We start from the raw sequence: 72089 nt of genomic DNA, 5'->3' as shown, positions 1-72089 counted from the left end.
TGGTCTTGTATAAATATTTGAAATTGATATGGATGTAAGTATACGTTTCACGATTGGAATCAGTTTCCGCTGCATTTGTAATATGTAATCATTGGAGAATTTGATGTAATTTTGAGATTTATATTGTAATTGGGTTGAGGATTGTAGTGAGCGACTGAGTCCCGGCGAGAGCTGGGCAGGCGGTCCGCCGAACCCTGGGGTACGCCCTAGGGGGAGGTGGGGCCGTCACAGTTGGTATCAGAGCTTAGGCTTCAGATCTCTGTAGTGTATCCTAGGCTTGAAGTTTAGGATGCCGGACTGTGGGTTTGATTTGACTCTTAGTGTTTACTTGGAATGTTTGAGTGATTTTTTCGGGATGTCTTAACTTGATTGGTACAAGAGGGAATGTCGAGGACGACATTCTTTTAAGGAGGGGAGATTGTGACGCCCCGAAAAGTATGAGTGTGAGAACCCGTAAAAACCCTAATCCTTTCCGAGGGTTTTACTTCCTTTAATAGCATGTTTTCTGCGTTTTCTGGCTTAGGAAATTTTCATGAGGAATTTTTATGAGTAATTATAGTTTTTAGATGATTTTTCTAGCCTTGGAGAGTTTTTGGAAAATTAAGAGTGTATAATGGACGTGGGACCCACTAGTGCGAAAAGTTCGGAAAAATTCGGCCAATAAGGTTAAGTTTCGAATACTGTGTAAAATTTATCGGGTGTTAAGAGATAAGTAGAGAGTGAGATTTGATTGATGTGAGAGGAAAAAGAAGTGATAAGATTGCATTAATGAGGTGACAAGTGTCACCCTCTTATTGGTTTTACTTTAAGATTTACTATTCCAATTTTTGACTTTTTTTTACCAAAGGTTAAATATCTTAAAAATTGCCCAAAAATCACCATTTCTTACCTTTGGATGGCCGGCCCTCTCTAGCAAGAAGAAAGACAAAACTCTTCAACATCTTGGCAAATTCCTAGCTCAAATCATCCAAACTACTTGCCTAAATTAGTTTTTACTCCATAAAATTCCTTCCTTGGGTGCTAGTAGGTAGTTTAGTGAAGTTTGTTTGAAGAGCTAAGGTGTCCAACATCTCTATCTCTCTTGGTTACTAGGTGAGTGGTGTGTGTATCTTCCTCCTTCACTTAATAAAGCTTAGGTTATGCTTAGTAGTGGCTAAAGTGATGATATATATGGTTTATTTCTTGGTTTGAAGTGATTTGGTGAAGTTTTCATTTTATTGATGAATTTTCTGGTTTAATGTAATCATGGTGTTGTGGTTGTTTATGATGATTGATAATGAGGGGTTATGACTCTAGTGGATGGAAATGATTGATATTTGCAACCAATTTTGGGTTTGGATTGAAACATGAAAAGTTAGGGTTCATAAACCCCCTTTTCTGTCCGGTTTTGGATCAGGTGGTTAGAGGCCGAATTGGTCTTTTCTTAAAACATGAAAGTTGTAGGTATTGATGTGTTGGAGGTGGCTGTAAAATTTCAGGTCATTTGGAGTAGTGTAGAGTGAGATATGGCGTTTTTACTGTTGCTGTTCTGGGTTGATCAGAATGCGAAAACTGCACTTGTAATTGGCCATTTTGACTGGAATTGCTTTGGTTTTAGATGTTGGTGTCTTCTGATGAAATGTAGCTGGATGTCTTAGCTACCATATGCCTTTGGAATCAATGCATTTGGACTTGTATAGACTGAGTTGGACTAATTACAGCATTGAGTGATTTGCAAACCTGCAATTACGGTTCAGGTTGTGGTATTCTGCATTTTTGACCTGTTTGCACTCAAAACTGGGTTGAGTGACCTTCTGCAATATTGTAGCCCTGTCTCTTAGCTTCGAAACGCTGGGTCTTGCACCTTCTTCCGACAATCGTAGAGCCTTTGGTACCATTACCGCAAAATGACGTCAAAACTGTTTTTCTGGTTTTGAGCTTAAGTTTCATTTCCGGATTTTTTTCCCCTAGCTTGACTTGCACTAGTACTACTTGGAGCTTGCTGAATGGCTATTGGATGAACTTGTTGTTGTGTGTCTACCTTTGGGACTGGCTGAGGAAATAATGAAGCCATGATGGCTGGAAAAGTTAGCAAATTCAGGGGAAGTGCTGTCCGAACTTTTAAAGGACTTGTTTGCATTGAGTTTGTGATCTAAGACTTGGATTTGAGCAAGGCAATGATACATGATGGATGGTTTCTGAGCCGTGGAGGTGAGTGACCCCAAACTACTGTTAAAGCTTCTTATGAACCGTTTCTTGCACTATTTACTTGATTGCATATCATGAGTGCTTGCATGTGGCCCATGACATGTTTTGGCTTAAATGAGTGCTTGGAATTCGTGTGCTGAACACCAACGTCTCCACCTCTGTGTACTGTTCATCTGGAGCAAATGGCTCCCCACTGACTGTTTACTGTTTAATGTTTGTTTGGAGCGTTGGGTGTTTAAGTACAACGATTTCGCTGGCTCACGAGAGCAATAAATGTACATTTGATCTTGAAATCATGACATCACTGAAATGAACGACTGTGAAACTGAATTGATTACTGATTTTAATGGTTACTCGCTGAACTTCTAGCTCACCCCAAAATGTTTTATTTCCCCCCCCCACAGGGCTCAAGGCGAAGAAAAGCTTGGAGTGCTTATTCACGTAACTGGATGGCTTATATCGTGTATAGTTTAAGTTTGGATCTATTTTATGTACGAGTTGGTCTTGTATAAATATTTGAAATTGATATGGATGTAAGTATACGTTTCACGATTGGAATCAGTTTCCGCTGCATTTGTAATATGTAATCATTGGAGAATTTGATGTAATTTTGAGATTTATATTGTAATTGGGTTGAGGACTGTAGTGAGCGACTGAGTCCCGGCGAGAGCTGGGCAGGCGGTCCGCCGAACCCTGGGGTACGCCCTAGGGGGAGGTGGGGCCATCACATAGCGCCTTTCTCTCACCAGCTTTGTAAGGCCCCAGTCCGTTCGTAAGTCGATATTAGGGTTATTTGATATTCGGTATAGAAAAAAACAGGGTTTTATGGCTAGGAAGGAAACCCTAATTCGGTTGAGCTTGAAAATCCTAGTTTACGTATTATTATTATAAGGTTCAAGCTATAATTTATATTCGGTATTCTAGTCTGTGCCTTGACGTAGGTAAATATAGGATTTGTTTTAATTACAAAGGTTTAGTAAGTTTGAATGATTAGCAAACCTCTAGTGTTACTATATTAGAAAGCTTAAGTGGAGTTTTATTTATCGCCCGCCTTTTTCCACATTTTCTTTATTAGAAAAGTTCCCCAGATAATTTTTATGAGGAAATATAGTTTTTAGATGATTTTTCTAGTATCGGTTAGATTTTGAGAAAATAAGAACGTATATCGGACATGGGACCTTTGGAAAGTTTATGACTGGAACTTTGGCTTCACATTTGACTGGGTTACAAGCTGTTTGGGCTTGCGACCAAAACACCAAACTTATAGCCCTATATCAGAGCTTTCTAACGCCCTTGGAATTTCATGAATCGGATTTATAAAACCTGAGATATAGCCGAGCAAACAAGGCTTGCCCGTGAAAATGACCATTTTCTGGTCAGATCTGTTTTGGTCCTGATGACCAATTTCCGTTCCGAATTTGGATTGCCGACCTTCATGGAAGCTGTTCCATTTGAAATGAACCATCTAACTGCCAATTTTCAGCTCTTTTGAGCATGTGTAGCATAGAAAACAGTTTGCACTCAAAACTGACCATTTGTGCATTGGCCAGATTTCGTAAGTGATTGTGTTTGGTTCATTTGGGACTGAAACCTCCAGTTTCGGTTCTGGATGTCTTCATAACAGTTGTTTTTCATCCTTTAAGCTTCGATATGGCATCTCATACGCCTTAATCTGATATTCGTAGCTCAACTTATGAGTAAACTAGAAATGAGTGTCAAGTCTGCCGTTTCCGCTAACGGCCGTTTCCGTTTCCGTTCGTCATATTTACGTGTGCGCGTGTCGTTTTGCCGTTTTGCTTGTTTTAGGCACGATAGTAGCCGTTTGCGATATTATGTGACACAATCTTCTATTTCAGACGGTGGTGAGCTGGGCGGAACTGGTGGGGCCCACTACTAGCTGTTCATTTCGATCCGACTTCGTACTTTTGCTATTTCAGTTTCTGTGTAAGTATTCAGGCCAGTTTGGTGTGTTTCCTTTGCTATGTGTTTGAGATATGTGAAAAGGGTACTTAGGCGAGGGTGTACTTTATCGCACTCGACCTAAACCCTAATTTGAATGTATAATTGTACTTGGCATATGTATATGAACCTTTTGGAACCAAAACCCTTGAACTTGTGGCTCGGGGTGACTTTCGAGTAAAGTTTGTGAAGTTTGCAAAGTTTGTGAGTTCGTGGGCCCGATCTAAGACCTGTTTGGACTATTCGAGCCGGTTAGGGCTTGGTCGAAGTCAGTCCAACTTAGTCTGAGGTCACCAAGTTTGTAGGTTCATGTTATGAACCAATTTTGTGAATCCGGTTCACCGAGAAGGTGACCAAGTTTGTGACCCGAGCTTGTGACTCAAGCTCAAGTTTGTGATTTCGTTCGCCCGGGCAAGTTTGTGAGGTGACTGGCCAGTGAGGGTGATAAGGTGTCGGTAGGTGTACAAGTGAAGTTCTACGGACCATTAAGTGTGGTCGACGGAGTGTCGGCAGGAGATCACGCGTGGCATATGAATTGGCTTTGGAGCCACCTGTATCCTTATTATGTGATGTTACTTTTCTGCTTTTGCTTTACTCTTATTGTGTGATGGTTGCTACGTGAAATTATGCTTTTGCCCCTGTTTACTTACTAAGCATATAGCTTACCCCTTTCCTTTTGTTTTCCTTAGCAGGGGCCGACGCGGGGACTTTTGGCTCGTATACTAGTATAGTTAGATTGGCTTGTAATAGTTGAACAGTTAGGATGTTTGTTTTTGTTTTGGTGGTTTGTATAAGGACCCTTCTTAGGGTCTATCTTCTGTTGGTTGTGGTTATAGTGTATTAGAGTGGTTTGACTCGAGACTTTTGAAGATGTAAATATAACTTTTGGGATTGTATATATTGTATATAGTGCTCTTTCGATCTATCTCGTTTTATTGCTTTAAGTTTTGAGTCCTGGCGCGAGCTAGGCAGGAGCCCCGCCGATACCCTTGGGTTCGCCCTTGGGAGAAGTGGGGTCGTCACAAACTTCATCCCAGTAGATCGGTGACCGGCATTTTCGTCCATATAGTGCCTCGTATGGAGCCATTTGAATCGACGAATAGTAGCTGTTGTTGTACGCAAACTCTACTAAGGTCATGTGTTGACCCCAGTTGCCTCCAAAATCCAGAATGCAAGTCTGTAGCATGTCCTCGAGAGTTTGGATCGTCCGCTCCGATTGTCCATCCGTCTAAGGGTGATAAGTCGTGCTCAAGTTGAGTTTAGTCCCCAGAGTTTCTTGGAATTTCTACCAAAACCGAGATACGAACCGGGGATCTCTATCGGAAACGATGCTCACAGGAACGCCGTGTAGCTTCACGATCTCATCCATGTACAGTTAGGCCAACTTGTCCATGGAGTACTTCATGTTTACTGGCAAGAAATGGGCCGATTTGGTTAATCGATCGACGAACACCCAAACGGCATCGTGCCCTCTTTGCGTCCGCGACAAACCTGAAACGAAGTCCATGGTGATGTTTTCCCACTTCCACTCGGGTATCTCAAGGGGTTGTAACAAGCCCGATGGTTTTTGATGCTCTGCTTTCACCTGTTGGCAAACGAGACATTTTTTCACGTACAAAGCGATTTCCTTCTTCATATTGTCCCACCAACAGGTTCCTTTTAGGTCTTGATACATCTTGCTACTACTCGGATGGATTGCATACTTGGACCGATGAGTTTCCTCTAGAATCTCCATTTTCAATGATTCATCATTCGGCACCACTATTCGATTCCGGTATTTCAAAATACCCTCAGGACTAAAATTGAAATTCGTTGTTTCTCCTTTCTCCACTTTCTCTCCCCATTTCCTTACCATCAAATCTTCTTTTGCGCCTCTTTAATGCATTCCAGTAGAGTGGAGGTTACTTTAACATTGCCAAAACTGACCTTATGACTCCCAAGACAGGGTTTCCACTCACATACGAATTCTAATAAATCCCACTCTTTGATCATCAATCATGCTACTTGCACCTTATGACTTAAGGCATCGGCTACCACGTTTGCCTTTCCCGGATGGTAGTTGATTGTGCAGTCGTAATCTTCCAGAAATTCCATCCATCGTCGTTGTCTCATGTTCAATTCCTTCTGTGAGAAGAGGTACCTAAGGCTTTTGTGATCAGAGTAAACCTCGAAGGTTACCCCATATAGGTAGTGTCTCCATTTTTTAAGAGCGAAAACAACGGCAGCTAGCTCCAGATCATGGTTCGAGTAATTCTGCTCGTGGAGTTTCAACTTCCTAGAGGCAAAAGAGATCACATTACGGTCTTGCATTAAAACGCAACTCAAGCCTTCTCGTGACGCGTCAGTATACACAGCAAATCCGTCCACTCCATTTGGCAAGACTAGCACTGGAGCCATGGTCAACCTTTTCTTTAGTTCTTGAAAACTCGTCTCACATCGGGCATTCCATACAAACTGACCATGTTTCTTCATCAGGTCAGTTAAAGGTCCTGCTAATTTGGAGAAGTTTTTAATAAAACGTCGGTAATACCCAGCTAGCCCTAGAAAACTACGGATCTCTGTGGGGTTTTCTGGCCTCTTCCAATTGGTCTCGGCCTCTACTTTTGCCGGGTCAACCGAGATACCTTCTTGGGAGATTACGTGCCCTAGAAAAGCAATTTTCTCCAACCAAAACTCGCACTTACTGAACTTGGCGTGCAACACCACTCTCAAATGCTGTTCATGCTCCTCGCGAGTTTTGGAGTAGACCAAAATGTTATCAATAAAAACAACGACAAATTGATCTAAATAGGGTTTAAAAACTATATGCATAAGGTCCATGAAGGCGGCAGGAGCATTGGTTAATCCGAAGGGCATAACTGCGAACTCATAATGCCCATATCTCGAGTTGAAAGCGGTTTACGGAATATCCTCTCTCCTAATCAACAACTGGTAATACCCTTGTCAGAGGTCCAGTTTTGAGAAGACCACTGCTCCCTGCAGCTGGTCGAACAACTCATCAATGTGGGGCAGTGGATATTTATTCTTAATCGTGACGTTGTTCAGGCCCTGGTAGTCGATACACATCCGCAAACTTCCGTCCTTTTTCTTCACAAATAGGATAGGAGCTCCCCAAGGAGACCCACTCTCTTGAATGAATCCTCGCTCCAGAAGGTCTTGCAATTGCAACTTTAGCTCCTTGAGCTCCGCGGGGGCCATTCGGTATGGTGTTTTGGAGATAGGTGAGGTTCCAGGTAGCAGGTCTATCTTGAATTCTATCTCTCTTTCCGGAGGTAAGGCTACTAACTCATCAGGAAATACATCCGGAAATTCCTTTACTATGGCCACGTTCTCCACCTTTAACTTATCCATAGGGGTGTTAATCAAAAAGGCTAAAAATCCTTGCGCCCCTCTATTTAGCAGTTTTCTAGCCCTAATGCCCGAAATCAAAGCAGATGAGGCTAACGTAGTATGTCCAACCTTAAGGTTGCCTCACCAGGAATGCGGAATTCTACCACTTTTGTTTTACAGTCTAGTTGGGCATTATATTTGGCTAACCAGTCCATACCCAAAATTACATCATACCCTTTGATGGTCAGACTAATTAAATCCCCTAACAACATTTTCTCTCCTACCCAAACTTCACAATCCCTATAAACCATACTAGTAATCAAACGTTGATTCCCCGTAGGTGTACTAACTTCGAGATCGTACGGTAAACCAGCAGGTTTCATATCGATGCCACACATGAAAGCAGGATTAACAAAGGAATGAGTGTCACCAGGATCTACTAAAACTTTGGCAAAGCGGTGGAATACAGGGATCGTACCTTCCACGATCTCGGAAGAGTCTAGAACCTGTTGAGGCTCTAACGAATACACGCGAGCCGCAACTTTAGGTTTTGTCCCCTCTCTTTTAGCAGGTCCAGAATTGGTCCTCGGTGGTTGTTGACTCCCCTTTCCGTCTTGTTTTAGGACCGGACAAGTGGCCAATTGGTGGGTTGCGCTCCCGCAGCGTAAACACTTCCCTTCCTTCCTCCAGTAATTATCCTCCGTGTGGTTTGGCTTCCCACAATGCCTACAGGGACCGCGAGGTGCTGAAGCTGAGCCTCCCTGAAAGTTGCCTCTTTGTCCTCGCCCAGCTTGGCCACTCCTCGCCGGAGTCCCTCTGCCTACTCCCACTCGTCCACCGCCAGACCCCCCGTCCGTACTTGGGAGGAGCACCCTTCTCTCCCTGATCCGAACTGCTTGTAGGAAAGCTTAGCTTCTTGGCCTGGAAGTTCCTCACTTGAAGTCTAGCGCTTTCTACCCGCTGCGCCTTCTCAACGGCCTCGCTAAACGCGTTAATCTGGGCCACTGCGAGATCCTTCTGGATCTTGATATTCAAACCCTGGATAAAACGCCTAATCCGCCGTTGCTCCGTTATAATCAACTCAGGGGCAAATTTCGATAAGCGGGTGAACTGGCTTTCGTACTCCGCTACCGACTGCGCCCCTTGACGAAGTCGGATGAACTCATCTTCTTTCCTCTCCTGGACCAAAGGAGGGAAAATTTTGGCATTGAATTCTCTCATAAAGTTCACCCATGTTCTAGGCTTTTGTTCCCGCTCCCATTTTTGTCGAACGAAGGAACGGGCTGCCCCTTCTAACTGAAAAATGGCAAAGGTCACCTGCCGTTCGTCGATATAGTGCAAGGCCGCGAAGATATCCATCATCTTCTCGAGCCACCTTTCCGCTACATCCGGGTCGGGGCCCCCAATAAATTTGGGTGCAGCAAACTTTTGAAATCGTTCAAGAGCTCTATCTTCGCTCTCGATGTGATTGCCAGGGTTTCCAGGATTAGGGTTTGGGTTTTGGCCCTGTTGCTGCACCACTTGTGCTAGCAAGTTGGTCATTTGCTGCATAGCGACAGCTATTTGAACATTGGGGTTCACTTGCGGTTCAGGATTCGGTCCAGAGGAGGTTTCCCCAGCACCTCGGTCTGACATAGGTTGCCTATTACCGCGCCCACGTCCCCGTCCACTATGTGTCCCTTCCATTGGTCTAGATCAAGCTAGGCAAAAAGAATAGCTATACAATAAAGAGCATGATAAGTAAGCACTCAAAAACTTTTCACATATATATATCACATCAAACAGTCACATATTCACAGTCAGTCAGGTCAAGTACAAGCATGGACAACCACAAGGGAATGGCCTCATCAAAAGAAATATACACGTCGCTAATCCAACATACAAAACGATTAGCTAAGGCTCTTTCCCTATCCCTATATACAAGAAACAAAACTATCCCAAACCCTAGGAGTCGAGACCTAGTCCGTCGACGGGCTAGTAGATCCACCCGACGGGGTGGATCCAACCCCAACCTCAGGCCCGGCACATGAGTCCTCGTCACTCACGCCCTCGACCACGTCCGCGCATAGGTTCAGGATCGATGCGGCTCGAACCTTAACCTTTCGCGCTCGCTTAGTCTCGCGCTCACGGGTTTCCCTAAGCTGGGTGCATAGGTCATCCACCCGATCCTCAACCTCAAGCACATCGTACTCCAGCCCCTTAATGCGCTCGGCCTGTTTCTCATTGGCCGCCCTAAGCTGGGTCATCTCGGCCTCCAACCTAGCGTTATCTCGAGCTAATTCCTTACGCGCCTCCGCCACGGCCAATACTAATGCGTTAGCATAGGCATACGTGTAGCGACACTCACACTGTCTGAGGTGGTTGGCTGGGCTCCAACGAACGACGGCCCCCTTTGGCCTACTCTGGTACGGAATCACCGGGAGCACCCCACGGGGTAGCTCTCTAGCAGGGGGACTACAAGGCTTACCATGACCATCCATCCTACACCAAAAGAAGAAATAAGTATAATAATCTTAAAGGACGTAATCAAAATAATCCTCAAATCAAGCATTTCTAATACACCCAGACCAATTCAAATCTAGGCTCTGATATCATCTGTGACAGCCCCACCTTCCCCTGAGGCGAACCAAAGGGGTTAGCGGACTGCCTGCCCAACTCTCGCCAGGACTAACGGTGCAGTTACATCGATCTAATACGTTCCGGAACATACAAGCGCGCGTAAACTAGTCAAATCACAAAATAAAAAAAATGAAAATTGGAGCCGGTCATGAATAGTACCGGCCACGTCAAAATCCGGCCAAACATCACGCAAACATACACATCTTGAAATTCAACATTTACAAACCAAAATGACATACAAAATTATCCCATAAGTTTATACATATACGGTTTGCCAAATCAAAAGAGAAATCGGACCCAAAAGTACATTTAGGGTTTCAATCAATGAGCTATACAAAATCTATGTACATCTAGCTCAATTCGGCAACCAACTATCAAATCTAGTCCAAAAGTATTTATTTTCCTGTAAGGAAAACAAAAAGAACAGAGTGAGCTTACGCCCAGTGGTATACTATCACATAAGCAACCAAGTCATATAGGCATAAAGCGGTCAAAAGAAATAAACCAAGATCACACATTAACAGGATGGTAAAAGGATACGGACAGCTCTCAAGAGTCCCTTTCCTCGCTCGTATACTTGATCGAACTTCATTGACCCTCCGTCAATGTTTACAAAGTAACCAACCGTAGGCTCCACTTTACTTCCATTCCTTCCACCCAACATACCCCTACCGGACCCGAACTCCAAACAGTAGAAATTTGGTAATACTCGATTATACCGGAATCAAGAGTCTCACTACTACAAGATTCCAAATAACAGTCCCCATGGCTCATCGACTTTCACGACCAAGCCCTCGCTGGCTCGATTCAATCGATTACCAATGGGGTTGAGCTCAGTAGTACAGTAAAGGTCGTTGGATACTCGTCCAAACGACACCAAAATCAGTTTTCCATGTACATATCCAGTATCACAGTGAAACAGTAGACAATCAGTAATAATATCAAAAGGGGGTGAGGGCGATCAAGTACACCCTCACCTTAATCAAATTCAATGGACAAATAAGCCTTCAAGGAATCACATTCACATATAGCAAAGCCACATTGTAAACAAACAAGTGAGTAGTACACTCACCAATTAAACAAATGATATTTCATGCACCTCCGCCTAAGAGTGTCTTGCACCAACGTCACGTCCTAACATATTCAAATAAGCACAATAAGGCTCAATTCCAAGTCATACACCACTACCAAATACCATCAAAATAGGGTTCCATAAGAATGTATAAACATTAGAGTAAACCAGGGAAATCCGGAAATGGAATTAAGCACTAAGCTAGAAAAACAGTTTTTGATGTCATTATACGGTTTTGGCACCAATGGCACTATGATTATCGGATGGAGGTGTAAGATACACCGTTTCGAAGCTACGAGATAGGGCTACAATGTTGTAGAAGGATACTTTGTCCAGTTTCGAGTGCAACCAGGTCAAAAATGCAATATACTACACCAGAACTGGAAAAACAGGTTCACAAACCGCATTCTGGTTCAAACATCATAAGTCAGGCTACCTAAATCCAAATCAGGTGATTCGAAAGCCATCCAAAAGCTAAGATACAAGGCTACAATTCATCAGAAGACATCAACAACCAAATCAGAAGCATTCCCACTCAAATTAACCAATCACAGACGCAATTATCAAATTCGGGTAGAAACAGGGTAGCAAGGGTAATTCAGTCTTTTCACAAGCTACGTTGCTCCGATTGACCTGAAAGTTTGCAGGTATCTCTAAAATATCATTCCCTACAACTTTTATGTTTTAATCCAAGGCCAATTCAGCCTCTAACTATGAGGTACAGTGCCGGGCAGAATGTAAGACAATGAAACCCTAACTTTTTTAATTTTCTTCCAAAACAGAAATTTCCTGCAATTAACCACTTTTTCCACCTTCTAACTTCCTTAAATATCATTTCCAATCATCATACATGCCCACATAATAATAATCATATGAAAACAGAAAATTCACCAATAATTATAAAACTTCACCAATTCAACCAAAAATCATGAAATAACACCAAAGATCATTACTTCAACTACCTCAAGTCACAAATTAAACATCATTAGGTGGAGGAGAGGGGTTCCTTCACAATTCACCTTAGCAACACAAGAAAGAGAGCAACTAGTCACCTTAGCTTTCCAAACAACTTCACCAATAACCTCACCAACACTAATTGAAGAGGTTTTATGGAACAAAAGCAAATTTAAGTGGTTGATTTGGTAGATTTGAGCAAGATTGAAGCCAAAAACTTGAAGAGTTTTCTTTCTTTTGTTGCTTGAAGAGGCCGGCTATGAAGAGGAAGAAAATGGTGAATTTTTGGTATTTTTTTGATTTATTTGGTCAATTGGTAGAAAATGAATAGTGGTCATAAAGTGCAACCAACCAAATGGTGACACTTGTCACCCTATTTAATGCATACATATCCTTTTGTTCCCTCTCACACCAATCCATATAGCAACCTCTAATTATCTCATAGCACTCGATAATCTAACCCCAGTATCCAAAACTTAACCTAGTTGGCCGAATTTTTCCGAACTTTCCGCACTAGCGGGTCCCACGTCCGGTATATGCTCTTAATTTCTCAAAATCTAACCGATACTAGAAAAATCATCTAAAAACTATATTTACTCATAAAAATTATCAGGAAAATTTTCCTAATAAAGAAAATGCAGAAAACATGCCATTAACAAGAAAACCCCTAGAAAAATGAGAAAATTACGGGTTCTCACATATTGCCACTTGAACCTATTTGTTTGCATGCTTTTCTTGGCCTTATTGAGCGCTAGCTCACCCCTATAGTTTGTTTTCCTTAACAGGAGCTCGGAATGGAAAGATTTTTGGAGAAGCTGACTTGATTACCTTTTGATTAGAATTTGGATGTAAACGGTTCAGTCAACTTTGGATGGTTGTATTTCTAGGGAAAATTCGATGTGCCTTTTGGAAACTTTGTGATGTAAGACTCGAATGATTATATAAGGAACCGACTTTTCTTTATATTGACTTTTATCGTTGGTTGATTACCTTTAATTTTAAATTTGACTCGTATTGAGCCTTGACAAGAGCTAGGCAGGTGGCCCGCCGAAACCCTAGGATTCACCCTAAGGAGAAGTGGGGTCGTCACAATTGCTACAGCCCGTATCTAAGTATCATTTGTTTTTATCAACCACATCAATAGCATTACAAGTTAACAATAAATTTTCATATTTTTTATTATTATTCTGAACCAGATTGTCAGTAACATTAGTTTAAAAATTCATGTTTACATTTTCTTTGAATCTATATTCAAACTGTCCGTGGTCAAATTTTTTACAATTATAGCCATGAATTCTCTATCCAAAATTATTTTGAAAATGATTTTGATCAAAATTATTTACTTTGCCAAAATTACCACCTCTGTTTCTACTAGGACCATCTCTAAAATTAAAATTGTTACCATTACCATGTCCAAGATTTGATGTAACTCCTCTACCTCTATTGTTATAACAACGGGCACATATGTTGTTGTAACCACATCCATTGTTGTTGCTCGGGTTCAGGTTTCTCTAATTGGATTCATCTTGTTCTTTAGTATCATTATTGTTTCTCAAATTCAACTGTGTTTATAATGGCTTCTCTACTGTATCCTTCTCCAGGGCATCATCCAACTTTCCATTAATTCTTTGTTCATGCAGAATTATTGACCCTTGCAAATCTTCAATACTCAAATTTTCCAAAATTTTCTTCTCCTAGAGCATAGCTACCACATGATCAAACTTTATGGGTAGGATATTGAGAACTTTCTCAACAAATGTTTTGACAAGAAGGTCATATTGATTAAGTGTCATCTTGTTTTTAATATCTAACATATGAGAAAAATAAGATTCAATAGATTCTGACTTTTCCATTTACTATCAAATTATTTTGTTGGACTCCGTCGATCCTTTTGTATGTTTTTTTCAATATATCCCAAGCTTTATTTGCCATATCAGTTATGGCAATTTTTTCAAAAACTAATATATCAATTTTCTTATGAATCTGCAACAACGCCAAACTATCTTTCATCTTTTTGCCTTCACAAGCATTTTGAACAAATGTTGTTTCAATATATCGATGTAACCCACATGTCTTTGGATGAGTTATCATCTGTTCTGTCAAAAATTGGACTCCGCCTTTGTTTTGAGTTTTTGAACAAAATAAACAATATTGCAGTTAAGATTTGCCATACTTTAATCTACCGTAACTTTGACCCAAATAGATAAAACACATATAAACCTACAAAAAAATTCACAAGAAATTGATTAAGAAGCAAAGGAATTTTTCTCTACTATTCAAACGGGGCTGTGGCTATTACAAAATATACAAAGAAACGAATACTGGACGATGGAGTCTAATAACTTCTAATACTCTATATGGCTTCACTAATACCAGTGCTTCCACACTACTATTACTAGTAAGGGAACTAATCCCATGCAATTGCCCCTATTGAACTAAACAATGCATCACATTATAAACCAATATATAAATAGCACATAGAGACTAATTAATTAAATAACTAAACACTTGGTTTATATTTTCTACAATCACCATAATCATAATTATTCTTCTCTCGTATCTGTCTAAAGATTTCCAATTTTTGGCTTTCCAGTTGTGCGGTCTTGATAGATTTCCCAATATTGGCATTGAACCTTATCAAGGAATTAAATTAATGCTTACAGCTATACAAGGAGTCATCTACTATTTATATTGTTAATTGACAATTTTCACCACCAATGTAATAAGTCATTCAATTGCTGAGAATCTAATCCTAATGATACTTGTTAGTCATCCATCCCTCCGAAAAATTTCCAGTATTTAATCAAAATTCCAATTCTTTGCTCGTTTTGCCAGTTAATATGCCCCAGTGCTAAAAATCAGTACATTTCATAAATCCAAGATCAAAAAAGAAGTTTTCCTTCTCCGTTAAAGAGTATTTGTAAGGAAATGCAGTATCATCAGCTATTGATCAGCATCGTATACACCTACTTTCCAACTGACCAACACAAGCTACATAGGCACGCCATCACAGCAAGGACAACTCAGAATGTAGATGTAGGTTTAGCTCCTCCGCCCCTAAACGCCAAAAGTAACAACAATTACAGAAGATGCAAACTATACAAAGTCCATAAAGTATATGCACAATTTTAACTTCACTCCATTGGGAAACAACTCTCATTAATTACAGTACCAGCATGAGCACTTCCCAGCATAATAGCAGTAAGCATCAACTTGCCAGTATCAGGAAAATCTTTGTGCTGCATCAGAATTGCTTCCACTGATGAAGATACATCCTTCACATACTCAACTTCCAGATTCTCTTGCCTCAGGGGCAGTACTTCATCGAATCCACCATCAAAAGTTTTTGCTTCAGGCCCATAGCATATAGTAGACGCCTGAAAAAGAACTGTTTCTTGAAGAGAATGTAGGGTTTCCTCATCACTCCACCCTTCAGTGACAGACAACTGATAGATCCTTTCCCAGTCATCCTGATTTGCTGCATTCCTCCAGCACTCCTCCAAAAGGCTAGAGTTGCACTTAAGGAAGAAGAAGCTTGTCCACGCAAAAACATCAAATGCTCGCAAAGCAAGGAGCCTGTTCTGGTTTTTCAGGCACAATTCAATTAGGTCCACAGGAGGGAGAAGCCTATTTCCAATATTGTGCTTTTCATCACTGTCAGGAAGGAGCCCCAATATTTCTTCCTGCAAATTTTAATCCATAAACATTAGAGATTTGGAAGCAAATGTAAAGCTTCCATACAGCAACTGCAAAAAAAAAACAAAAAAAAACCTTGTTCAATGAACTAAACTAATTATTAGATTGATTCCCAAAAAAAAAAAAAAATTGTCACGGAAAGCTTTCTCAGGCTCAGCCTTCAGATTAACAAGCATAAATCTACAGTCCCCAATAGCTGAAAAATGGTCACTACAAGGTTCTAACTATGAATGTTCTCAACATAAGGTAACTTCAAGGGCTTTTGCTAGAGTCCCAACACTCCAGGAAGCAGAACTGCAAAGTTTCTCCTGTATTTGAACTCTAATTCCATCTGCTCGGAGTTTAATTCTTAACGTCTGTACATGAGTGAACAAGATACATAAAAAGGTGTTTGCTTGTACCTCTAAATTCTACTTATCATGCACATGTCATTATTATTCCTCTAAATCTACCCTTTTTCACAATTTTCTGAAGCATTAACAAAAGCTTTGAATTGTAAGAGGAGGATTGTAAATGAGCCAATGATAGTAAAAATAGCATTTGCCTATTCTTCTAATAGGGAAGATGACTGTTGTTATAATAAACCTCAAGGGACATAAGAGTAATCTACCCAGAACTCAATTGAGTCGAAAAGAATAGTCACCAACAAGTCAATATCTTTGGTTCTCATTTGTTGTTCTAAGCATGAAATGAAAACAAACTAACAGTCTGTGCATACTTCCAGTTGGCTACTTCACACCAAATATAAGCCAGTATGCAGTTCAGAATGCAATTAAGAGAGAAGCATGCTGCCATAGTGAAAATAAAGTGAACAACTTCGACCAAATTAAGCAGATATTTAACTAGAAGATGAATATAAAAACTTATTCATAGGCAAGAAACAAGTATCACCTATGATCTTTCTTATTGAGTTCTAGGGTGAAATCACCATTCCTAATATTACACCTGGTGAAATCACCATTCCTTATTGAGTTCTAGAGGTTTCCTTTGATCAAAGGCAAGAAACTTCAGACGCCCCTCAAACCATAAAAGACTACATAAAAGAACTCATATTACACCTGCAATTTCAGAATATTCAGATCAGCTTCAATCCGCTTCACCTTTGTGGGACAATCAACATTCCTTCCTGCCAGATGTGAATAGATGCATTAGTGAACCTCAAGCACTTAACTGGATAGAAACAAAATCAGATCTGCAGGTACACTTTTTAAGGCTTTCTCTGGTCACTGTATACTCCATTTCCTCTTATTATTTCTATACGCTTTGAGAGATACAATAAACTAAAAAAGCAAACAGATAAAACTTCATCCTAAGTTGTAAAGTGCACATTTACAAGTTTATTCTGGAGGCATCATGCGAAAATAGGCATCGAGTCAAGTCACACATACAGAGAGGTATTAAAGCACAAACTAAATGTATAAAGGGGAATAGCTCTGCAACTCATATGTTTGGTGGAGACTATTAGCAAAGTTAAGAATATTCCAGAGCAGAAATTTTGGGGATACAGCCAAGTGGACAAGTATAGTTCCCCAAAGTACAAAGGATCAGGCAAGGCAAAAGGGAAAACAAGCCCTTGCTCATATCTGCCAATGCCAAACAACTAGACTTCTCCCTTGGATGGTAGTTGCTTATTTGGCTGGCTCTCAACATCACAGAGGTTGAAACTAGAAAGTAGCTTGTAAGTCCAGTAATACCATGGCTGCTATTCAGTGGAACTATCACTAACTATTTAGATGCCCTAGGCTTGGGCATTATGGGTATTAGGCAACTCCCCATGAAAAGAGATCCAGCATGGAAAACCAGCACTCTTTCGCTTGGTCACATTGAGCAGACATGTAGACAATTGAGCAATTCCAGCAGAAGGCTTACGATGAATAAGTGTTTGGATGCCGCTGAAGCTGAGGCTTCAGCATGTGCACAAGCAAACACAAATGAACCAAATGCTGAAGTGTAATTGGTTACAAGAAGTGGTCAGATTTTACAGCTAAGCAGGATATTCAAAAATTTCAAGCGTTTAGCTTTATCTTATGCCTAAAACATTTATTACCCTTCCTGCACCTTAGTAACATGCGAACATGTGACGCTTTCAAATACCTGCCATTGCAGCTATCTTTGACAGATTGAGAAAATGCTTCCTTTCTGCCAAGGTTGTTCTGTTGGTTGTGCCACAAAAATGAGTTTCCTCGTTGGCCAAACCTGGTGAATCTTCTTGAGACAGACCTACAACATGAAGAGTTTCAGAAGCAGCAGCAAATTGATTAAGAAACACTTCATGAAGCCAACGAAGATCTTGATGCTGCTTTAAGAAAATAGCTAGCTCTTCTTGAAACTCCTCCCCAAGTCTCATCAGTCTGGAATATTGTTTGCTGTCATACAGCTGCTTGAAGACAAAGTTGCTGAAACCCCCTCTAGGTCCCATGCTCTCATGCTGCATAATAGAACATTGGATACTATAAGAATGAATTAAATACTAAAGTTTCAAAAATAGAACATGGATAGATTGTGCACCCTGAAAGATGGTAAATACAATAACATTGAAGGTAAAACTACTAGCCACCAAATCAACTAAACAGAATGGCAACCAATATAGGATGATTTCTTTTTTTATTATTATTATTAGCAGGTGAGGGGTTGTTTTTGGTTTTTTTTTTTTTTTTGGGGGGGGGGGGGGGGGGGGGGGGGGTTTGAACCTAGGACCTCTAATTTCAGGGATCTCGACCAACTGATACTGGGTTACATCAGTTTAAGGGAGAACAAGTACATAATTTCATACCATAAGATTCTTAAGGAGCTCGGAATCATTAAGGTCACAGCAAATACTCCAAAGTGTCTGATACCCTTCATGTCTTTTAGCAATATGCAACAACTTAGAAGAAAGCTTTCTAATAACTTCGTCATTTTGTACTTCTGTTCCTCCGTCTGGATCCTGCAAAAAACGAAAATGTAAGGTACCAAGTTTCCTCAGATGCAACATTCTCTATCATTTTAAAAAAATCTGAAAACACATTCCAACTAAAAAATCAGAGACTCTAGCATTATTAATGGGACAATTACGTGACCATGTTGGACTTCACAACAAATACCCTTGGCTTGACATTTGAAATGAAGATTCTTATACTCAATGAGACTCAAGATCATTTACTACTTCAAGACCAAGCAAGCAAGACAAGCAGTTTCAAAACCAAGACATGCTTTGCCAACTCATATATTGCCATTCCTTATATTCAATATAATCAACCGACAGAATCCAGATGACTGCTACCTGAAGCTTAACAAATCAGGAGGACACTAACAATGGAATAAACAGAAACTCAACTATGACCGAATACTTTTGGCAAATCACCCTTTGCTACCTTGTAGTTACAAGTCCATAGTCAAAACTCCATATCATTCCAAAACCTACCTTTTGCTCCCTTGTGCTTCTCATTAATGGCAGGAAAGAAAGAAATGTCAATTCCAATAGATTTTCATAAAAAAGTCCAAATCATGCTCCTATCAATGTAAAGAAACAATAAAATCTCTTCCTTGCTTAATGTTGTCCTACCCAGACCAGACCCAACCTGCTTCACACTTCATCTGCTAGCAGCATCAGAAAAGTTCCAGCTTTGCTAAAAAGTCTCTCCTAATAAAGGATGAAAGGCCTAAACTCAAGTTAATATTAAGGGTGCACAGCTACAAAGATAAGTCGCAATATGTTAGAGTTTACCTGATTCCAACAAGACCACCACTAAGCATAAATCCTAAAATGGTTGATCAAGAACTTCACCGAATGACAAGTTAGAAATATTCATCAAACCAGAAAATAATCTCCAGATGCACAATTCAACTACTCCATCACAAGAGCTTCAGGTTTTAGCCCTAAGCCTAGAAATAGATTTGACATATTTAAAATTTTATACAAATAAGAAACAAGCACATAAAAGCATCCAGTCAATGTCAGAATCTTCCAGAAGATGATTAAACAGGAAAAGTAACCTGGAGTTTGGCCTGGAAGAACCCTTTTACTTGCTTATGGAGGGAGTCAAGAAGTGCATCTCTCCTTTTCCAATATTCATCTAGCAGGCCTTTCTGTTCTTCATTCCGTTCAGATTTCGCCGTTATAGCTCCAGAATAGGCGTCAAGTAAAACTTCAGAAAGTACTTCTAGATGAGAATAAAAGTCCAACTTCTTAGCATCATCAAGGCGAAATGTTTCATTGATCAGCTGAAGCATGAAAGATGCAATGCTCCAAATGCCACTTCTTACAACAGTTTGGCAGTACCATGGTGTCAAGCCATCAGGAGGAGGATACCAGAGGTGATGCTCACTTCTGTAGTGCATCGCAGTCTGAAGGATGCTTACACATGCATTTGAGATTTCACAAGCTCTTTGAAACTGAACAGTGAAAGGCATATCTTCCCCAATCATGCTATCTAATTGTTTCTCTAAGCAGTAAAACAAGTCCTCAATATCCGAAACCTTACTGTAGAATACTTCAGCATTCTCTCTATCCATCAATAGAACAGTTCTCCTACGGGCTCGCTCACCAACTAACTGGATAAGATCCCAAAGAGCACCAGAGGTTTGAGTTTCTGAACGAGAGTAAGAAGAGCTGACTCCATTTGTATGACTCTGGCAAATCATATTCTGCAGCTCCCTGAGTTGGAGCATTCCGGCAAGCTTTTCACCATGTTCCAAAATAATTTGCAGTGACTGTCCTGCTTGCAGGAAAAGAAGTTTCCATAAAATAGATTAGGTGCGTATGAAATGATGCAAAAGCTATTTGCGGATTTGCTAATTTTGTGCTTAGATCAGCAACAATACAACAACCAAGTTAGTAACAGATAAATAGACTTTCATATGATGAATGACTACATGAAGAACTAACAGCAGGTGGCTGTAGTCCACAAGAACCGTGCCATGTACTTTTGGCCATATTCAAACATTAGTTCATCTCAGGCAGCTGTTCCAACATATTTATAAAAGTTGTCAATACCAGACCTGAAACCTTTACGAAATGGGGTATTTGCACTTTCCTTGGATGGCTAATGTGAACATGGATTTTAACCGACCCTCAGTTATGAAAGCTTCCAACACCAGTTCTAGGTTTCACCACAGCCGAGGTATCATTTGAAATTCATCATCTTAACTTTGACAGAGAGGGTAACTTAAAGTATCAGCACGATCTTGAATCTCAAAATATTCCAATCTAGAAAATATAAATGAAATCTTAACTTTGACAGAGAGGGTAACTTAAAGTATCAGCACGATCTTGAATCTCAAAATATTCCAATCTAGAAAATATAAATGAAAATTTTCTTAACCCCTAATATCCGGCATCTCCCTTTCTCAACTTAAGCTGCGAGGAATTGATATGCAGAGAACTGAATCATACTATAACAGGAGTTGAATAATTGGAACAAATTTCCTGGATGAAAGACATACATCTCCATAAACTCAAGCACACAAAATACGTGCAACTGAGATATGATTTTCTTCTCTTACAAATATCTGCACTTGATTGGCTAAGTGGAAAACGAAACTTTTTTTTTGGAGGGGTGGGTGGGGGGAGGGAAGCCCATAGCTGCAAAGTTGGAGTAAAGAACAAGGCCTGTTTATCAGCAGTTTTCAGTAAATTCCCTTTAAAATGTTGGTTTGTATTCGGTTTTCAATCATAACCCAGCTCGTCATTTACCATGACTGTTGTATACTCCAATAAACATTTTGATCAAATTTCAAGCTTTGAAATTCTAGGTTCTATTGAAACTTATCTTAGGCTTTCAAAATGTAACTGAACTCAATTACAATTTGGGCTAAGTTTCGTCAAAATTAATACATCAATAATCACAACCGAAAATTCAACTTTTTGGGACATCCAAAAAAAAAAAATTTCAAGTTCCATCATTAAATCTTCAACATTGTCAATCCTAAGAAGAAATTTCAAAGCTCAACCAAAGAATGACTGATTGCACCGATAAACTCACTTCATCAATCCACGACTTAACAAGATAATCCATATCTATAGAGGTTCAATCAACATGAAGTAATATACTAAAATCCAAAACCCAAACATGAGGAAGACACAAACATAGAAACTATAAAAGAAGATCTGAAACAAAAACTAGTAGTCCATGGAGATAACTTCTTTAAAATCCAGCAAAAGAGGGAGCCACAGGTTTGGGTGCAAAAGAGAGGGGAGAGCAAGAGTGGAAAGGAAGAGAGAAGAGGAAGGAAAGGTGGATAGTGGACTGCTAATCGTGCAAGCAAGAGCAGGTAAAAAGGAAAGAGAGCAACTTTCAGAAAATGTGTCCTATAAAAAGCTGCACTTAAGATCCAGGTTGGTAGATAGCTGGGATGGGAAGAAGAGGAAGTGGATAGGGAGGGGGTTCTAGTTATATCACAGAAAAAGTATAAGAATAGACTAGGCACTAGTCTTTGCTGGTCTTAGCTGAAAACAAAATTTGTGCTCTTAGTTATTCAGTTTACAAGCTTTAACCAACCTAAACCAGATTGTAAACAACCATTATTTTGGAATGCTCAGATCATTTCCACTTGACCATAACAGTTTAACCTAATTAATTCAACTTGACCAGACTCTTGTTCAGAACACAATTTGAGATCTCCTGTGTAGAGTTGTTCCAATGAACTGCGTCAAACTGGAGGGTGAACATTTTCCTTCTCAGAAATATTGTTGAATTTTCTTTCCAGTTACATCTTGGTTTAAGTATAAACTATAGTCATCTACAATCCCCAGAATCTACCTTCAAAAACAATTTGCAAAGCCTAACTAGAACAAAATTTACTCCCAGAACTAGGAATGTGCAGAAAACTAACTTCGTTTCTTTTAGGATGATGCAACGGATCATGGTGCACTGACATTAAGAGTTTAAAATCCTTTACTAAGCTATTTTTTTGGCTAACACCCAAAGAACAAAACAGACTTAATTAAAGATCCGGATACTGAAGGGTTCAATTATTTAAAGCATTCATGACAACAAAATAGCACATGGCCCATTGGAGATCTTTCTTTCAAAGGGCTCTATATAGACAGTTATCCAAACTCTGCATACATCTAAAAAAGTGTCTGCACTTTTAATGGATCAACAAAACCTTCTAAGATGAGTGAATTCCTTTTCCTTCAATCTTAATTAGTGCATCAATTTGTTAAGGATGAAATTTCACATTCAAGGTGCTTAAGAACGGGCCTATAAACAGAAAAAGAAACATAAAACTATAGGAAGTATGATGAGAAAAGTGATCATACTCTGTTTAGTACACAGTTCCTCATGACACTTGGATAGAGCTAGGAACTGAAGATGTTTCTGATGCTTCTGTTGCTTCTCGATGAGCTGGGTTGACACAATTGACAAAGCCACAATCTCAACTCCCCTGGTTGTTGTCCAATGTTTGGCTAGGGTATCCACAATTGATTTGCTCATCCTAGTAAAAACATTTGTTTCACCGTCTCTTTCAAATGCCCCGGAATATTTTAGTTTATCAACTGATCCTTCAACCTGCCCAGACAGGAGAAAATCATTGAAAAGCTGATTCAGTAATGCTTCAGATTCTTCGTCTTGAGCATTTCGATGTGCAATTCCAGTTATGGGTGCCCTATGTCTATCCACAGCATCCCATGCTTCTGAACTAGCCCTTCGAGGAGGGATATTGCCAGAAAATGAGATGTTTTTTCTTTCTTCCTGTGATGATCTTTCATTTGAGCTCCCTTTGCGAGACAAACTTCGCTCAGGTGGTTCAACTCCACCAATCAAAATAGCCCTCTCAGGAATTGCCCATATTCCAGCTTTCTCAGTCAGTACAGCCCAAGCTCCATCTTCACCATCATCCGAAGAAGGGAAAACAGCGGCATCGAAAACCTTGCCAGCATCATAAGGCAGGTCAAATTGGTAGAGACGAGTAGAATTTCTCCAGTAATGCGACACAGTTGCAGTTCCATCACCAGAAAGTATAATTACCGAACCAGCTGGCTTGCCACCAATCTTCAGCCTCATCGAAAATAAGAATTCCTCATCTTCTACTCTTGCTTTAGGTATTATTACCTGGATCGGGGCCTTCTTTTCCAAAACCCTCTCAGATGTTGGTTTAACATTTTCCGTCGAAATGCTCAACCCAGACCTATATTGCATGGTCAGAAGTGAATATTCGGTGTAGCTTGAACTAGTGATTCGATCTTTGCAAAAAATAGCAATAAGAATAGTGATAACCTTTCCATCATTGTCAATTTGCAGATCCAGGGGCCAGATCCTCTTTTGCCCAGCTAGATCCTTCTGGATACCCAAATCACCATCAGTGCCTACAATTTCATGTGACCAGAGCTTGGATACATTATAATCAGGTGTAAGTTTAACACAAAAACACTGTATCTCACGATCTGTCAATAAAAGAAACTGTCTTTTAGTTTCACTGAATGAATTAAACAACAGCCAAGTCAATGACCTAGGGTACCCCTTACTTCCAACTAAATGGCTACCATCACCACCTGAAGAGGCTGTACCTAGCATGTCCTGAAAAATTTTTTTCCGTTCAATAGCAAATGGGCTGCAGAAAAACTGCCAAAGATCGCCATTGGAACTACATGCAAGGGAGACACAAACATGGTTGGCACCTAGAACAGGAGTTGCAATCAAAGAGTTTAAGGAACTCAATCCTGTAATAGAACTCCCCTGCTTAGTACGTTGCTGTTGCTTATTATAATTGGCTTTCCCATCACCAGGCCAAAGTAACACCTCCAGCTCCTCAACTGAAGCAGAACTAAGAACTGGAGCACTTCTACTTTCAGAGTAGATCTCTGGCCAGTATACAAGAGTTCGACTTCTTCTATTGCATACAATAATGCCAGCTGAATTACACTGTGAGATCAATTTGTCACTATTCCTATTTAAGCAGTCCCAATTGAGGATACAAACTAACCAAGTGTTAGAATTGAATGCATTTCTGCTGGAATCCCTGGTTTCAAAAGTACTAGAAGGAAGGTCAAGAACAACACAATTCCTTGAAGCAATGGGAGAAAAGTAATTCCAGACAAAGAGCCTGTCTCTGCATATAACCCAAGCCAGAGATGTTTCCTTGTCCATTCCTCCAGATATGGACATCTCACCTGCCAGAAGAAATGTGTCTGCCTCAAAAAAGGAATGCAAGAAAATCATCAAATACCTACAAACTGAACAAACTGCACAAACCAGGATACTGTTTTTGCACTAAGGCTGCTTGTTGTTCATCACGTACAGCTAAAGGAAACTCTCCAACATACACAGGCTGAACTAGGTCCCCATCATCTCCTTTTTCATTTCTCTTAACTGGTGGAATCCTGTAAAAATCAATAGCAAAAATAACTGATAAAATCCTTTCCATGCATATGTTATGAAGCTGCATTTCGAGCTCCCACAATGAAACCATCCAAGATCACATAATTGACACACTTATATTTGTCTAGAACAGTATGTATGACAATTCAGATTCCAACCAATTACATAAATAAGACAAGAAGAGGGAAGCACCTTGCAAACAATTTGTTCAACCACAGAGCAGCTAAAAGAAAAAAGATACAAATTTACACCAAGGTAGTCTCCATACCAAATCAACGAAAAATAGCGCAAATAGCGAACTTGGAACCATAATTTAGCATTCAAACTGATTCCTGTACAAAATACACCAATACTGCATGAAAAAACAAAATAAAAAAAGGTACTCTATGCAACATTTAGCACAAATGCCCTTCAGCTCAAAATTGTGCCCTCTTACCTCCAAGCACACCCTATTGAGAAATTTGGCATGGAAACTAATTGAGCACCAATTTCCCATATACAAGTAAATACCCAGAAAAGAAACTAAAATCTTTCAATAGCATTAGTCAATATCAATTTATAGCAATAATTAAATTAAAAAACAAAAGCAAAAAAAGATAAACGAGAAAAAAAGACATAAAATAAACATGCTTACATTTGTCAAGAACCATCTAATCCAGATCACAATTTAAAAATAAGACAAGAACCAGTAAAAACCTTGAAACTTTCCTCCACAAAAAAGCAGCCAGGAAAACAAGCCCCAGTTGTACTGAGGTAGTCCATAGAAATCTACGAAAATTTATTCAAATGGCGCACTTGGAACCCAGATTACCACAATTCTAGATTATTTATAAAAGAGGGGCAATTAAACATATTCATGTATAAACTGTACGGATATCACGTACACAAAAAACTAAAATTCTAAATTCAATACACAAATAATCACAAATGCCCATTGAGTCCAAAATTGTGCCCTCTAACCTCAAAGCGTACCCTTTTCAGAAATTTCCAGGACATCTAATTGAGCACCAATTTTCCACATATCAGTGGATGCCCAGAAAAATTAACTAAAAAACTAAAACCTATAACATCTAGTAGTCAATATCAATTTACAGCAAAAACTGAACTCAAAACGAAAAACAAAGAAATTCAATAATCCTACCGGGCAAGGACAGAGAGGCGAGACGCCCAAGGAGCAGGAGTGCCAGTGGCCGGGCGATTGGGAATTACATTGCTATCTTGAAGTGGAGTTTTTGGCGATGCCAAAGAAGAATCATTACTCTTTTCTGTTGCATTTTGATCCTTCCGAGCTGCTGCTGCGCTGCCATAGCTGGATTTCCTTCTTCCCGGAGAAAACATTTTCGGGGAGAACGGTTTAATTGTTAGGGTTTTACCCTTTCATTTGGGCGGCCGTGTGAATATGTAGTTAACCCGCCTGGTTTGAATGGTTTTGAAAGTTTTTTTAGAAGGAAGGATTATTATTACTTTACATTCTTAAATTATATTGTAGTACTATCAGTTTATCTCGTAACGTTATCTTTTAGTCATTTTACTTCATAATTAATTCAACTCAATCTATTAAAAATTTTGAATAAAAGTACCCTTTTATTTTATAGCTTACCATATCATGATTATAATTTTATCCCTTTAAATTATAGCGATACAATTGCTTTAATCCCTAACATTATTTTTTAAACATTTTAGCTCATCGTTAATCTAACCAGTATGGTCAAAAATTATAAATGTATTTACTATTTTTTATATATAATTAAAAGAGTAAATCTTATACGCACTGATAGTGTATACATTATCATCATTGGATTCATGATACATGTGCGAAAGTTGAATTTCAAATTCAAATTTTACATAGTTGTCATTCACTGTTAATGTAGGAAAAATTGATCCTAATTATAAATAAAAAGTTGGAATGGTTACTCTACATTTTATTTCACTTTAAGAAATCTAAAAAAACAAATAAATAAATAAAAGAATTTTCTCATATTTCTTTTTTTCACACTTATTAATACTAGGAAAAGAAAAAAGGATAGAAGAGAAGAAGTCAGAAAATTAGATATTACAAACAAAAAAAGAAAATAAAGAAGAATCTAACATTATCGTATTACTTTAAGATTACCGGGATTAGAATTGAAATTGGGTGGTAAATAGAAAAATAAAATAATTTTAAAAAATAAAAATATTTAATATTTTTTTCTTATTTGTATATTTAAAAAAAAAAAGAATTGAGCTCTAACTCTCTCTCTCTCTCTCTCTCTCTCTCTCTCTCTCTCTCTCTCTCTCTCTCTCTCTCTCTGTGATATAAGCAGCAGGACCATCACTAGCTCGTACCAAGATGTTTGAGATCCTTTTCAACTCATTCCATGATGTTCAAGATTCCATTCGAATACATGAAGCCATGGAAGCGATGGAACCCCAGCTATGTGATCTTCGGGTTTTAATTTCTTTTGATTTTGTTTGATTTTTCTTGTTTAGTTGGTTAGTCAGTCATTATTATAAATAAATATAGTTAGTTATGTGAGCTATTTGAGCCATTTAAAAGTAGTTAGGGAAATAAGTGACTAAATCCTTGTCCAAATTGGATTAGTTTTAGTGATTTAGGTTTGAACTATAAATAGGCCTCTTCTACTCCATTGTAAGACAACTTTTTGAGAGATGAATTAATAAAAGTGAGTTGTCTCCTTTTAAAGAGTTCCTTGCTGGAAGTTGAGTTACTTCTTGAACTGTATCAAGTATTTAACTTGGATACTTGTGGTGTTCAAGGCAAGATGATCATATCATCTTATTCTTTCAAACCAATAACCAATCCACTAGGTTTCTAAAAATAGGTTCTTTTTAAATCTAACAATGTAGTTATTGTTCCATAATCTGGTCAAAATAGATCCTTCCGCTGCCTGATCAACTTGGTTCTTCAAGACAGGTTTTTGTTGGATTGAGTTCGTATCAGTTGGTAGCAGGACCATCACTAGCTCGTACCAAAATGCTTGAGAGTCTTTTTAACCCAATCTATGATGTTCAAAACTCCATTGGAATACATGAAGTCATGGAAGCGATGGAGCGCCAGCTATGTGATTTTCGAATTTTTAATTTCTTTTGATTTTGTTTGATTTTTCTTGTTTAGTTGGTAGTTAGTCATTATTATGAATAATGTAGACACCAAATTTATCATTTTTGTTTCTATTTTTTTTATTTATGCTTATTTTATTTTAATTAGTTGTATTCGTTTTTATTTTAGTTAGTTTTATGTTTATTTATTACATTAAAAAAAAAGAAGAAGAAAAAAAAAGGGGGGAAATGCAATTTCAAAAAAAATGGGTCTCTTCTTCTTCGTACAAGACCAGTACAGGATTTTGCAGCTCTACTCTCGCCCCTTTTCCACTCATTTTTCTTCGCTTTTTTCCTCCATTCGATCATGCCAGTATTAGGGCACCTGGCATTGATCCAAAATGTGAGGACCCGCAAAATTCCCTTATTTTATATTATTTTTTTCTGCATGCATTTTCTTTACTTTACTTTATTATATTAATTTTTCAGAGATTTTTATAAGTGAATATAATTTTAAATCATTTTTCTGGTTTTAATTAGTTCATGTTAAGTTTGAAACGTATTATGGACGTGGGACCCGCTAGTGCGATTAGTGCGATAAAATTTTGATGATTAGTTGAAGTTTTGTATAAAGGGATATTATTTTACAATGTGCTAGGAGATAATTAGAAGTTAGATAGATAAATTAACCATTGGATGACAAGAGGATGAGATTAAATCCTAGTGCGCCATTTGTCGCGAAGTCAATGGATGTTGGACTTTGACCAAGACCTTCATACCTTTACTAAATACAAAATTTGACCAAAAAATTCTTCACTTTGCACTTGCTTTGGCCAAACCTTGGAGAGGGAAAAAACTGGAGAGACCTTCAACTTCAACCTCAACTTGGTGGTTGAATCTTGAGTTTTAACCAACCAATTTGCAAAACTACTCCATACAAAATGCTAACCAAGGAAGAGTAGAGGTGTTGGTGGAGTGATTTTGGAGGAAGAAATCCTAGTTTCCATCTTTCTTGAGGTTACAAGGTACTTTGGCAAGAAACTTCCTTTTCCTTTATATATGTGTGAATTAGTGGCTTAAGGTTGTAGATTTGGTAACTTTATGAGAAAATTTCATGGTTTGAAGTAATATTATGATAATTTTCATTTTTATGGTGAAAATTCTGCTCATATGTGATGCTTGAGGATTGTCTATATTTTTTTAGTTTTGCTATATGAATTATTGAGGTTTTATAGGTTAGTTTAACTTGCTTAAAGAAATTTCCAGCTTGGATGCATAAATTTCAGATTAGGGTTTCCAATTTTGGCTTGATTGTGGTTGGTTTTTGGAGCTACCAATTGGCTATATATGAAGGGTATTGTGGCCCTAATTAAAGGTGTTTAATAGTTTATGATTTGTATGTGCAATTGTGGCTGAATTGAGATGTGATTGGTCGTTGATATTAGGGTGGAAAAGTAGAGAAATTAAGGGGAGGTGCTGTCGAATTGGTTAGGCCATTTGGTTCCTTTGACTTTGGATTAATTTTGGTAGAAATGAAGGGTTTTGGGTTGTTCATGTCTTTAGAACCAACCGCTACTTTTTCACTCTAAAGCCACATTTTTTTATCCTTGCACTAGTAATTAACATGGATAGGCATACGACTCGTAGTCGAGTCTCATTTGTGCATTCCGTTTATTGGGTTTGTGGATGTGGGAACCATAATTGTTTTATCTTGGTTATTCTTAGGATGTGTCGGTGATCAAAGGCATATTTTGAGAGAAAATTTTTGAAGTTATCTTTGCTTCAACAGGTGAGTGTACCACCACTCGTATGACTTGTTGCTTAATTGATTTACTTGTATCTGCAATTTGTGACTTGAATGACTATACCATTTATTTATTCTGTACAAGACGAGAGTATACTTTATCACACTCGTTCTCTGCCCTGTGTGACTGGTTTACTGTATCAATTAGAATTTGTTACTTGTGCCTAATATGATATCGTTTGGAGACTCGTATCCAACGACCTTCCTGTTAAATCTGAGCTCAACCTCATTGGTAATTAATTGAATCGAGCCAGCAAGGGGTTTGGTCGAGAAAAATTGACAAGCCATGGGAACTGTATCTGGAAAATTTTTTAGTATTGGAGACTTTGAATTTCTGGTATACTCGAGTATTACCACCTCTATTCCTGTTGAGGCATTCGGGCCCGATAAGGGTTATGTTTGGTGGACGAAATTTGGTGTAAAGTGGTACTCTACTAGACTGGTTACTTTACTTGAAAGTTGACAGAGTGTCGACTACTATTTGATCAAGTTCTGGTGAAGCAACGGGAATTCGGCTCTTGAGAGCCACATGTATCCTTTCTAGTTGAATTACTATGTTTAATTGAGGCGTTTGTTCGTCTTTATATCTGGTGTTTCTATATGATTGACTAAAGTGAAGTTTCATGATTCTTGACTACTTGTACTTATGGTACCTCATTAAGCGTAAGCTCACCCCCGTTAACTTTATTTTCCTTACAGGGAACAAACTTTGAAACCGTGATTTTGGAGAAAAGAGTAGAGCTATTTATGGGCATGCTTTTGATTAGGCTCCTTTGCACTGGCAAACCCTAATTGTACTTTGATAAATTGTGGATATTCTGACTTGTATTGTTAGTTGAACTGTTGAACCTTCCAATGTACATATATAAGTGTTTAACCTTGTATATTAAGTGTATTTGTTTGAGATGTTACGTTCCTATGGTTTGGTGAACTTTTCTTATATTCGTTGGAATGATCGGGTGAGTACGGAACTTGAACAAGGAAAGAAAAGGAATCTGGCGGGAACTACTGCAGGGAATTTGGCCATATATCCGGTCATATCTTGGCCGGATTGACAGGGGAAGAAGAAAAATTTTTTTTTGCTCACTGCCTTGAATCCAGCCGGATTTTGACGTGGCATTTGTTTTTTCGTTCTTCATTTGAGAGTTTAATCGAAGTTCTATTGCATCGTTTAGTTTAGCTAATTTAGTTTCCGGCAATTCATTTTCTCGAATTTCTTTTGCACGTTTTGTAGGGTTTACGTGTGTTTCGGTTTAGTAGTCTTGGCAAGCGTTGGGCATTCGGTCTGCTAATCCTTAGGGTATGCCTTAAGTGATACGTTTCTCGATCAACTTGTTTCGAGACACGTAGCACGTTTGCCCAAGGATCTAGCGAGGTTGTCCAACGCTTGGATTGTGGAACCTAGAATCAAACGGACGACACGATTTGATTATAGGCGGTAGAACGACGACTCCACAGAGGTGATTACTCTAATGGATAGGTCTGTAGAACAATCTAGGACAAGACGCAAGATTGCTCACAACCCTTCCCAAAGCAAGTAAAAGGCTCGAATTCTCTCTAAGAAGAATCGAAAATAATCAAAAGTTTTATTGATAAAACGTCAACCCTAAAACCTTACAAAGCACGCCTTTTTATAGGCTAAGAGCTAATAAAACCTAAGGAAACAGGGAAGGGAAGTTCAGCCATCTTGGGGGCAAGATGGGCCGGCCCATGCTCTTCTAAAGCAACTAATCCAACTCCAAATAACACTAAGGCCTAAAGCCCTATTCAACCAACTTACTTGGAGGCCCACTTGACTCTTCATGGGTTTGGATCATGGTGTAGACAACTTGATTATTGTGACGCCCGAAGGAAAAGAAAAGGAAATTATCTTTATTTATTTATTTTTTCGCGTGCATTTTCTTACTTTATTTTATTATCAAAATTTTCCAGAGACTTTTATAAGTGAATATAGTTTTCCAATCATTTTTCTAGTATAAATTAGTTCCTGAGAAATAAAGAGTGTATATTGGACGTGGGACCCGCTAATGGCGTTAAGTGCGATAAATTCGATCAATTAGGTTATGTTTTGTATACCGGGATTACTATAATAGGTGTTAAGAGATAATTAGAGGGTACTTAGATGGTTTAATCTTGGAGAGACAAAAGGATAATATTAAAACCCTAATAGGGCACAGTGTCACGAAACCAATGGAGGGTGGACTTTGACCACTATTCATCACCTTTACTATATACCCAAAATAGATCAAAATCATCTTTATTCTTCAAGCTTCTTGGCTGACCTTCTCCTTGAGAGAAAAGAAAAGAAAGCTTCACCTATATCTTCCATTTCTTGCACAAATCTTGAAATCTAACCGATTAAACCTTGAATTAGTCCACACAAAAGACTTGCTAAGGGAGTTTGAAGATCTTGGTGGAGTTGTTTTGGAAGAAAAACCACTAAGCTACTACCTTTCTTGAGGAATTAAGGTATTTTTCTTGGAACTCACTTTTTGTCTCTAATAATGGCCAAGTGGTGCCTTATGATAGCTAGTTAGGTGATTTTATGGAAGATTTTATGGATTGGAGTGGAGTTATCTAAATTTCTGTTTTTTTTTGAGAATTTTTCTATTTTCCTATGATGGATATGGTTGGCCTGAATTGATGGCTCTAAATGGTGTTAAATAGATCTCTTGTGCGTTAATTGCGGTTATTTGCGAAAAATTTCAGGTTAGGGTATCAAATCTGCCCTGTTCTGATTGGATTTATTTGAGTATGTTACAGGCCGAATCCGGCTTAGGTTAAAACATAAAAGTTGTAGAAAATGGTGTTAACTAGCTACCTACAAAATTTCAGCTCAATCCCAGTACTGTAGCATGTGAATAACCGAAATACCCTTGACTGCCTATGCGCCCTATTTCGCGCCCAGATTTCTATTTTCGTGGAAATTTTCATTTTTAACCATGAAAATGCATGATTTGGTTTTGGAGGTCTTCATATGAAATGTAGGGTTATGTCTTGGGTTCGAAACGCCATAAGATTCGTTTCAATCAGATAAGGGTAGCTTTAGTTATGGATATTGTGCCAAAGGTGTGTTTTATAATCTATGATTTGTATGTGGTTAATTTGAGACGAATTGGTGTTGCTTGTAGGATGAAAAAGTAAGGAAATTAAGGGGATATGCTGTCCGATCTTTGAAAGCATTTGATTGCTTTGAGATTGAGTTGAAGGGCTTCGACTTGATCAAGGCAATGACATATGATGGATGGTTCCAGACCCGTGGTTGGTGAGTGACCCCAAACTATTTCCAAAGCTACTTATGAACTGTTTCTTGCATTATTTACTCGATTGCATATCATGCGTGCTTGCATGTGAGTTCATGACATGTTTTGACTTAAAGGAGTACTTAGAATTCGTGTGCTTAGAACCAACGTTTCCACCACTATTTACCTGGAACAAATGGCTCCCTATCACTGTTTCACTGTTAACTGATTATTTTGAGCGTTGGATGCTAAGTACAATGATTTCACTGGCTCACGAGAGCAATAAACGTACATTTGATAACTGATTCATGACATCATTGAAATGAACTATTGTGAAACTGATTTGATTACTGATTTGACTGATTACGCGCTGAGCTTTAGCTCACCCCAAAAATATTCCCTTCCACAAGGCTCGAGGTGAAGGAAGCGTGTATAAAGTTCTCTTGGTGAACGGTTGGATTATCTCCTGTTCAGTTGAAGTTTCAGTTTTATCTTGTGTAATATTTGAGACTGCAATTGTAATTGTATTTATGTGAGAACTGAGGACCTTAGTCTTACGTTGGAAATTAGTATTGCATGTATCTCTTGAGGTTTTAGTTTGTAGTATATGTAAGTTGTGGAACTTTGATGTAATATTCGGGATTTATATTGTAATTTAATTGAGGACTGTAGTGAACGACTGAGTCCCCGCGAGAGTTGGGCAGGCGGTCCGCCGAACCTTTGGTTCGCCTTAGGGGGAGGTGGGGCTGTCACAGTTGGTATTAGAGCTTAGGCGATGGATCTCTGTAGTGTATTCTATGCATAAAGTTTAGGATGCCGGACTGTGGGTCTGGTTTGAAATATCAGCGATTTCTTGTGGGACTGAAAATCAGACGAGTGGGATTAGAGTCACTCTTAGTGTTTGCTTGAAAATGCTCATTTGACTTTTGCGGGATATCTTGATCTGATTAGTACAAGTTGGAATGTCGAGGACGACATTCTTTAAGGGGGGAGTTTGTGACGCCCGAAGGAAAAGAAAAGGAAATTTTCTTTATTTATTTATTTTTCCGCGTGCATTTTCTTACTTTATTTTATTATCAAAATTTTCCAGAGACTTTTATAAGTGAATATGATTTTCCAATCATTTTTCTAGTATAAATTAGTTCCTGAGAAATAAAGAGTGTATATTGGACGTGGGACCCGCTAATGGTGTTAAGTGCGATAAATTCGACCAATTAGCTTATGTTTTTGTATACCGGGATTAATATACTAGGTGTTAAGAGAAAATTAGAGGGTACTTAGATGGTTTAATTTTGGAGAGACAAAAGGATAAGATTAAAACCCTAATAGGGCCAAGTGTAATGAAACCAATGAAGTGTGGACTTTGACCACTATTCATCACCTTTACTAAATACCCAAAATTGATCAAAATCATCTTCATTCTTCAAGCTTCGTGGCTGACCTTCACCTTGAGAGAAAAGAAAAGAAAGCTTCACCTATATCTTCCATTTCTTGCACAAATCTTGAAATCTAACCGATTAAACCTTGAATTAGTCTACACAAAAGACTTGCTAAGGGAGTTTGAAGATCTTGGTGAAGTTGTTTTGGAAGAAAAACCACTAAGCTACTACCTTTCTTGAGGAATTAAGGTATTTTGCTTGGAACTCACTTTTTGTCTCTAGTAATGGCCAAGTGGTGCCTTATGGTAGCTAGTTAGGTGATTTATGAAAGATTTTATGGATTGGAGTGGAGTTATCTAAATTTCTATTTTTTTTGAGAATTTTTCTGTTTTCCTATGATGGATATGGTTGGCCTAAATTGATGGCTCTAAATGGTGTTAAATAGACCTCTTGTGCGTTAATTACGGTTATTTGCGAAAAATTTCAGCTTGTGCGGAAAATTTCAGGTTAGGGTTTCAAATCTGCCCTGTTCTGACTGGATTTATTTGAGGATGTTAGAGGCCGAATTAGGCTTAGGTTAAAACATGAAAGCTGTAGAAATGGTGTTAACTAGCTACCTACAAAATTTCAGCTCGATCCCAGCACTGCAGCTTGTGAATAACCGAAATACCCTTGACTGCCTATGAGCCCTATTTCGCGCCCAGATTTCTATTTTCGTGGAAATTTTCATTTTTGACCACGAAAATGCATGATTTGGTTGGGGAGGTCTTCATATGAAATGTAGGGTTATGTCTTGGGTTCGAAACGCCATAAGATTCGTTTCAATCCGATAAGGGTAGCTTCAGTTATGGATATTGTGCCAAAAGGTGTGTTTTATAATCTATGATTTGTATGTGGTTAATTTGAGATGAATTGGTGTTGCTTGTAGGATGAAAAAGTAAGGAAATTAAGGGGATATGCTGTTCGATCTTTGAAAGCATTTGATTGCTTTGAGATTGAGTTGAAGGGCTTGGACTTGAGCAAGGCAATGACATATGATGGATGGTTCCTGAGCCGTGGTTGGTGAGTGACTCCAAACTATTTCCAAAGTTACTTATGAACTGTTTCTTGCATTATTTACTCGATTGCATATCATGTGTGCTTGCATGTGAGTTCATGACATGTTTTGACTTAAAGGAGTGCTTAGAATTCGTGTGCTTAGAACCAACGTTTCCACCACTGTTTACCTGGAGCAAATGGCTCCCTATCACTGTTTCACTGTTAACTGATTATTTTGAGCGTTGGAAGCTAAGTACAATGATTTCACTGGCTCACGAGAGCAATAAACGTACATTTGATTACTGATTCAGGACATCATTGAAATGAACTATTGTGAAACTGTTTTGATTACTGATTTGACTGATTACGCGCTGAGCTTCTAGCTCACCCCAAAAATATTTTATTCCCTTCCACAAGACTCGAGGTGAAGGAAGCGTGTATAAAGTTCTCTGGGTGAACGGTTGGATTATCTCCTGTTCAGTTGAAGTTTTAGTTTTATCTTGTGTGATATTTGAGACTGCAATTGTAATTGTATTTATGTGAGAACTGAGGACCTTAGTCTTACGTTGGAAATGAGTATTGCATGTATCTCTTGAGGTTTTAGTTTGTAGTATATGTAAGTTGTGGAACATTGATGTAATATTTGGGATTTATATTGTAATTTAATTGAGGACTGTAGTGAACGACTGAGTTCCCGCAAGAGTTGGGCAGGCAGTCCGCCGAACCTTTGGTTCGCTTTAGGGGGAGGTGGGGCTGTCACAGTTGGTATTAGAGCTTAGGCGATGGATCTCTGTAGTGTATTCTAGGTATAAAGTTTAGGATGCCGGACTGTGGGTCTGGTTTGAAATATCTGTGATTTCTTGTGGGACTGAAAATCAGACGAGTGGGATTAGAGCCACTCTTAGTGTTTGCTTGAAAATGCTTGTTTGACTTTTGCGGGATATCTTGATTTGTTTAGTACAAGTTGGAATGTCGAGGACGGCATTCTTTTAAGGGGGGAGTTTGTGACGCCCAAAGGAAAAGAAAAGGAAATTTTCTTTATTTATTTATTTTTCCGCGTGCATTTTCTTACTTTATTTTATTATCAAAATTTTCCAGAGACTTGTACAAGTGAATATGGTTTTCCAATCATTTTTCTAGTATATATTAGTTCCTGAGAAATAAAGAGTGTATATTGGACGTGGGACCCGCTAATGGTGTTAAGTGCGATAAATTCGACCAATTAGCTTATGTTTTTGTATACCAGGATTAATATACTAGGTGTTAAGAGAAAATTAGAGGGTACTTAGATGGTTTAATCTTGGAGAGACAAAAGGATAAGATTAAAACCCTAATAGGGCCAAGTGTCATGAAACCAATGGAGGGTGGACTTTGACAACTATTCATCACCTTTACTAAATACCCAAAATTGATCAAAATCATCTTCATTCTTCAAGCTTCGTGGCTGACCTTCACCTTGAGAGAAAAGAAAAGAAAGCTTCACCTATATCTTCCATTTCTTGCACAAATCTTGAAATCTAACCGATTAAACCTTGAATTAGTCCACACAAAAGACTTGCTAAGGGAGTTTGAAGATCTTGGTGAAGTTGTTTTGGAAGAAAAACCACTAAGCTACTACCTTTCTTGAGGAATTAAGGTATTTTGCTTGGAACTCACTTTTTGTATCTAATAATGGCCAAGTGGTGCCTTATGGTAGCTAGTTAGGTGATTTATGAAAGATTTTATGGATTGGAGTGGAGTTATCTAAATTTCTATTTTTTTTTGAGAATTTTTCTGTTTTCCTATGATGGATATGGTTGGCCTGAATTGATGGCTCTAAATGGTGTTAAATAGACCTCTTGTGCGTTAATTGCGGTTATTTGCGAAAAATTTCAGCTTGTGCGAAAAATTTCAGGTTAGGGTTTCAAATCTGCCCTGTTCTGACTAGATTTATTTGAGGATGTTAGAGGCCGAATCAGGCTTAGGTTAACACATGAAAGTTGTATAAAATGGTGTTAACTAGCTACCTACAAAATTTCAGCTCCATCCTGGTATTGTAGCATGTGAAATAATCGAAATACCCTTGACTGCCCATGAGCCCTATTTCGCGCCCAGATTTCTATTTTCGAGGAAATTCCATTTTTGACCATGAAAATGCATGATTTGGCTTTGGAGGTCTTCATATGAAATGTAGGGTTATGACTTGGCTTCGAAACACCATAAGATTCGTTTCAATCCGATAAGGGTAGCTTCAGTTATGGATATTGTGCCAAAAGGTGTGTTTTATAATCTATGATTTGTATGTGGTTAATTTGAGATGAATTGGTGTTGCTTGTAGGATGAAAAAGTAAGGAAATTAAGGGGCTATGCTTTCCGATCTTTGAAAGCATTTGATTGCTTTGAGTTTGAGTTGAATGGCTTGGACTTGAGCAAGGTAATGACATATGATGGATGGTTCCTGAGCCGTGGTTGGCCAAACTATTTCCAAAGCTACTTATGAACTGTTTCTTGCTTTATTTACTCGATTGCATATCATGTGTGCTTGCATGTGAGTTCATGACATGTTTTGACTTAAAGGAGTACTTGGAATTCGTGTGCTTAGAACCAACGTTTCCACCACTGTTTGCCTGGAGCAAATGGCTTCCTATCACTGTTTCACTGTTAACTGATTATTTTGAGCGTTGGAGGCTAAGTGCAATGATTTCACTGGCTCACGAGAGCAATAAACGTACATTTGCTTACTGATTCATGACATCATTGAAATGAACTATTGTGAAACTGATTTGATTACTGATTTGACTGATTACTTGTTGAGGTTCTATCTTACCCCAAAAATATTTTATTCCCTTCCACAAGGCTCGAGGTGAAGGAAGCGTGTATAAAGTTCTCTGGGTGAATGGTTGGATTATCTCCTGTTCAGTTGAAGTTTTAGTTTTATCTTGTGTAATATTTGAGACTGCAATTGTAATTGTATTTTTGTGAGAACTGAGGACCTTAGTCTTACGTTGGAAATTAGTATTGCTTGTATCTCTTGAGGTTTTAGTTTGTAGTATATGTAAGTTGTGGAACATTGATGTAACATTTGGGATTTATATTGTAATTTAATTGAGGACTGTAGTGAACGACTGAGTCCCCGCGAGAGCTGGACAGGCGGTCCGCCGAACCCTTTGGTTTGCCTTAGGGGGAGGTGGGGCTGTCACAGTTGGTATCAGAGCTTAGGCGATGGATCTCTGTAGTGTATTCTAGGCATAAAGTTTAGGATGCCGGACTATGGGTCTGGTTTGAAATATCAGTGATTTCTTGTGGGACTGAAAATCAGACTAGTAGGATTAGAGTCACTCTTAGTGTTTGCTTGGAAATACTCGTTTGACTTTTGCGGGATATCTTGATCTGATTAGTACAAGTTGGAATTTCGAGGATGACATTCTTTTAAGGGGGGGAGTTTGTGACGTCCGAAGGAAAAGAAAAGGAAATTTTCTTTATTTACTTATTTTTCCGCGTGCATTTTCTTACTTTATTTTATTATCAAAATTTTCCAGAGACTTTTATAAGTGAATATAGTTTTCCAATCATTTTTCTAGTATAAATTAGTTCCTGAGAAATAAAGAGTGTATATTGGACGTGGGACCCGCTAATGGTGTTAAGTGCGATAAATTCGACCAATTAGCTTATGTTTTGTATACCGGGATTAATATACTAGGTATTAAGAGATAATTATAGGGTACTTAGATGGTTTAATGTTGGAGAGACAAAAGAATAAGATTAAAACCCTAATAGGGCCAAGTGTCATGAAACCAATGGAGGGTGGACTTTGACCACTATTCATCACCTTTACTAAATACCCAAAATTGATCAAAATCATCTTCATTCTTCAAGCTTCTTGGCTGACCTTCACCTTGAGAGAAAAGAAAAGAAAGCTTCACCTATATCTTCCATTTCTTGCACAAATCTTGAAATCTAACCGATTAAACCTTGAATTAGTTCACACAAAAGACTTGCTAAGGGAGTTTGAAGATCTTGGTGAAGTTGTTTTGGAAGAAAAACCTCTAACCTACTACCTTTCTTGAGGAATTAAGATATTTTTCTTGGAACTCACTTTTTGTCTCTAATAATGGCCAAGTGGTGCCTTATGGTAGCTAGTTAGGTGATTTTATGGAAGATTTTATGGATTGGAGTGGAGTTATCTAAATTTCTGTTTTTTTTTGAGAATTTTTCTATTTTCCTATGATGGAGTTGGTTGGCCTGAATTGATGGCTCTAAATGGTGTTAAATAGATCTCTTGTGCGTTAATTGCGGTTATTTGCGAAAAATTTCAGGTTTGGGTATCAAATCTGCCCTGTTCTGATTGGATTTATTTGAGTGTGTTACAGGCCGAATCAGGCTTAGGTTAAAACATAAAAGTTGTAGAAAATGGTGTTAACTAGCTACCTACAAAATTTCAGCTCAATCCCAGTACTGTAGCTTGTTAACTAGCTACCTACAAAATTTCAGCTCGATCCCAGCACTGCAGCTTGTGAATAACCGAAATACCCTTGACTGCCTATGAGCCCTATTTCGCGTCCAGATTTCTATTTTCGTGGAAATTTTCATTTTTAACCATGAAAATGCATGATTTGGCTTTGGAGGTCTTCATATGAAATGTAGGGTTATGTCTTGGGTTCGAAACGCCATAAGATTCGTTTCAATCCGATAAGGGTAGCTTTAGTTATGGATATTGTGCCAAAAGGTGTGTTTTATAATCTATGATTTGTATGTGGTTAATTTGAGATGAATTGGTGTTGCTTGCAGGATGAAACAGTAAGGAAATTAAGGGGATATGCTGTCCGATCTTTGAAAGAATTTGACTGCATTGAGATTGAGTTGAAGGGCTTGGACTTGATCAAGGCAATGACATATGATGGATGGTTCCAGAGCCGTGGTTGGTGAGTGACCCCAAACTATTTCCAAAGCTACTTATGAACAGTTTCTTGCATTATTTACTCGATTGCATATCATGCGTGCTTGCATGTGAGTTCATGACATGTTTTGACTTAAAGGAGTACTTAGAATTCGTGTGCTTAGAACCAACGTTTCCACCATTGTTTACCTGGAACAAATGGCTCCCTATCACTGTTTCACTGTTAACTGATTATTTTGAGCGTTGGATGCTAAGTACAATGATTTCACTGGCTCACGAGAGCAATAAACGTACATTTGATTACTGATTCAGGACATCATTGAAATGAACTATTGTGAAACTGTTTTGATTACTGATTTGACTGATTACGCGCTGAGCTTCTAGCTCACCCCAAAAATATTTTATTCCCTTCCACAAGGCTCGAGGTGAAGGAAGCATGTATAAAGTTCTCTGGGTGAACGGTTGGATTATCTCCTGTTCAGTTGAAGTTTTAGTTTTATCTTGTGTAATATTTGAGACTGCAATTGTAATTGTATTTATGTGAGAACTGAGGACCTTAGTCTTACGTTGGAAATTAGTATTGCATGTATCTCTTGAGGTTTTAGTTTGTAGTATATGTAAGTTGTGGAACGTTGATGTAATATTCGGGATTTATATTGTAATTTAATTGAGGACTGTAGTGAACGACTGAGTCCCCGCGAGAGTTGGGCAGGCGGTCCGCCGAACCTTTGGTTCGCCTTAGGGGGAGGTGGGGCTGTCACAGTTGGTATTAGAGCTTAGGCGATGGATCTCTGTAGTGTATTCTATGCATAAAGTTTAGGATGCCGGACTGTGGGTCTGGTTTGAAATATCAGCGATTTCTTGTGGGACTGAAAATCAGACGAGTGGGATTAGAGTCACTCTTAGTGTTTGCTTGAAAATGCTCATTTGACTTTTGCGGGATATCTTGATCTGATTAGTACAAGTTGGAATGTCAAGGACGACATTCTTTTAAGGGGGGAGTTTGTGACGCACGAAGGAAAAGAAAAGGAAATTTTCTTTATTTATTTATTTTTCCGCGTGCATTTTCTTACTTTATTTTATTATCAAAATTTTCCAGAGACTTTTATAAGTGAATATGATTTTCCAATCATTTTTCTAGTATAAATTAGTTCCTGAGAAATAAAGAGTGTATATTGGACGTGGGACCCGCTAATGGTGTTAAGTGCGATAAATTCGACCAATTAGCTTATGTTTTTGTATACCGGGATTAATATACTAGGTGTTAAGAGAAAATTAGAGGGTACTTAGATGGTTTAATCTTGGAGAGACAAAAGGATAAGATTAAAACCCTAATAGGGCCAAGTGTCATGAAACCAATGGAGAGTGGACTTTGACAACTATTCATCACCTTTACTAAATACCCAAAATTGATCAAAATCATCTTCATTCTTCAAGCTTCGTGGCTGACCTTCACCTTGAGAGAAAAGAAAAGAAAGCTTCACCTATATCTTCCATTTCTTGCACAAATCTTGAAATCTAACCGATTAAATCTTGAATTAGTCCACACAAAAGACTTGCTAAGGGAGTTTGAAGATCTTGGTGAAGTTGTTTTGGAAGAAAAACCACTAAGCTACTACCTTTCTTGAGGAATTAAGGTATTTTGCTTGGAACTCACTTTTTGTCTCTAGTAATGGCCAAGTGGTGCCTTATGGTAGCTAGTTAGGTGATTTATGAAAGATTTTATGGATTGGAGTGGAGTTATCTAAATTTCTATTTTTTTTTGAGAATTTTTCAGTTTTCCTATGATGGATATGGTTGGCCTGAATTGATGGCTCTAAATGGTGTTAAATAGACCTCTTGTGCGTTACTTGCGGTTATTTGCGAAAAATTTCAGCTTGTGCGAAAAATTTCAGGTTAGGGTTTCAAATCTGCCCTGTTCTGACTAGATTTATTTGAGGATGCTAGAGGCCGAATCAGGCTTAGGTTAAAACATGAAAGTTGTACAAAATGGTGTTAACTAGCTACCTACAAAATTTCAGCTCGATCCCAGCACTGCAGCTTGTGAATAACCGAAATACCCTTGACTGCCTATGAGCCCTATTTCGCGCCCAGATTTCTATTTTCGTGGAAATTTTCATTTTTGACCACGAAAATGCATGATTTTGTTGTGGAGGTCTTCATATGAAATGTAGGGTTATGTCTTGGGTTCGAAACGCCATAAGATTTGTTTCAATCCGATAAGGGTAGCTTTAGTTATGGATATTGTGCCAAAAGGTGTGTTTTATAATCTATGATTTGTATGTGGTTAATTTGAGATGAATTGGTGTTGCTTGTAGGATGAAAAAGTAAGGAAATTAAGGGGATATGCTGTCCGATCTTTGAAGGCATTTGATTGCTTTGAGATTGAGTTGAAGGGCTTGGACTTGAGCAAGGCAATGACATATGATGGATGGTTCCTGAGCCGTGGTTGGTGAGTGACTCCAAACTATTTCCAAAGTTACTTATGAACTGTTTCTTGCATTATTTACTCGATTGCATATCATGTGTGCTTGCATGTGAGTTCATGACATGTTTTGACTTAAAGGAGTGCTTAGAATTCGTGTGCTTAGAACCAACGTTTCCACCACTGTTTACCTGGAGACCACTGTTTACCTGGAGCAAATGGCTCCCTATCACTGTTTCACTGTTAACTGATTATTTTGAGCGTTGGATGCTAAGTACAATGATTTCACTGGCTCACGAGAGCAATAAACGTGCAATTGATTACTGATTCAGGACATCATTGAAATGAACTATTGTGAAACTGTTTTGATTACTGATTTGACTGATTACGCGCTGAGCTTCTAGCTCACCCCAAAAATATTTTATTCCCTTCCACAAGGCTCGAGGTGAAGGAAGCGTGTATAAAGTTCTCTGGGTGAACGGTTGGATTATCTCCTGTTCAGTTGAAGTTTTAGTTTTATCTTGTGTGATATTTGAGACTGCAATTGTAATTGTATTTATGTGAGAACTGAGGACCTTAGTCTTACGTTGGAAATGAGTATTGCATGTATCTCTTGAGGTTTTAGTTTGTAGTATATGTAAGTTGTGGAACATTGATGTAACATTTGGGATTTATATTGTAATTTAATTGAGGACTGTAATGAACGACTGAGTCCCCGCGAGAGCTGGACAGGCGGTCCGCCGAACCCTTTGGTTTGCCTTAGGGGGAGGTGGGGCTGTCATAGTTGGTATCAGAGCTTAGGCGATGGATCTCTGTAGTGTATTCTAGGCATAAAGTTTAGGATGCCGGACTGTGGGTCTGGTTTGAAATATTAGTGATTTCTTGTGGGACTGAAAATCAGACGAGTGGGATTAGAGTCACTCTTAGTGTTTGCTTGAAAATGCTCATTTGACTTTTGCGGGATATCTTGATCTGATTAGTACAAGTTGGAATGTCGAGAACGACATTCTTTTAAGGGGGGAGTTTGTGACGCCCAAAGGAAAAGAACAGGAAATTTTCTTTATTTATTTATTTTTCCGCATGCATTTTCTTACTTTATTTTATTATCAAAATTTTCCAGAAACTTTTACAAGTGAATATGGTTTTCCAATCATTTTTCTAGTATAAATTAGTTCCTGAGAAATAAAGAGTGTATGTTGGACGTGGGACCCGCTAATGGTGTTAAGTGCGATAAATTCGACCAATTAGCTTATGTTTTTGTATACCGGGATTAATATAATAGGTGTTAAGAGAAAATTAGAGGGTACTTAGATGGTTTAATCTTGGAGAGACAAAAGGATAAGATTAAAACCCTAATAGGGCCAAGTGTCATGAAACCAATGGAGGGTGGACTTTGACTACTATTCATCACCTTTACTAAATACCCAAAATTGATCAAAATCATCTTCATTCTTCAAGCTTCTTGGCTGACCTTCACCTTGAGAGAAAAGAAAAGAAAGCTTCACCTATATCTTCCATTTCTTGCACAAATCTTGAAATCTAACCGATTAAACCTTGAATTAGTCCACCCAAAAGACTTGCTAAGGGAGTTTGAAGATCTTGGTGAAGTTGTTTTGGAAGAAAAACCACTAAACTACTACCTTTCTTGAGGAATTAAGGTATTTTGCTTGGAACTCACTTTTTGTATCTAATAATGGCCAAGTGGTGCCTTATGGTAGCTAGTTAGGTGATTTATGAAAGATTTTATGGATTGGAGTGGAGTTATCTAAATTTCTATTTTTTTTTGAGAATTTTTCAGTTTTCCTATGATGGATATGGTTGGCCTGAATTGATGGCTCTAAATGGTGTTAAATAGACCTCTTGTGCGTTAATTACGGTTATTTGCGAAAAATTTCAGCTTGTGCGAAAAATTTCAGGTTAGGGTTTCAAATCTGCCCTGTTCTGACTAGATTTATTTGAGGATGTTAGAGGCCGAATCAGGCTTAGATTAAAACATGAAAGTTGTATAAAATGGTGTTAACTAGCTACCTACAAGATTTCAGCTCCATCTTGGTACTGTAGCATGTGAAATAATCAAAATATCCTTGACTGCCCATGAGCCCTACTTCGCGCCCAGATTTCTATTTTCGAGGAAATTTCCATTTTTGACCATGAAAATGCATGATTTGGCTTTGGAGGTCTTCATATGAAATTTAGGGTTATGTCTTGGCTTCGAAACACCATAAGATTCGTTTCAATCCGATAAGGGTAGCTTCAGTTATGGATATTGTGCCGAAAGGTGTGTTTTATAATCTATGATTTGTATGGGGTTAATTTGAGATGAATTGGTGTTGCTTGTAGGATGAAAAAGTAAGGAAATTAAGGGGCTATGCTGTCCGATCTTTGAAATTATTTGATTGCTTTGAGTTTGAGTTGAAGGGCTTGGACTTGAGCAAGGCAATGACATATGATGGATGGTTCCTGAGCCGTGGTTGGCCAAACTATTTCCAAAGCTACTTATGAACTGTTTCTTGCTTTATTTACTCGATTGCATATCATGTGTGCTTGCATGTGAGTTCATGACATGTTTTGACTTAAAGGAGTACTTGGAATTCGTGTGCTTAGAACCAACGTTTCCACCACTGTTTACCTGGAGCAAATGGCTCCCTATCACTGTTTCACTGTTAACTGATTATTTTGAGCGTTGGATGCTAAGTGCAAGGATTTCACTGGCTCACGAGAGCAATAAACGTACATTTGCTTACTGATTCATGACATCATTAAAATGAACTATTGTGAAACTGATTTGATTACTGATTTGACTGATTACTCGTTGAGGTTCTATCTCACCCCAAAAATATTTTATTCCCTTCCACAAGGCTCGAGGTGAAGGAAGCGTGTATAAAGTTCTCTGGGTGAATGGTTGGATTATCTCCTGTTCAGTTGAAGTTTTAGTTTTATCTTGTGTAATATTTGAGACTGCAATTGTAATTGTATTTATGTGAGAACTGAGGACCTTAGTCTTACATTGGAAATTAGTATTGCTTGTATCTCTTGAGGTTTTAGTTTGTAGTATATGTAAGTTGTGGAACATTGATGTAACATTTGGGATTTATATTGTAATTTAATTGAGAACTGTAGTGAACGACTGAGTCCCCGCGAGAGCTGGACAGGTGGTCCGCCGAACCCTTTGGTTCGCCTTAGGGGGAGGTGGGGCTGTCACAGTTGGTATCAGAGCTTAGGCGATGGATCTCTGTAGTGTATTCTAGGCATAAAGTTTAGGATGCCGGACTATGGGTCTGGTTTGAAATATCAGTGATTTCTTGTGGGACTGAAAATCAGACGAGTAGGATTAGAGTCACTCTTAGTGTTTGCGTGGAAATACTCGTTTGACTTTTGCGGGATATCTTGATCTGATTTGTACAAGTTGGAATTTCGAGGATGACATTCTTTTAAGGGGGGGAGTTTGTGACGTCCGAAGGAAAAGAAAAGGAAATTTTCTTTATTTACTTATTTTTCCGCGTGCATTTTCTTACTTTATTTTATTATCAAAATTTTCCAGAGACTTTTATAAGTGAATATAGTTTTCCAATCATTTTTCTAGTATAAATTAGTTCCTGAGAAATAAAGAGTGTATATTGGACGTGGGACCCGCTAATGGTGTTAAGTGCGATAAATTCGACCAATTAGCTTATGTTTTGTATACCGGGATTAATATACTAGGTATTAAGAGATAATTATCGGGTACTTAGATGGTTTAATGTTGGAGAGACAAAAGAATAAGATTAAAACCCTAATAGGGCCAAGTGTCATGAAACCAATGGAGGGTGGACTTTGACCACTATTCATCACCTTTACTAAATACCCAAAATTGATCAAAATCATCTTCATTCTTCAAGCTTCTTGGCTGACCTTCACCTTGAGAGAAAGGAAAAGAAAGCTTCACCTATATCTTCCATTTCTTGCACAAATCTTGAAATCTAACCGATTAAACCTTGAATTAGTCCACACAAAAGACTTGCTAAGGGAGTTTGATGATCTTGGTGAAGTTGTTTTGGAAGAAAAACCACTAACCTACTACCTTTCTTGAGGAATTAAGATATTTTTTTGGAACTCACTTTTTGTCTCTAATAATGGCCAAGTGGTGCCTTATGGTAGCTAGTTAGGTGATTTTATGGAAGATTTTATGGATTGGAGTGGAGTTATCTAAATTTCTGTTTTTTTTTTGAGAATTTTTCTGTTTTCCTATGATGGAGTTGGTTGGCCTGAATTGATGGCTCTAAATGGTGTTAAATAGATCTCTTGTGCGTTAATTGCGGTTATTTGCGAAAAATTTCAGGTTTGGGTATCAAATCTGCCCTGTTCTGATTGGATTTATTTGAGTATGTTACAGGCCGAATCAGGCTTAGGTTAAAACATAAAAGTTCTAGAAAATGGTGTTAACTAGCTACCTACAAAATTTCAGCTCAATCCCAGTACTGTAGCATGTGAATAACCGAAATACCCTTGACTGCCTATGCGCCCTATTTCGCGCCCAGATTTCTATTTTCGTGGAAATTTTCATTTTTAACCATGAAAATGCATGATTTGGTTTTGGAGGTGTTCATATGAAATGTAGGGTTATGTCTTGGGTTCGAAACGCCATAAGATTCGTTTCAATCCGATAAGGGTAGCTTTAGTTATGGATATTGTGCCAAAAGGTGTGTTTTATAATCTATGATTTGTATGTGGTTAATTTGAGATGAATTGGTGTTGCTTGCAGGATGAAAAAGTAAGGAAATTAAGGGGATATGCTGTCCGATCTTTGAAAGCATTTGATTGCATTGAGATTGAGTTGAAGGGCTTGGACTTGATCAAGGCAATGACATATGATGGATGGTTCCAGAGCCGTGGTTGGTGAGTGACCCCAAACTATTTCCAAAGCTACTTATGAACAGTTTCTTGCATTATTTACTCGATTGCATATCATGTGTGCTTGCATGTGAGTTCATGACATGTTTTGACTTAAAGGAGTACTTAGAATTCGTGTGCTTAGAACCAACGTTTCCACCACTGTTTACCTGGAACAAATGGCTCCCTATCACTGTTTCACTGTTAACTGATTATTTTGAGCGTTGGATGCTAAGTACAATGATTTCACTGGCTCACGAGAGCAATAAACGTACATTTGATTACTGATTCATGACATCATTGAAATGAAATATTGTGAAACTGATTTGATTACAGATTTGACTGATTACACGCTGAGCTTTTAGCTCACCCCAAAAATATTTTATTCCCTTCCACAAGGCTCGAGGTGAAGGAAGCGTGTATAAAGTTCTCTGGGTGAACGGTTGGATTATCTCCTGTTCAGTTGAAGTTTTAGTTTTATCTTGTGTAATATTTGAGACTGCAATTGTAATTGTATTTATGTGGGAACTGAGGACCTTAGTCTTACGTTGGAAATTAGTATTGCATGTATCTATTGAGGTTTTAGTTTGTAGTATATGTAAGTTGTGGAACATTGATGTAACATTTGGGATTTATATTGTAATTTAATTGAGGACTGTAGTGAACGACTGAGTCCCCGCGAGAGCTGGACAGGCGGTCCGCCGAACCCTTTGGTTTGCCTTAGGGGGAGGTGGGGCTGTCATAGTTGGTATCAGAGCTTAGGCGATGGATCTCTGTAGTGTATTCTAGGCATAAAGTTTAGGATGCCGGACTGTGGGTCTGGTTTGAAATATTAGCGATTTCTTGTGGGACTGAAAATCAGACGAGTGGGATTAGAGTCACTCTTAGTGTTTGCTTGAAAATGCTCATTTGACTTTTGCGGGATATCTTGATCTGATTAGTACAAGTTGGAATGTCGAGGACGACATTCTTTTAAGGGGGGAGTTTGTGACGCCCGAAGGAAAAGAAAAGGAAATTTTCTTTATTTATTTATTTTTCCGCGTGCATTTTCTTACTTTATTTTATTATCAAAATTTTCCAGAGACTTTTATAAGTGAATATGATTTTCCAATCATTTTTCTACTATAAATTAGTTCCTGAGAAATAGAGAGTGTATATTGGACGTGGGACCCGCTATGGTGTTAAGTGCGATAAATTCGACCAATTAGCTTATGTTTTTGTATACCGGGATTAATATACTAGGTGTTAAGAGAAAATTAGAGGGTACTTAGATGGTTTAATCTTGGAGAGACAAAAGGATAAGATTAAAACCCTAATAGGGCCAAGTGTCATGAAACCAATGGAGGGTGGACTTTGACCACTATTCATCAGCTTTACTAAATACCCAAAATTGATCAAAATCATCTTCATTCTTCAAGCTTCATGGCTGACCTTCACCTTGAGAGAAAAGAAAAGAAAGCTTCACCTATATCTTCCATTTCTTGCACAAATCTTGAAATCTAACCGATTAAACCTTGAATTAGTCCACACAAAAGACTTGCTAAGGGAGTTTGAAGATCTTGGTGAAGTTGTTTTGGAAGAAAAACCACTAAGCTACTACCTTTCTTGAGGAATTAAGATATTTTGCTTGGAACTCACTTTTTGTCTCTAGTAATGGCCAAGTGGTGCCTTATGGTAGCTAGTTAGGTGATTTTATGGAAGATTTTATGGATTGGAGTGGAGTTATCTAAATTTCTGTTTTTTTTTTGAGAATTTTTCTGTTTTCCTATGATGGAGTTGGTTGGCCTGAATTGATGGCTCTAAATGGTGTTAAATAGATCTCTTGTGCGTTAATTGCGGTTATTTGCGAAAAATTTCAGGTTTGGGTATCAAATCTGCCCTGTTCTGATTGGATTTATTTGAGTATGTTACAGGCCGAATCAGGCTTAGGTTAAAACATAAAAGTTGTAGAAAATGGTGTTAACTAGCTACCTACAAAATTTCAGCTCAATCCCAGTACTGTAGCATGTGAATAACCGAAATACCCTTGACTGCCTATGCGCCCTATTTCGCGCCCAGATTTCTATTTTCGTGGAAATTTTCATTTTTAACCATGAAAATGCATGATTTGGTTTTGGAGGTCTTCATATGAAATGTAGGTTTATGTCTTGGGTTCGAAACGCCATAAGATTCGTTTCAATCCGATAAGGGTAGCTTTAGTTATGGATATTGTGCCAAAAGGTGTGTTTTATAATCTATGATTTGTATGTGGTTAATTTGAGATGAATTGGTGTTGCTTGCAGGATGAAAAAGTAAGGAAATTAAGGGGATATGCTGTCCGATCTTTGAAAGCATTTGATTGCTTTGAGATTGAGTTGAAGGGCTTGGACTTGAGCAAGGCAATGACATATGATGGATGGTTCTTGAGTCGTGGTTGGTGAGTGACCCCAAACTATTTCCAAAGTTACTTATGAACTGTTTCTTGCATTATTTACTCGATTGCATATCATGTGTGCTTGCATGTGAGTTCATGACATGTTTTGGCTTAAAGGAGTGCTTAGAATTCGTGTGCTTAGAACCAACGTTTCCACCATTGTTTACCTGGAACAAATGGCTCCCTATCACTGTTTCACTGTTAACTGATTATTTTGAGCGTTGGATGCTAAGTACAATGATTTCACTGGCTCACGAGAGCAATAAACGTACATTTGATTACTGATTCATGACATCATTGAAATGAACTATTGTGAAACTGATTTGATTACTGATTTGACTGATTACGCGCTGAGCTTCTAGCTCACCCCAAAAATATTTTATTCCCTTCCACAAGGCTCGAGGTGAAGGAAGCGTGTATAAAGTTCTCTGGGTGAACGGTTGGATTATCTCCTGTTCAGTTGAAGTTTTAGTTTTATCTTGTGTAATATTTGAGACTGCAATTGTAATTGTATTTATGTGAGAACTGAGGACCTTAGTCTTACGTTGGAAATTAGTATTGCATGTATCTCTTGAGGTTTTAGTTTGTAGTATATGTAAGTTGTGAAACATTGATGTAATATTTGGGATTTATATTGTAATTTAATTGAGAACTGTAGTGAACGACTGAGTCCCCGCGAGAGTTGGGCAGGCAGTCCGCCGAACCTTTGGTTCGCCTTAGGGGGAGGTGGGGCTGTTACAGTTGATATTAGAGTTTAGGCGATGGATCTCTGTAGTGTATTCTAGGCATAAAGTTTAGGATGCCGGACTGTGGGTCTGGTTTGAAATATCAGTGATTTCTTGTGGGACTGAAAATCGGACAAGTGGGATTAGAGTCACTCTTAGTGTTTGCTTGAAAATGCTCGTTTGACTTTTGCGGGATATCTTGATCTGATTAGTACAAGTTGGAATGTCGAGGACAACATTCTTTTAAGGAGGGAGTTTGTGACGCCCGAAGGAAAAGAAAAGGAAATTTTCTTTATTTATTTATTTTTTCGCATGCATTTTCTCACTTTATTTTATTATCAAAATTTTCCAGAGACTTTTATAAGTGAATATGGTTTTCCAATCATTTTTCTAGTATAAATTAGTTCCTGAGAAATAAAGAGTGTATATTGGACGTGGGACCCGCTAATTGTAACATCCCGAATATTAGGAGGTTGTTTGTGAAGAAAATATTAAAACATATTTCTTCGGGTTTGATTTAAAACCTTATTTTGTTTTAAAAGACTAGAAACCCTAATATTTTAGTCAAAAACCCTAGTTTACTTGTGACTAACCGGTTTTCTTAAATCTCTCACATTTTAATTGAAACCCTAATTTTAATCACTGGAATTGGAAAATTCCTCACGTTTTCTTAAAAAAATTTCCTTTTATTTGGAAATTATTATTTATTAAAACCCTACTATCCAATTATTCCATAATAAGTGCAAATGAGCCTAGAAAGTAGGGTTTCACTTTTCGTTTTCAAGATTGGGGCAAATTAGGGTTTTCGCGATTTTTCGCCGGATGAATTTTCGGTACTGACCAAGGATCAATTTGGTGATTAAAAGTGACTTTTAAGTGAGAAATAATATGTGATTAGGAGCAATGAGATAAGGTTAGTGAATAGGAAGTAAAAACCCTAGTACGTGTGTTTTTAAGAAAAACGGCGCGAACCGGCGGGTCCCGCGCACTACCGTTTGAACGCACCACTTGACCACCATTTTTGCTTTCCAAACAAATTTATTGAACTGGAGCAAAATATCTTCTCTCTTGGCAGCAAGCTTGACCGAAATTGAGGCTAGAAAATAGCAAGAAAGAAAGAGAAAAAAAAGAAAGGTGGTGGTGGCGACACTTGTCGCCACCTCAAGGCTTCTTGACCCAAGACCAAGACCATCTATTTAACACCAAAATTCAGCAACTTTCCTCTTCATTTTGCAGCTGCTTGGCCGAGAGGAAGGAGAAGAAAAACACCAAGGGAAAACACTCCATTTCTTCTTGAATCCAACAACTAAGTGAGAAATCAAACAAAACAAACCGATTAAACTTACCTTTGAGTGATTAGTTAGTGATTTGTGGTGAGATTTTTGAAAGAGAAAGCTTGGGCTACACTTAGTGAACTCTAGTCAAGGTAAGAAAGCTTATCTCTCTAAATTTTACTTTCAATCTTGTTAAATTAAGCTTAGCAACTTGATTTTGTGGTGGAATCATGGATATTATCATGTTTTGGAAGTTTTCCCCTTTTTATATGATGAACTAGGGCTTGAGGAATTTCTGCCCAATTTGTTGTATGATGTATATATGTTGAAATTAAGGTTATAAGAGAGGCTTTGGTAGTGATTATACCAAGAAATTTAGGAAAGTTGCACTAAAAACTAAAAATTTCAGAATCTGGAAATTTTTCCCCAACATTCTGTCTGAATTTGTAACTGTATGTTAGAGGCCTAATTGGCCTTAGGTCAAAGAAGAAAAGTTGTAGAAAACGGTATTTTATAGGTGCCTACAAAATTTCAGCTCAATCGGAGCAACGTAGGTCATGAAAAGTCCAAAATACCCTTACTATTTTAAGTTTTTCCCCAGCAGTCCGTGTGATCAGTTTGTCCAGTTTATCACGTTTTTTGACTAGGATTCGTACTGATTTCGCTTTTTGCCAAAACATGAAAGTTGTAGTATTCTGACTTAGCTTTCAAATTCCTCTAAGAACACCTGATTCAGACTTTTGTACTCTGAGATATGACCATTACAGGGTAATGCGGTTATATAGCCAACGAATTGGTTTCTGGTTTAGTAATTTGAGGATTTGACTAAGTTACATTAGGAACTGGACTAAGTGACCTTCATGAACATTGTAGCTCTGTGTCTTAGCTTCGAAACGGCATAGGTTATGCCTCAATCCGATAAGCGTAGCCTCGGATATGTTATTTCCGTATTTGTACGTCAAATCTGTCTTGTGCTAAGTTGAATTTCTGCACTTGAGATTGTTGTGAATCTTGTTTTTATGATATTGTGAGCTTATGGAATGGCTCTTGGCTTGAATTGTTTTTATGTGTGATGTTGGGTTGTGGTTGAGGAAAAATAATGAAGCCTAAATGGCTGGAAATTAGGTAAACACAAAGGGCATGCTGCCCAAATTTATGCTCGAACACTAGAGAACTATACTTGCAACTTGAGTAAGGGTTAAGAGTGATTATTACTTGAACCGTCTAGAGTACTTAAGTCTTCTTGTTCCGAGGTATATAAGTAAGGACTTGGCCGAACTTGTACCCTTGAGAAATGAAATAATGATTGCTCGAAGTACGTTTTCCTTGTACTTTCGATTCGCATGACAATTTCAAGTATAAATGTTACAAAGTTTTATCATTTGAAAAGCGAGCGAGTATTTCACGAGTATTCTCCAAGTGAATTTTCATTTATTGATTCTTATTGAACGAAACGTATATGTTTCGAATTCTAGTCATGTTTCAAAGTTCTCAAACTGAGTTTTATCGCAGATTTGGACTCCGAACTCGGAGCATAACCTGAAAGTGACCAGTAAAGGCACTATATCTTTTGGTGAGTGTTTTCAAATACCGAATTGAACTCGATACTTGTACTTGATGCGTGACCAATATGATTACATGCCACATGCGTGAATTGTTAGGGCAGGTATGTACATTATCACACTAGCCGTTCGAGTGGTGACTTGCTTGAAATGTTTTCATGAATACTTGCTTGCACGTGTTAATCACTTGGCAGGGGAGTGTACTACACCTTAAGGGTGGAAAGGACTCTTACCCTGACCTGGTAATCTCTTGTTGGACGCAACGTCGTTGGATGAATTCCTCGACTAGTCCCTAATCTCTTGTTGGACGCAACGTCGTTGGAGGAATTCCTCGACCAGTCCCTGGTATACTCGAGTATTACCACCCGTGTTTTTTTGAGGATTTTGGGCCCAGTTGGGGGTTTGAACGGTGGACAGAGAGTCGTGTAAGTGGTGTTCTACTGGATTGGTTACTTACTTGAAAGTTGACGGAGTGTCAACTACTACGTGATCAAGCTTCTGGTAATGAAATGGGAATTTGGCTCCTGAGAGCCATCCGTATCCTTATACTTTGGAGTGATTATTGTTTATTGGATTATTGTTTCTTTTGAAAAACTTCTACACTCGCTCATTTTGAGATTGCTACTTGACATGTTATCACTCACATTTACGAACTTTTCATGCTCGTTACTTTGCTATATCAAAAACTTGTACTTATAAATAATGGTCAATTTGCTATTTGGAACCTCACTGGACTTTTAGCTCATTCCACTCCATTTGTTTTCCTTTCAGGGGTACGAGCGAGGCGTGAGATATGTAAAGTCTAGCATAGACTAGTTGTTTTGACTTTTGACTTGTACTCGCGCTGTTACTCGAATAGAATGTTTTGTATCTGGATTGTATACACTTTGAACCAATTTGGGTATATTGAGGTTTTGTATCTTGACTGTGTTTTTGCATCAATGTAAATTATAAGCTTGAATTGCGATGTTATTTATGGTTTATGGATGTCTGCACGTGATACGAGTGAATGAGTCCTAGCGAGAGCTGGGCAGGCGGTCCGCCGAACCCTCTGGCACGCCTTAGGGGGAGGTGGGGTCGTCACACTAATGGTGTTAAGTGCGATAAATTCGACCAATTAGCTTATGTTTTTGTATACCGGGATTAATATACTAGGTGTTAAGAGAAAATTAGAGGGTACTTAGATGGTTTAATCTTGGAGAGACAAAAGGATAAGATTAAAACCCTAATAGGGCGAAGTGTCATGAAACCAATGGAGGGTGGACTTTGACCACGATTCATCACCTTTACTAAATACCCAAAATTGATCAAAATCATCTTCATTCTTCAAGCTTCTTGGCTGACCTTCACCTTGAGAGAAAAGAAAAGAAAGCTTCACCTATATCTTCCATTTCTTGCACAAATCTTGAAATCTAACTGATTAAACCTTGAATTAGTCCACACAAAAGACTTGCTAAGGGAGTTTGAAGATCTTGGTGAAGTTGTTTTGGAAGAAAAACCACTAAGCTACTACCTTTCTTGAGGAATTAAGGTATTTTGCTTGGAACTCACTTTTTGTCTCTAATAATGGCCAAGTGGTGCCTTATGGTAGCTAGTTAGGTGATTTATGAAAGATTTTATGGATTGGAGTGGAGTTATCTAAATTTCTTTTTTTTTTTGAGAATTTTTCTGTTTTCCTATGATGGATATGGTTGGCCTGAATTGAGGGCTCTAAATGGTGTTAAATAGACCTCTTGTGCGTTAATTGCAAAAAATTTCAGCTTGTGCGGAAAATTTCAGGTTAGGGTTTCAAATCTGCCCTGTTCTGACTGGATTTATTTGAGCATGTTAGAGGCCGAATCAGGCTTAGGTTAAAACATGAAAGTTGTAGAAAATGGTGTTAACTAGCTACCTACAAAATTTCAGCTCCATCGCAGTACTGTTGCATGTGAAATAATCGAAATACCCTTGACTGCCCATGAGCCCTATTTTACGCCCAGATTTCTATTTTCGAGGTAATTTCCATTTTTGACCATGAAAATGCATGATTTGCCTTTGGAGGCTTTCATATGAAATGTAGGGTTATGTCTTGGCTTCAAAACGCCATAAGATTCGTTTCAATCAGATAAGGGTAGCTTCAGTTATGGATATTGTGCCGAAAGGTGTGTTTTATAATCTATGATTTGTATGTGGTTAATTTGAGATGAATTGGTGTTGCTTGTAGGATGAAAAAGTAAGGAAATTAAGGGGATATGCTGTCCGATCTTTGAAAGCATTTGATTGCTTTGAGTTTGAGTTGAAGGGTTGGACTTGAGCAAGGCAATGACATATGATGGATGGTTCCTGAGCCGTGGTTGGTGAGTGACCACAAACTATTTCCAAAACTACTTATGAACTGTTTCTTGCATTATTTACTCGATTGCATATCATGTGTGCTTGCATGTGAGTTCATGACATGTTTTGACTTAAAGGAGTACTTGGAATTCGTGTGCTTAGAACCAACGTTTCCACCACTGTTTACCTGGAGCAAATGGCTCCCTATCACTGTTTCACTGTTAACTGATTATTTTGAGCGTTGGATGCTAAGTGCAATGATTTCACTGGCTCACGAGAGCAATAAACGTACATTTGATTACTGATTCATGACATTATTGAAATGAACTATTGTGAAACTGATTTGATTACTGATTTGACTGATTACTCGTTGAGTTTCTAGCTCCCAAAAATATTTTATTCCCTTCCACAAGGCTCGAGGTGAAGGAAGCGTGTATAAAGTTCTCTGGGTGAATGGTTGGATTATCTCCTATTCTGTTGAAGTTTTAGTTTTATCTTGTGTAATATTTGAGACAGCAATTGTAATTGTATTTATGTGAGAACTGAGGACCTTAGTCTTACGTTGGAAATTAGTATTGCATGTATCTCTTGAGGTTTTAGTTTGTAGTATATGTAAGTTGTGGAACATTGATGTAACATTTGGGATTTATATTGTAATTTAATTGAGGACTGTAGTGAACGACTGAGTCCCCGCGAGAGCTGGACAGGCGGTCCGCCGAACCCTTTGGTTTGCCTTAGGGGGAGGTGGGGCTGTCATAGTTGGTATCAGAGCTTAGGCGATGGATCTCTGTAGTGTATTCTAGGCATAAAGTTTAGGATGCCGGACTGTGGGTCTGGTTTGAAATATCAGTGATTTCTTGTGGGACTGAAAATCGGACGAGTGGGATAAGAGTCACTCTTAGTGTTTGCTTGGAAATACTCGTTTGACTTTTGCGGGATATCTTGATCTGATTAGTACAAGTTGGAATGTCGAGGATGATATTCTTTTAAGGAGGGGAGTTTGTGACGCCCGAAGGAAAAGAAAAGGAAATTTTCTTTATTTACTTATTTTTCCGCGTGCATTTTCTTACTTTATTTTATTATCAAAATTTTCCAGAGACTTTTATAAGTGAATATAGTTTTCCAATCATTTTTCTTGTATAAATTAGTTCCTGAGAAATAAAGAGTGTATATTGGACGTGGGACCCGCTAATGGTGTTAAGTGCGATAAATTCGACCAATTAGCTTATGTTTTGTATACCGGGATTAATATACTAGGTATTAAGAGATAATTAGAGGGTACTTGGACGGTTTAATGTTGGAGAGACAAAAGGATAAGATTAAAACCCTAATAGGGCCAAGTGTCATGAAACCAATGGAGGGTGGACTTTGACCACTATTCATCACCTTTACTAAATACCCAAAATTGATCAAAATCATCTTCATTCTTCAAGCTTCTTGGCTGACCTTCACCGTGAGAGAAAAGAAAAGAAAGCTTCACCTATATCTTCCATTTCTTGCACAAACCTTGAAATCTAACCGATTAAACCTTGAATTAGTCCACACAAAAGACTTGCTAAGGGAGTTTGAAGATCTTGGTGAAGTTGTTTTGGAAGAAAAACCACTAAGCTACTACCTTTCTTGAGGAATTAAGGTATTTTGCTTGGAAATCACTTTTTGTCTCTAATAATGGCCAAGTGGCGCCTTATGGTAGCTAGTTAGGTGATTTATGAAAGATTTTATGGATTGGAGTGGAGCTATCTAAATTTCTATTTTTTTTTTGAAAATTTTTCTGTTTTCCTAGGATGGATATGGTTGGCCTGAATTGATGGCTCTTAATAGTGTTAAATAGACCTCTTGTGCGTTAATTGTGGTTATTTGCAGAAAATTTCAGCTTGTGCGGAAAATTTCAGGTTAGGGTTTCAAATCTGCCCTATTCTGACCTAATTTATTTGAGCATGTTAGAGGCCGAATCAGGCTTAGGTCAAAGCATGAAAGTTGTAGAAAATGGTGTTAACTATCTACCTACAAAATTTCTGCTCGATCCCAGCACTGTGGCATGCGAAATAACTGAAATACCCTTGACTGCCCATGAGCCCTATTTCGCACCCAGATTTCTGTTTTCGTGGAAATTTCTATTTTTGACCATGAAAATGCATGATTTGGCTTTGGAGGTTTTCATATGAAATGTAGGGTTATGTCTTGGTTTCGAAACGCCATAAGATTCGTTTCAATCCGATAAGGGTAGCTTCAGTTATGGATATTGTGCCAAATGGTGCGTTTTTTAATCTATGATTTGTATGTGGTTAATTTGAGATGAATTGGTGTTGCTTGTAGGATGAAAAAGTAAGGAAATTAAGGGGATATGCTGTCCGATCTTTGAAAGCATTTGATTGCTTTGAGATTGAGTTGAAGGGCTTGGACTTGAGCAAGGCAATGACATATGATGGATGGTTCCTGAGCCGTGGTTGGTGAGTGACCCCAAACTATTTCCAAAGCTACTTATGAACTGTTTCTTGTATTATTTACTCGATTGCATATCATGTGTGCTTGCATGTCAGTTCATGACATGTTTTGACTTAAAGGAGTACTTGGAATTCGTGTGCTTAGAACCAACGTTTCCACCACTGTTTACCTGGAGCAAATGGCTCCCTATCACTGTTTCACTGTTAACTGATTATTTTGAGCGTTGGATGCTAAGTGCAATGATTTCACTGGCTCACGAGAGCAATAAACGTACATTTGATTACTGATTCATGACATTATTGAAATGAACTATTGTGAAACTGATTTGATTACTGATTTGACTGACTACTCGTTGAGTTTCTAGCTCCCAAAAATATTTTATTCCCTTCCACAAGGCTCGAGGTGAAGGAAGCGTGTATAAAGTTCTCTGGGTGAATGGTTGGATTATCTCCTGTTCAGTTGAAGTTGTAGTTTTATCTTGTGTAATATTTGAGACGGCAATTGTAATTGTATTTATGTGAGAACTGAGGACCTTAGTCTTACGTTGGAAATTAGTATTGCATGTATCTCTTGAGGTTTTAGTTTGTAGTATATGTAAGTTGTGGAACATTGATGTAACATTTGGGATTTATATTGTAATTTAATTGAGGACTGTAGTGAACGACTGAGTCCCCGCGAGAGTTGGACAGGCGGTCCGCCGAACCCTTTGGTTTGCCTTAGGGGGAGGTGGGGCTGTCACAGTTGGTATCAGAGCTTAGGCGATGGATCTCTGTAGTGTATTCTAGGCATAAAGTTTAGGATGCCGGACTGTGGGACAGGTTTGAAATATCAGTGATTTCTTGTGGGACTGAAAATCGGACGAGTGGGATAAGAGTCACTCTTAGTGTTTGCTTGGAAATACTCGTTTGTCTTTTGCGGGATATCTTGATCTGATTAGTACAAGTTGGAATGTCGAGGATGACATTCTTTTAAGGAGGGGAGTTTGTGACGCCCGAAGGAAAAGAAAAGGAAATTTTCTTTATTTACTTATTTTTCCGCGTGCATTTTCTTACTTTATTTTATTATCAAAATTTTCCAGAGACTTTTATAAGTGAATATGGTTTTCCAATCATTTTTCTTGTATAAATTAGTTCCTGAGAAATAAAGAGTGTATATTGGACGTGGGACCCGCTAAGGGTGTTAAGTGCGATAAATTCGACCAATTAGCTTATGTTTTGTATACCGGGATTAATATACTAAGTATTAAGAGATAATTAGAGGGTACTTAGAGGGTTTAATGTTGGAGAGACAAAAGGATAAGATTAAAACCCTAATAGGGCCAAGTGTCATGAAACCAATGGAGGGTGGACTTTGACCACTATTCATCACCTTTACTAAATACCCAAAATTGATCAAAATCATCTTCATTCTTCAAGCTTCTTGGCTGACCTTCACCGTGAGAGAAAAGAAAAGAAAGCTTCACCTATATCTTCCATTTCTTGCACAAACCTTGAAATCTAACCGATCAAACCTTGAATTAGTCCACACAAAAGACTTGCTAAGGGAGTTTGAAGATCTTGGTGAAGTTGTTTTGGAAGAAAAACCACTAAGCTACTACCTTTCTTGAGGAATTAAGGTATTTTGCTTGGAAATCACTTTTTGTCTCTAATAATGGCCAAGTGGTGCCTTATGGTAGCTAGTTAGGTGATTTATGAAAGATTTTATGGATTGGAGTGGAGCTATCTAAATTTCTATTTTTTTTTTGAAAATTTTTCTGTTTTCCTATGATGGATATGGTTGGCCTGAACTGATGGCTCTTAATAGTGTTAAATAGACCTCTTGTGCGTTAATTGTGGTTATTTGCAGAAAATTTCAGCTTGTGCGGAAAATTTCAGGTTAGGGTTTCAAATCTGCCCTATTCTGACCTAATTTATTTGAGCATGTTAGAGGCCGAATCAGGCTTAGATCAAAGCATGAAAGTTGTAGAAAATGGTGTTAACTATCTACCTACAAAATTTCTGCTCGATCCCAGCACTGTGGCATGTGAAATAACTGAAATACCCTTGACTGCCCATGAGCCCTATTTCGCGCCCAGATTTCTGTTTTCGTGGAAATTTCTATTTTTGACCATGAAAATGCATGATTTGGCTTTGGAGGTTTTCATATGAAATGTAGGGTTATGTCTTGGTTTCGAAACGCCATAAGATTCGTTTCAATCCGATAAGGGTAGCTTCAGTTATGGATATTGTGCCAAATGGTGCGTTTTTTAATCTATGATTTGTATGTGGTTAATTTGAGATGAATTGGTGTTGCTTGTAGGATGAAAAAGTAAGGAAATTAAGGGGATATGCTGTCCGATCTTTGAAAGCATTTGATTGCTTTGAGATTGAGTTGAAGGGCTTGGACTTGAGCAAGGCAATGACATATGATGGATGGTTCCTGAGCCGTGGTTGGTGAGTGACCCCAAACTATTTCCAAAGCTACTTATGAACTGTTTCTTGTATTATTTACTCGATTGCATATCATGTGTGCTTGCATGTCAGTTCATGACATGTTTTGACTTAAAGGAGTACTTGGAATTCGTGTGCTTAGAACCAACGTTTCCACCACTGTTTACCTGGAGCAAATGGCTCCCTATCACTGTTTCACTGTTAACTGATTATTTTGAGCGTTGGATGCAAAGTACAATGATTTCACAGGCTCACGAGAGCAATAAACGTACATTTGATTACTGATTCATGACATCATTGAAATGAACTATTGTGAAACTGATTTGATTACTGATTTGACTGATTACGCGCTGAGCTTCTAGCTCACCCCAAAAATATTTTATTCCCTTCCACAAGGCTCGAGGTGAAGGAAGCGTGTATAAAGTTCTCTGGGTGAATGGTTGGATTATCTCCTGTTCAGTTGAAGTTTTAGTTTTATCTTGTGTAATATTTGAGACGGCAATTGTAATTGTATTTATGTGAGAACTGAGGACCTTAGTCTTACGTTGGAAATTAGTATTGCATGTATCTTTTGTGGTTTTAGTTTGTAGTATATGTAAGTTGTGGAACATTGATGTAACATTTGGGATTTATATTGTAATTTAATTGAGGACTGTAGTGAACGACTGAGTCCCCGCGAGAGTTGGACAGGCGGTCCGCCGAACCCTTTGGTTTGCCTTAGGGGGAGGTGGGGCTGTCACAGTTGGTATCAGAGCTTAGGCGATGGATCTCTGTAGTGTATTCTAGGCATAAAGTTTAGGATGCCGGACTGTGGGACAGGTTTGAAATATCAGTGATTTCTTGTGGGACTGAAAATCGGACGAGTGGGATAAGAGTCACTCTTAGTGTTTGCTTGGAAATACTCGTTTGTCTTTTGCGGGATATCTTGATCTGATTAGTACAAGTTGGAATGTCGAGGATGACATTCTTTTAAGGAGGGGAGTTTGTGACGCCCGAAGGAAAAGAAAAGGAAATTTTCTTTATTTACTTATTTTTCCGCGTGCATTTTCTTACTTTATTTTATTATCAAAATTTTCCAGAGACTTTTATAAGTGAATATGGTTTTCCAATCATTTTTCTTGTATAAATTAGTTCCTGAGAAATAAAGAGTGTATATTGGACGTGGGACCCGCTAATGGTGTTAAGTGCGATAAATTCGACCAATTAGCTTATGTTTTGTATACCGGGATTAATATACTAAGTATTAAGAGATAATTAGAGGGTACTTAGAGGGTTTAATGTTGGAGAGACAAAAGGATAAGATTAAAACCCTAATAGGGCCAAGTGTCATGAAACCAATGGAGGGTGGACTTTGACCACTATTCATCACCTTTACTAAATACCCAAAATTGATCAAAATCATCTTCATTCTTCAAGCTTCTTGGCTGACCTTCACCGTGAGAGAAAAGAAAAGAAAGCTTCACCTATATCTTCCATTTCTTGCACAAACCTTGAAATCTAACCGATCAAACCTTGAATTAGTCCACACAAAAGACTTGCTAAGGGAGTTTGAAGATCTTGGTGAAGTTGTTTTGGAAGAAAAACCACTAATCTACTACCTTTCTTGAGGAATTAAGGTATTTTGCTTGGAAATCACTTTTTGTCTCTAATAATGGCCAAGTGGTGCCTTATGGTAGCTAGTTAGGTGATTTATGAAAGATTTTATGGATTGGAGTGGAGCTATCTAAATTTCTATTTTTTTTTTGAAAATTTTTCTATTTTCCTATGATGGATATGGTTGGCCTGAACTGATGGCTCTTAATAGTGTTAAATAGACCTCTTGTGCGTTAATTGTGGTTATTTGCAGAAAATTTCAGCTTGTGCGGAAAATTTCAGGTTAGGGTTTCAAATCTGCCCTATTCTGACCTAATTTATTTGAGCATGTTAGAGGCCGAATCAGGCTTAGGTCAAAGCATGAAAGTTGTAGAAAATGGTGTTAACTATCTACCTACAAAATTTCTGCTCGATCCCAGCACTGTGGCATGTGAAATAACTGAAATACCCTTGACTGCCCATGAGCCCTATTTCGCGCCCAGATTTCTGTTTTCGTGGAAATTTCTATTTTTGACCATGAAAATGCATGATTTGGCTTTGGAGGTTTTCATATGAAATGTAGGGTTATGTCTTGGTTTCGAAACGCCATAAGATTCGTTTCAATCCGATAAGGGTAGCTTCAGTTATGGATATTGTGCCAAATGGTGCGTTTTTTAATCTATGATTTGTATGTGGTTAATTTGAGATGAATTGGTGTTGCTTGTAGGATGAAAAAGTAAGGAAATTAAGGGGATATGCTGTCCGATCTTTGAAAGCATTTGATTGCTTTGAGATTGAGTTGAAGGGCTTGGACTTGAGCAAGGCAATGACATATGATGGATGGTTCCTGAGCCGTGGTTGGTGAGTGACCCCAAACTATTTCCAAAGCTACTTATGAACTGTTTCTTGTATTATTTACTCGATTGCATATCATGTGTGCTTGCATGTCAGTTCATGACATGTTTTGACTTAAAGGAGTACTTGGAATTCGTGTGCTTAGAACCAACGTTTCCACCACTGTTTACCTGGAGCAAATGGCTCCCTATCACTGTTTCACTGTTAACTGATTATTTTGAGCGTTGGATGCAAAGTACAATGATTTCACAGGCTCACGAGAGCAATAAACGTACATTTGATTACTGATTCATGACATCATTGAAATGAACTATTGTGAAACTGATTTGATTACTGATTTGACTGATTACGCGCTGAGCTTCTAGCTCACCCCAAAAATATTTTATTCCCTTCCACAAGGCTCGAGGTGAAGGAAGCGTGTATAAAGTTCTCTGGGTGAATGGTTGGATTATCTCCTGTTCAGTTGAAGTTTTAGTTTTATCTTGTGTAATATTTGAGACAGCAATTGTAATTGTATTTATGTGAGAACTGAGGACCTTAGTCTTACGTTGGAAATTAGTATTGCATGTATCTCTTGAGGTTTTAGTTTGTAGTATATGTAAGTTGTGGAACATTGATGTAACATTTGGGATTTATATTGTAATTTAATTGAGGACTGTAGTGAACGACTGAGTCCCCGCGAGAGCTGGACAGGCGGTCCGCCGAACCCTTTGGTTTGCCTTAGGGGGAGGTGGGGCTGTCACAGTTGGTATCAGAGCTTAGGCGATGGATCTCTGTAGTGTATTCTAGGCATAAAGTTTAGGATGCCGGACTGTGGGACAGGTTTGAAATATCAGTGATTTCTTGTGGGACTGAAAATCGGACGAGTGGGATAAGAGTCACTCTTAGTGTTTGCTTGGAAATACTCGTTTGACTTTTGCGGGATATCTTGATCTGATTAGTACAAGTTGGAATGTCGAGGATGATATTCTTTTAAGGAGGGGAGTTTGTGACGCCCGAAGGAAAAGAAAAGGAAATTTTCTTTATTTACTTATTTTTCCGCGTGCATTTTCTTACTTTATTTTATTATCAAAATTTTCCAGAGACTTTTATAAGTGAATATGGTTTTCCAATCATTTTTCTTGTATAAATTAGTTCCTGAGAAATAAAGAGTGTATATTGGACGTGGGACCCGCTAAAGGTGTTAAGTGCGATAAATTCGACCAATTAGCTTATGTTTTGTATACCGGGATTAATATACTAAGTATTAAGAGATAATTAGAGGGTACTTAGACGGTTTAATGTTGGAGAGACAAAAGGATAAGATTAAAACCCTAATAGGGCCAAGTGTCATGAAACCAATGGAGGGTGGACTTTGACCACTATTCATCACCTTTACTAAATACCCAAAATTGATCAAAATCATCTTCATTCTTCAAGCTTCTTGGCTGACCTTCACCGTGAGAGAAAAGAAAAGAAAGCTTCACCTATATCTTCCATTTCTTGCACAAACCTTGAAATCTAACCGATTAAACCTTGAATTAGTCCACACAAAAGACTTGCTAAGGGAGTTTGAAGATCTTGGTGAAGTTGTTTTGGAAGAAAAACCACTAAGCTACTACCTTTCTTGAGGAATTAAGGTATTTTGCTTGGAACTCACTTTTTGTCTCTAATAATGGCCAAGTGGTGCCTTATGGTAGCTAGTTAGGTGATTTATGAAAGATTTTATGGATTGGAGTGGAGTTATCTAAATTTCTTTTTTTTTTTTGAGAATTTTTCTGTTTTCCTATGATGGATATGGTTGGCCTGAATTGAGGGCTCTAAATGGTGTTAAATAGACCTCTTGTGCGTTAATTGCAAAAAATTTCAGCTTGTGCGGAAAATTTCAGGTTAGGGTTTCAAATCTGCCCTGTTCTGACTGGATTTATTTGAGCATGTTAGAGGCCGAATCAGGCTTAGGTTAAAACATGAAAGTTGTAGAAAATGGTGTTAACTAACTACCTACAAAATTTCAGCTCCATCGCAGTACTGTTGCATGTGAAATAATCGAAATACCCTTGACTGCCCATGAGCCCTATTTTACGCCCAGATTTCTATTTTCGAGGAAATTTCCATTTTTGACCATGAAAATGCATGATTTGCCTTTGGAGGCTTTCATATGAAATGTAGGGTTATGTCTTGGCTTCAAAACGCCATAAGATTCGTTTCAATCAGATAAGGGTAGCTTCAGTTATGGATATTGTGCCGAAAGGTGTGTTTTATAATCTATGATTTGTATGTGGTTAATTTGAGATGAATTGGTGTTGCTTGTAGGATGAAAAAGTAAGGAAATTAAGGGGATATGCTGTCCGATCTTTGAAAGCATTTGATTGCTTTGAGTTTGAGTTGAAGGGTTGGACTTGAGCAAGGCAATGACATATGATGGATGGTTCCTGAGCCGTGGTTGGTGAGTGACCACAAACTATTTCCAAAACTACTTATGAACTGTTTCTTGCATTATTTACTCGATTGCATATCATGTGTGCTTGCATGTGAGTTCATGACATGTTTTGACTTAAAGGAGTACTTGGAATTCGTGTGCTTAGAACCAACGTTTCCACCACTGTTTACCTGGAGCAAATGGCTCCCTATCACTGTTTCACTGTTAACTGATTATTTTGAGCGTTGGATGCTAAGTGCAATGATTTCACTGGCTCACGAGAGCAATAAACGTACATTTGATTACTGATTCATGACATTATTGAAATGAACTATTGTGAAACTGATTTGATTACTGATTTGACTGATTACTCGTTGAGTTTCTAGCTCCCAAAAATATTTTATTCCCTTCCACAAGGCTCGAGGTGAAGGAAGCGTGTATAAAGTTCTCTGGGTGAATGGTTGGATTATCTCCTATTCAGTTGAAGTTTTAGTTTTATCTTGTGTAATATTTGAGACAGCAATTGTAATTGTATTTATGTGAGAACTGAGGACCTTAGTCTTACGTTGGAAATTAGTATTGCATGTATCTCTTGAGGTTTTAGTTTGTAGTATATGTAAGTTGTGGAACATTGATGTAACAATTGGGATTTATATTGTAATTTAATTGAGGACTGTAGTGAACGACTGAGTCCCCGCGAGAGCTGGACAGGCGGTCCGCCGAACCCTTTGGTTTGCCTTAGGGGGAGGTGGGGCTGTCACAGTTGGTATCAGAGCTTAGGCGATGGATCTCTGTAGTGTATTCTAGGCATAAAGTTTAGGATGCCGGACTGTGGGACAGGTTTGAAATATCAGTGATTTCTTGTGGGACTGAAAATCGGACGAGTGGGATAAGAGTCACTCTTAGTGTTTGCTTGGAAATACTCGTTTGACTTTTGCGGGATATCTTGATCTGATTAGTACAAGTTGGAATGTCGAGGATGATATTCTTTTAAGGAGGGGAGTTTGTGACGCCCGAAGGAAAAGAAAAGGAAATTTTCTTTATTTACTTATTTTTCCGCGTGCATTTTCTTACTTTATTTTATTATCAAAATTTTCCAGAGACTTTTATAAGTGAATATGGTTTTCCAATCATTTTTCTTGTATAAATTAGTTCCTGAGAAATAAAGAGTGTATATTGGACGTGGGACCCGCTAATGGTGTTAAGTGCGATAAATTCGACCAATTAGCTTATGTTTTGTATACCGGGATTAATATACTAAGTATTAAGAGATAATTAGAGGGTACTTAGACGGTTTAATGTTGGAGAGACAAAAGGATAAGATTAAAACCCTAATAGGGCCAAGTGTCATGAAACCAATGGAGGGTGGACTTTGACCACTATTCATCACCTTTACTAAATACCCAAAATTGATCAAAATCATCTTCATTCTTCAAGCTTCTTGGCTGACCTTCACCGTGAGAGAAAAGAAAAGAAAGCTTCACCTATATCTTCCATTTCTTGCACAAACCTTGAAATCTAACCGATTAAACCTTGAATTAGTCCACACAAAAGACTTGCTAAGGGAGTTTGAAGATCTTGGTGAAGTTGTTTTGGAAGAAAAACCACTAAGCTACTACCTTTCTTGAGGAATTAAGGTATTTTGCTTGGAACTCACTTTTTGTCTCTAATAATGGCCAAGTGGTGCCTTATGGTAGCTAGTTAGGTGATTTATGAAAGATTTTATGGATTGGAGTGGAGTTATCTAAATTTCTTTTTTTTTTTTGAGAATTTTTCTGTTTTCCTATGATGGATATGGTTGGCCTGAATTGAGGGCTCTAAATGGTGTTAAATAGACCTCTTGTGCGTTAATTGCAAAAAATTTCAGCTTGTGCGGAAAATTTCAGGTTAGGGTTTCAAATCTGCCCTGTTCTGACTGGATTTATTTGAGCATGTTAGAGGCCGAATCAGGCTTAGGTTAAAACATGAAAGTTGTAGAAAATGGTGTTAACTAGCTACCTACAAAATTTCAGCTCCATCGCAGTACTGTTGCATGTGAAATAATCGAAATACCCTTGACTGCCCATGAGCCCTATTTTACGCCCAGATTTCTATTTTCGAGGAAATTTCCATTTTTGACCATGAAAATGCATGATTTGCCTTTGGAGGCTTTCATATGAAATGTAGGGTTATGTCTTGGCTTCAAAACGCCATAAGATTCGTTTCAATCAGATAAGGGTAGCTTCAGTTATGGATATTGTGCCGAAAGGTGTGTTTTATAATCTATGATTTGTATGTGGTTAATTTGAGATGAATTGGTGTTGCTTGTAGGATGAAAAAGTAAGGAAATTAAGGGGATATGCTGTCCGATCTTTGAAAGCATTTGATTGCTTTGAGTTTGAGTTGAAGGGTTGGACTTGAGCAAGGCAATGACATATGATGGATGGTTCCTGAGCCGTGGTTGGTGAGTGACCACAAACTATTTCCAAAACTACTTATGAACTGTTTCTTGCATTATTTACTCGATTGCATATCATGTGTGCTTGCATGTGAGTTCATGACATGTTTTGACTTAAAGGAGTACTTGGAATTCGTGTGCTTAGAACCAACGTTTCCACCACTGTTTACCTGGAGCAAATGGCTCCCTATCACTGTTTCACTGTTAACTGATTATTTTGAGCGTTGGATGCTAAGTGCAATGATTTCACTGGCTCACGAGAGCAATAAACGTACATTTGATTACTGATTCATGACATTATTGAAATGAACTATTGTGAAACTGATTTGATTACTGATTTGACTGATTACTCGTTGAGTTTCTAGCTCCCAAAAATATTTTATTCCCTTCCACAAGGCTCGAGGTGAAGGAAGCGTGTATAAAGTTCTCTGGGTGAATGGTTGGATTATCTCCTATTCAGTTGAAGTTTTAGTTTTATCTTGTGTAATATTTGAGACAGCAATTGTAATTGTATTTATGTGAGAACTGAGGACCTTAGTCTTACGTTGGAAATTAGTATTGCATGTATCTCTTGAGGTTTTAGTTTGTAGTATATGTAAGTTGTGGAACATTGATGTAACAATTGGGATTTATATTGTAATTTAATTGAGGACTGTAGTGAACGACTGAGTCCCCGCGAGAGCTGGACAGGCGGTCCGCCGAACCCTTTGGTTTGCCTTAGGGGGAGGTGGGGCTGTCACAGTTGGTATCAGAGCTTAGGCGATGGATCTCTGTAGTGTATTCTAGGCATAAAGTTTAGGATGCCGGACTGTGGGACAGGTTTGAAATATCAGTGATTTCTTGTGGGACTGAAAATCGGACGAGTGGGATAAGAGTCACTCTTAGTGTTTGCTTGGAAATACTCGTTTGACTTTTGCGGGATATCTTGATCTGATTAGTACAAGTTGGAATGTCGAGGATGATATTCTTTTAAGGAGGGGAGTTTGTGACGCCCGAAGGAAAAGAAAAGGAAATTTTCTTTATTTACTTATTTTTCCGCGTGCATTTTCTTACTTTATTTTATTATCAAAATTTTCCAGAGACTTTTATAAGTGAATATGGTTTTCCAATCATTTTTCTTGTATAAATTAGTTCCTGAGAAATAAAGAGTGTATATTGGACGTGGGACCCGCTAATGGTGTTAAGTGCGATAAATTCGACCAATTAGCTTATGTTTTGTATACCGGGATTAATATACTAAGTATTAAGAGATAATTAGAGGGTACTTAGACGGTTTAATGTTGGAGAGACAAAAGGATAAGATTAAAACCCTAATAGGGCCAAGTGTCATGAAACCAATGGAGGGTGGACTTTGACCACTATTCATCACCTTTACTAAATACCCAAAATTGATCAAAATCATCTTCATTCTTCAAGCTTCTTGGCTGACCTTCACCGTGAGAGAAAAGAAAAGAAAGCTTCACCTATATCTTCCATTTCTTGCACAAACCTTGAAATCTAACCGATTAAACCTTGAATTAGTCCACACAAAAGACTTGCTAAGGGAGTTTGAAGATCTTGGTGAAGTTGTTTTGGAAGAAAAACCACTAAGCTACTACCTTTCTTGAGGAATTAAGGTATTTTGCTTGGAACTCACTTTTTGTCTCTAATAATGGCCAAGTGGTGCCTTATGGTAGCTAGTTAGGTGATTTATGAAAGATTTTATGGATTGGAGTGGAGTTATCTAAATTTCTTTTTTTTTTTTGAGAATTTTTCTGTTTTCCTATGATGGATATGGTTGGCCTGAATTGAGGGCTCTAAATGGTGTTAAATAGACCTCTTGTGCGTTAATTGCAAAAAATTTCAGCTTGTGCGGAAAATTTCAGGTTAGGGTTTCAAATCTGCCCTGTTCTGACTGGATTTATTTGAGCATGTTAGAGGCCGAATCAGGCTTAGGTTAAAACATGAAAGTTGTAGAAAATGGTGTTAACTAGCTACCTACAAAATTTCAGCTCCATCGCAGTACTGTTGCATGAGAAATAATCGAAATACCCTTGACTGCCCATGAGCCCTATTTTACGCCCAGATTTCTATTTTCGAGGAAATTTCCATTTTTGACCATGAAAATGCATGATTTGCCTTTGGAGGCTTTCATATGAAATGTAGGGTTATGTCTTGGCTTCAAAACGCCATAAGATTCGTTTCAATCAGATAAGGGTAGCTTCAGTTATGGATATTGTGCCGAAAGGTGTGTTTTATAATCTATGATTTGTATGTGGTTAATTTGAGATGAATTGGTGTTGCTTGTAGGACGAAAAAGTAAGGAAATTAAGGGGATATGCTGTCCGATCTTTGAAAGCATTTGATTGCTTTGAGTTTGAGTTGAAGGGTTGGACTTGAGCAAGGCAATGACATATGATGGATGGTTCCTGAGCCGTGGTTGGTGAGTGACCACAAACTATTTCCAAAACTACTTATGAACTGTTTCTTGCATTATTTACTCGATTGCATATCATGTGTGCTTGCATGTGAGTTCATGACATGTTTTGACTTAAAGGAGTACTTGGAATTCGTGTGCTTAGAACCAACGTTTCCACCACTGTTTACCTGGAGCAAATGGCTCCCTATCACTGTTTCACTGTTAACTGATTATTTTGAGCGTTGGATGCTAAGTGCAATGATTTCACTGGCTCACGAGAGCAATAAACGTACATTTGATTACTGATTCATGACATTATTGAAATGAACTATTGTGAAACTGATTTGATTACTGATTTGACTGATTACTCGTTGAGTTTCTAGCTCCCAAAAATATTTTATTCCCTTCCACAAGGCTCGAGGTGAAGGAAGCGTGTATAAAGTTCTCTGGGTGAATGGTTGGATTATCTCCTATTCAGTTGAAGTTTTAGTTTTATCTTGTGTAATATTTGAGACAGCAATTGTAATTGTATTTATGTGAGAACTGAGGACCTTGGTCTTACGTTGGAAATTAGTATTGCATGTATCTCTTGAGGTTTTAGTTTGTAGTATATGTAAGTTGTGGAACATTGATGTAACAATTGGGATTTATATTGTAATTTAATTGAGGACTGTAGTGAACGACTGAGTCCCCGCGAGAGCTGGACAGGCGGTCCGCCGAACCCTTTGGTTTGCCTTAGGGGGAGGTGGGGCTGTCACAGTTGGTATCAGAGCTTAGGCGATGGATCTCTGTAGTGTATTCTAGGCATAAAGTTTAGGATGCCGGACTGTGGGACAGGTTTGAAATATCAGTGATTTCTTGTGGGACTGAAAATCGGACGAGTGGGATAAGAGTCACTCTTAGTGTTTGCTTGGAAATACTCGTTTGACTTTTGCGGGATATCTTGATCTGATTAGTACAAGTTGGAATGTCGAGGATGATATTCTTTTAAGGAGGGGAGTTTGTGACGCCCGAAGGAAAAGAAAAGGAAATTTTCTTTATTTACTTATTTTTCCGCGTGCATTTTCTTACTTTATTTTATTATCAAAATTTTCCAGAGACTTTTATAAGTGAATATGGTTTTCCAATCATTTTTCTTGTATAAATTAGTTCCTGAGAAATAAAGAGTGTATATTGGACGTGGGACCCGCTAATGGTGTTAAGTGCGATAAATTCGACCAATTAGCTTATGTTTTGTATACCGGGATTAATATACTAAGTATTAAGAGATAATTAGAGGGTACTTAGACGGTTTAATGTTGGAGAGACAAAAGGATAAGATTAAAACCCTAATAGGGCCAAGTGTCATGAAACCAATGGAGGGTGGACTTTGACCACTATTCATCACCTTTACTAAATACCCAAAATTGATCAAAATCATCTTCATTCTTCAAGCTTCTTGGCTGACCTTCACCGTGAGAGAAAAGAAAAGAAAGCT

General features: G+C 38.2%; 1 protein-coding gene across 1 annotated transcript; it reads right to left on the bottom strand.

The window, feature by feature from the left end:
* Nucleotides 1-14962: 14962 nt before the first annotated feature.
* On the bottom strand, nt 14963-26553 carry LOC113723299 (nuclear pore complex protein NUP133-like). The gene is made up of 9 exons (XM_027246464.2): nt 26261-26553; nt 24994-25121; nt 23061-24911; nt 19793-20514; nt 18591-18743; nt 17912-18245; nt 16876-16943; nt 15294-15804; nt 14963-15178 (listed from the first exon to the last, which is right to left on the bottom strand). Exons 1-9 carry the CDS (start codon nt 26455-26457, stop codon nt 15129-15131), a joined length of 4014 nt encoding a protein of 1337 aa, XP_027102265.2. The 5' UTR covers nt 26458-26553; the 3' UTR covers nt 14963-15128.
* Nucleotides 26554-72089: the final 45536 nt, after the last annotated feature.

This window comes from Coffea arabica, chromosome 5c, assembly GCF_036785885.1.
Source record: "Coffea arabica cultivar ET-39 chromosome 5c, Coffea Arabica ET-39 HiFi, whole genome shotgun sequence".
Lineage (NCBI taxonomy): Eukaryota > Viridiplantae > Streptophyta > Magnoliopsida > Gentianales > Rubiaceae > Coffea > Coffea arabica.
This window is presented reverse-complemented; position numbering and strand designations above follow the sequence as displayed.

Coding starts and splice junctions, on each gene's coding strand:
- LOC113723299 (XM_027246464.2), bottom strand. CDS start 26,457: ATGTTTTCTCCGGGAAGAAGGAAATCCAGCTATGGCAGCGCAGCAGCA. Junction 20,515..23,060: donor GGAACTGTGTACTAAACAGA/GTATGATCACTT, acceptor TCCTGCAAGCAG/GACAGTCACTGCAAATTATT. Junction 16,944..17,911: donor AAAGATAGCTGCAATGGCAG/GTATTTGAAAGC, acceptor CACATCTGGCAG/GAAGGAATGTTGATTGTCCC.